Source organism: Sitophilus oryzae, unplaced genomic scaffold, assembly GCF_002938485.1.
Source record: "Sitophilus oryzae breed Bouriz unplaced genomic scaffold, Soryzae_2.0 scaffold_54_pilon_pilon, whole genome shotgun sequence".
Classification (NCBI taxonomy): Eukaryota; Metazoa; Arthropoda; class Insecta; order Coleoptera; family Curculionidae; genus Sitophilus; species Sitophilus oryzae.
Genome location: NW_022147140.1, coordinates 829,315 through 901,403, shown reverse-complemented (window position 1 = coordinate 901,403; position 72,089 = coordinate 829,315). Strand labels below are relative to the sequence as shown.

Here is a 72,089-nt window from a genome sequence, read left to right as displayed (position 1 = left end):
GACAAAAACCGCAGAATGTTATCTCTAATAGATTTCAAACAATTTGAAAAAATGTGCGAACAAATCGCTACATTTAGCAGCGAATATCTCGAGAACAAAATGTGCAAATCTCAAAAACGAAACAGTTTTGTAAAGTACGCGTTTGGGTCAACAACATATTATAAAATAATCAAAATCGGTTATCCAAAATTTTTTCGTCAAAAAATTTCCTCGGCACCCCCCTGTCGATTTTGTCAAAAATGAAAATGTCTCAGATTGCAACTAAAATATACTTACCGATAGCTTATTTTACGTAGAATCTACTGACAAAAGCCGCAAAATGATACCGCTCTAATAGATTTCAAGCAATTTGAAAAAATGTGCGAACAAATCGCTACATTTAGCAGCGAATATCTCGAGAACAAAATGTGCAAATCTCAAAAACAAAACAGTTTTGTAAAGTATGCGTTTGGGTCTACAACATATAAAATAATCAAAATCGGTTATCTACTACGATGCTTACAAAAAAATGATATTGACATAGGACTGGCACAGATCTAATCAGGAGTTCTTGTTAAAATATAAAATCTTAGGGACAATTTTGAAAGTGTGTATGAGCTATCAATTTCAATTGCGAAATCTTGGAATATTGAACCTCAGTGCACAGTATCAGAGAGTTTTCTGATTTTATTTTTGAAAAAAAACAGTTACTGATTAGCAGTATATCCGAGATTTGCACTGTATTCCAGTTGTTTCTGGTTCTCCCTGTAACATCCGCTGAACCAGAAAGAACTTTTTCTGAGCTAAAAATAATAAAAAGTTTTGCGAGGTCTACTATGTCCCAAAATCGCCTAAGCTCACTGGCCATAATGTCAGTTGAGAATGATCGAGCAAAAGAGGTAGATTTGGACAGCCTCGTAAACAAGTTCCTTTTGTTAAGGTCGAGGAAAAAGGAATAGACTTTCTAATTAACCATAGGGTACATCATAAATATTCAAAATTTCTTGTTCACATTTGTGTTCTAGTTATTAGTAGTTAAATGTCAAGTGGTTTTTTTTCTAATGAAACTTTGATTAATTAGAAGCATAAATATTTGTTTTCTAGTTTAAGTATTTTAAGAGTACTATAATAATAAACAAATAAATGTTGAAACAATTATCAAAATATAAAAAAAATATCACATTGTGGTTCTTGTTAAAAAATATGTTTCAAGCAGATATCACAATAATGCTGTATTTGAAGGAATTTTTGAGTATACTTAGGGGGGCCCCTAACAAAGTTTGCAGGGGGGCCCCGCGAGAATTTGCCACGCTACTGAAATAGACATCTATATTTTCAATAAATATTTTTTATATCAATATAATTCCTTTTCCTTAATCCCTTTAACTGTCTTCTGAAATAAAATAACTTGTTATAATTACTATTAAGGTATTAAAAGGTATTAATAAAAATTACAAATAAAAGATTAAATAAAAAGGAGAAGAATTAAACATAATACAACAAATAATTGAACAAAAAATGTGAAAATGTCGTTGAACTAACTAAAAAATATAAGTAATTTATCTTAACTTACTAAACACTTATAGAAAAAAAGGTTAGTGTATATGTTACGCTCAATAGTCGAATTCGGGCAATGCCCGAAAAAAAATACCGAAATCTAGTTTTGAGCAAGGAATATTTCCCATTTTATACATTATACATAGCATAGCAGAGAAATGCGAATCATCTCGGTGTCGTTTATATTTTTTTTTGTGTAACTCTACTTAAAAAATATATGACAATATAATATCTGCTCTACTACGCTTGCTTCTTTTCCTGTCCTACAAATCGATGTTTTTAGATTTCCAGCCTCATATCTCGTTCCTCTTTTCTTCTCTACCCTCATCAACTTGATTTTTTTGATGACTAGAATTTTCCTTCCCTTTTTTAGAAGGTTATCACCTATAAGAACATATAAGTTGATCATGCTGTAACAAAGCAAATCTTCGACCTTTTGACTAGTAGGCAATATCCCGTAATAACACTGATATAAAATCTGTCTGGTCTTCTTTGTTAACTGAGCATTACCATTGTTTTTGATAGCTGTGACATTTGTTGGTCAACATTTAACGTCACAATTTGTTTATCGAATGAGTATTGAATTATGGTGAGTTTTATAAGATAGTTTAATACTGGTGCAGTTTGGTTTGTGTAAATTAACTGAGTGTGTAAACACGTTGTAAAAATAATATTTATTTTTCATATCAACATAGGTCTGATTCTGCTTTGTTTCGTAGCTAAAGGGTGTTAAAGTATTATTATTTTTTCGATTTATTATAATTTTAAACTACTTTTAGCTTTTCGAATGAAATTTTGAGGGTAAAAGTTACTATAAATGCGACATATTTTAAAGCTAAAAAAGTATCGATAAATTTATCAGGGACGTGCATATGGGTGATCACTGGAATCTTTTTCAAAAAAAGAGCATGTGCGCCACAGACTTTTTTCTTTAATAATCAAAATTGTATAGGCCGTTTAATGCCAATTAAAAGTTATCTCTTGATATTTTGTCCAATTCGGCCTCCTTAATGAGATAAACGGAATTTAATTAATCACATTAATAAAATTAAAATAAAAATAAAATTAATAAATCATATATTTCACCTAACTTATTATTAAATATTATTACTATTTATTATTATTGCTATTAGTCTAACCTACAGCAATTTCCAATACAAAAATAATAGTATTTTAGATAATTACAAAAACCTAATTTTAAAAAGTTTTAACATCCTGTAACTCTAAAACTATGCATTTCCATATCCATGTTTATAAGAAGTTTTTTTTTATATATTTTGAAGAGGAATTAATAAGTACTTATTTAACATTATCACAAGTTAATGATATTATTTTTTTTAAGCTTGCTATTAGATTTAGATTAATAAAGGCAAATTAATAAAATGCGTTTATCTCATGGAGGAGGGCGAAATCGACAAAATATCAAGACACAACTTTAATCGGAATTAAACTGCTTACACTATTTCGCTAACAAGAGAAAAAAAGTCAGTGGCGTACATGTTTTTTTAGAAAAATATTCCAGTGATGTACCAACCCATATGCACGTCCCTGGTGAATATGTACGTCACTTTTTTAGCTTTAAAATATGTCGCATTTATAGTAACTTTTACCTTCAAAATTTCATTCGAAACGCTTAAAGTACTTAAAAATTATAATAAATCGAAAAAATATTAAGTCTTTAACACCCTGTAGCTACGAACCAAAGCAGAATCCTATGATACCTATGTTGATATGAAAAATAAATCTTATTTTCACGTGAGGAATCTCCCCACGAGAATGGCACATGTTTTCTGAAAAACCCTGTACATTACTACCTCCGTTTATGTCGTTTGTGCTTATATGAAACATGTTTTGACTATGATTTGTGTTAATTTAGTTTACAAACATTAATTCCTGAAATATTGAATAGGACGGGGGTGGCGGTGTAGTGATGTGTATATTTTTTAGAGCGTCGCCATTTTATTTTGCTCTCGATTTTTTCTTGCTCTCCCGAAATTTATCTATAACAATCTGATAAACCTAATGTACGACAAGGCGTGTTGAAGTAAAGATTGGTAAGATATTTACTTGCAAATGACCAGTGATACCTCAATGATATTTCATTGACTAGTGAGTTTTATAATTTAGGTTTGACTGGCATGTTTTAACTTTTGTTTGTCGCATTTTTAAAAAAAATCAGAATGAATTTTATACTTTCATAAAGAATACTTCAAAAGTATGAAGTATTCAACAATAAAAAATATTGGATAAAAAATAGATCTGTTCTAAATAATTGAATCGTAGTTATTGTTGGTGGGATTTAGGGGTTGTAACCTCCTCCCCATAATTTATTTGGTAGCCACGCCCTAAGAGGCATTTATGTCACTAAGTAGATGTAACAACAATTTCAGTACCTGCTTAGTATTCACAGAGACATCGCTGAAGCTTCTTTGATACTTACTTAATCATCTTTGCCCAGGAAAGCCAGTTGAATTGTTGAAGTTTACATTGTTCAAGTTGTCTTTAGTATAAAAAATGAAGAAAATTCTTTACAATAGTCATCAGTTTCGATTTTTTTATAAAAAGGCCAACGGAGGCAGTGTATGGATATGTGCTATGGACAATTGCCGAATGAAGTTGGTAGCCAGCAAGAACAAAGAAATGAAACTTATTGGAAGGCACGATCATAAAAGGAAAGAAAAGAAAGTAGCACAACCCTCAAGAGGGACAATGGTGGCAGATTTCAAGAAGAACAAAAGATCCGCGTCGGAGAAAAAAAAATTACAAAAACTGAAGGAAAACATAAGGAATGAAATCAAGAAACTTGACGCCAAAAGATATTTTAGGGAAACATTTATGCGTATTAATTTTCTGCAGAAACTATCGAACATTTAAATGTATATCTATAAGAGCAGGTATGTGTTCATAAAAAGCCAATGATTTAAACAGACAGTTGTATAGGTATATTTCTTAATCATTCTAGAATTGGTCTCTTTGTTCTTTTTACTATAAATTACCTTTTTGTAAAACAAGCATGTGATATATTTATATGTTAATATACAAACTTTGTTAAAATAGAAACTTTGTCAATATTCTTTACTTTTTAATTTGTATTAAACATGTAATATTAAAATATTTGTATATGTTATGTATGTATATATTGTTATGTGTGATTTTTTATAAACTACAATACCTAAATAGACATCTATATTTTCAATAAATATTTTTTATATCAATATAATTCCGTTTTCTTAATTCCTTTAACTGTCTTCTGAAATAAAAATAACTTGTTATAATTATTATTAAGGTATTAATAGGTATTAATAAAAATTACAAATAAAAGATTAAATAAAAAAAAAGAATTAAATATAATACAACAAATAATTGAACAAAAAATGTGAAAATGTCGTTGAACTAACTAAAAAATAAAAGTAATTTACCTTAACATACTAAACATTTATAGAAAAAAAGGTTAGTGTATATGTTACGCTCAATAGTTGAATTCGGGCAATGCCCGAAAAAAATACGCAAATCTAGTTTTGAGCAAGGAATATTTCCCAAACCCGAAAAACCAACTAACCAATGAATTAACACCCTCCAAATAACCACGCTAACCAACTCCCAAGTAACTAAACCAATCCAACCAAAAAAACTGAAACCAATGCAATCAAATCACACTATAAGCAAAAAAAAATAATTTTTCGGGTTTGGGAAATATTCCTTCCTCAAAACTAGATTTGCGCATTTTTCTCGGGCATTGCCCGAATTCGACTATTAAGCGTATTACCTATATACAGTATCTATGTCCCCGGATTGTCTTTCCTAGAGGAAAAACTTTTTTATTATTTTAACATTTTGAGAAAATACTCTTCATACAAAAAATTCTTCATCACAACATCACTATCACATTTTTACATAATTATGATCACTCTTTCCGTAGAAATGAAGTAAAAAAGAAATGAAAGAAAATGAATTAACGAAATGATATAACCATAGAAACACGTTTTGATTTTTAAACTATATTTTCATGTTTTTTAAGTTTTCTCTAATACGGTATGGAAATTTGAAAAGGTATAATTGGGATTAACCATTTTAGAACAAGCTAAAAATGTTATGATGAATACTTTTTTCTCAAAATGTCAATAATAAAAAAGGTTTTCCTCTTGTAAAGATAATCCGGGAACATACTGTATAACTATAAATACTCGTATAAATATAAATAAAAAAAATCCCATTTTTTTGTAGCTTTTATTTAAATCCATTCTATTTTATTCTTAATTTCTTTAATTTTACTTTACTTCAAAATTTATCTTACATTTTCCACTCTCAATCTTGATTGGTTCAATTTTATATCAATTCAAAATTTTATTTATTTATTAACTTTAAATAATTTTTGAAATCATGTGCAACATTATGAATACTAGACAATATAAATTGTAAAATTAATTTATTATTAACATTTTTTTTTAAAGCTTCTTGTTTAAATAAATAAGAATAATTTTAATATATCTAAAAATTTTAAGAGAAACGTTGTACTACTGTTTGACCAGCGGATCTGTAGCTACGGAAGGAATGCGAGAAAAAAAAAATCGATATTGCCACGTTTATCTATAAAATTGCAAAATTGCCAGTCATGAACTATAAATTTAATATATTTTTATTATATATAATGTGTTTAGCATATATTCTGACGTATATTACTAAGGAATTTTAACGTAGTTCATATTGTTCGATATGTTTTATTTAATAACTTATTTCTTTCATTCTGTATAATCTGCCTATTATGAAAGTTGAAAATTTTCAACGATATCATTGGCAAACCGGCATCGCCGCGCATGGCCGCCTATTCATCGAACATGATTGGCAGTACGTCACAGGATTTGTTACCACGCGGTTGCCATGGCTTTTACGCCTTTCCTATTCGCTTGCTTTATCCCCAACTTCACGGTCTCTTCTGAAAAGAGTAGGAATATTGAATACTATTGAAATATCCAGTGGCGGTGTCATTTTTTTGATCATTATTACTTTATTTCATTATTTTATACCGGTTATCCTAAACTTTATTCCTATATTTTTAGTATATTTGATAGTTAAGTTGTGTTTTATTGTTTTGTTATCTTGTTATAATGTTTTTCGTTCGTAGTTTTTAATTATTAATATCAAGTTTGATCGTATATTTGTGTTTTAAAACGAATAAATTTGTTAAGGGTAAGACGCTACATAGTCAGACAAGAGAAATAATAGCTAATTTATATAGGTAAGTTAATAATAACGTGGATGAAATCTCATTTGGTGTATTTCCTTGTGTTCATAATAGGGTTTGCGATGAAGAAGCTACAGAGAGTTCGCTTGAGTTGCCGCTTAAACGTAAACTTGAGCGGATATTTCTTTATACCGGAGTTAGCGTATCGGCTATAAAAAAATTCACACAGAAGATAAAAAAAAGGCTGAAAACTAACCCCGATAAAATGATATCCTCTCTGGAAAGAAACGACCACGTGAGACTGCTGTCGAAAAGCTCAACGACTTTTTCGAAGTGGTCAGGAATTTGATAAATAGATTTTATCTCGAATTCAAACTCGTCCCCACAATTAGAAAGCTTTTGCAAAAATTGCAGGAAGAATCGAATTTTCCTTTTGCAGGGAAACGCTTAGGGGGTTATTAAAATCAAATGAATTTTTTTGGCGTAAATGTTAAAATAACAGATAAATATTAATGGAGCGGCCCATTATATTGCAGAGAGAGATATAAATATATATACGCGAAATTCGAAAATATAGCCAAGTATTATCTATTTGGATGTAACATATGGGTAGACAATGACCTAACCTTTAAAAACTGCTGGCGGAGCGATACCATATCTGGTGTAATAGGCAATATCAGATCTACTGATGAGTAAAATTATGTTTTGTTTGCGCTTCCAAAGTTAACTATTTTCAAGATTTTTTTTTGCTGGAAATAGTTATATCTAAAATTATGTATTATAGAAAAAAATATAGTTAGTACAGATATATAAATAAATATACCTCAAGACTCAGTCTTGATCATCTGCTGATGGCAGACATGGTTAGCGAAACGTGCGTCCAGTGTAAAATTAAAAGTGTTTTGGTGTATTGTACTGATTTAGTGTTTTATTTTGCTGTGTAACACCAAAGGTTCCAACCCCCAGCTGTAATTATTTCTTCTATTATATTAACAACACAATAATAAAATGATTCAAAATATTTAAGGGAGCTTTAATAAAAGCTTTTTAGTGTGTATCTGCTAACTCAACAGTAACGATTCAAACAGCATAAAGTTTTTTGAAAAAAATTATTAATCTGAGTATTATATTTATGATACACATTATTTTCATATAACACCGTACGCCCATGCCTATTTTATGAATGAAATTGGGCGTGTTTTGTTTACAACTGCGTTCCCCTGCCGATACCCCGTAGCTACAGATCCGTTGGTCACACTATACGTACTAATTCAAAGTCATTGCAAATTGTTAATAGAACAATGCAGACAGACATTTGCAATTACAGACATTTAATTACACTTATAAATAATAACAATGTAAGTGGATACTTTTAGGAATAAATATTTAATGAATACCATATATCTTTTACACCTCTTAATAGAAATTTGTATATTTATTGGGGATCAATAAATCTTTTCAAAAGTATTAATACAATATTAGTTCAGTTAGGTACTTGGTCGCAGGTAAATTGAATTTCTATAAACTCTTTTTTGATAAAATAATATTTCAGTTTCTGCAGTTTTTCATTCCTTAAAACCAAATACTTAGTTCAGATGCAATGCAATTCTCTTTCACAGATATGTTTAGATTTTAACAAACCAATAAACTGCTTAAGAGTCTATATGTTCCTCTGTTTTCTAAAATGAATGTGAAAAAACAATTTCAAATATTTAAATAGAACGAGTATACTTTGGTGTTTGTAACAGATACCTACCTTTGAAATTTATATAAAAATTTATCTATGGTTTTGTTATTAGTAATTAGATATAGTATCGTAAAAAATACCGTATGATGGAATAAAAACGGCGTCAGCAATGGCTATGAAATGACGATCGATGATCATTAGCGTAACTAGCAATTTATCCTGGGGTGTTCCTGGGGAGGCCTGGGGCTAAGCCTAGGGGGGGCCTAGGGTTTTTGTTTTTTTTTAAATTGAAAAATAATTTTAAAAAACACATTTTATGAATAAAACGTTTACATGAATTTCTCTATCAATAAATTTCATAGATTTGGTTATCAAACCGTGTTCCCGTAGATTACTTAAATACCTACAAATTTTCTAAAAATTAAAAATTACCACATTTTTTGAACACAACAAAATAATATTAACTAAACAAAACTAGAAAACGTCATTTTTACTGCATCACAAGCAAATAAAAATTAATACGTAGCCAAAAGTCATAGTTCAGGATTTCTTTGGGGGGTGCCCAGCAGTACCAGGGAGGGCCCGGCACCCCCGGCCCCCCTGTAGTTACGCCAATGTCGATGATATTTGCCAAATAATTTTAAATATAAAATGACAGATCTTCATTTCATAGCCATCGCTGACGCCGTTTTTATTCGATAATACGGTATAATCAAGTGTAATTTTTTATATCAGATAGTTGGAACATAGTTGGAATGCAATTATGAAAGTTACTTTTAATAAAAACACTAAATCACCACAATACACCGAAACACTTTTACTTTTAGAGAGCATCATCAGCAGATGATTATAAACTCATACTGTTCAGTTTATAATCATCTGCTGATGATGCAAACATGGTTAGCGAAACGCGCGTCCAGTGTAAAAGTAAAAGTGTTTTGGTGTATTGTGATGATTTAGTGTTTTTATTTTGCTGTGTAACACCAAAGGTGCCAACTCTCAACTGTAAGTTACTTTTAATTTATAATAATTAAGATTTCTAAATGAAGTTTCTTATGTCATTATGACACATTTAACATTGTCATTTGGATCTCATTATGGCTTTCATAATAGCACTAGTGTTATTATGAATTCATAATAACACGCAAATTTTAAAATAAGAAACAAGCAAAAAAAGGTACCTAAATACTTTTATTTATTGTAAACATTAATTATAATATCAGTACAATTGGTTAAATTAATTCCAGACGATGACAGGTGAGTTGAATTTTTAGAAAGTAAATTTATTTCCTGAGTGCTTGAACTTCTTAAAGACCCATCATTGCCAGAAATGTTACCCAAAATATTACATGACACTTTTCTTATTTTCTTTGGAATTTTCTATATAGCTCTGTGCCACTGTGTTAGAGCGCCAACCACCATGTCTTTTAACAGTTAATAAATCCACTCCTGAATCTGCAAGCAACGACGCAGACGATCTACGGAAACAATGTCCAGTGTATTGTTTCGGATTTGGAAGACTTAGGAACAAGGCTATTTTATACGACATTTTCCCTAAAGTATTAATGCCAACGGGTTGCTTAATACATTTTCCATTTCTGTACCCTACAAAAAAGCGAGTATGCTCTGTGTTGCTTGGCCGCATAGCTATATATCTTCGAAACATTTATTCCTTCAACATTCCCTTTCGTTATAAAAAAATATCGTGATATCTTTGTTTTCGTAAATGGAATAATGACATGAATGCATTGTCCTTCATCTTTAACATTTTGCAGCTGCAGATTTGTCAACTCGATACGCCGCGCCGGCAGGCTCCCGCAAGTCCTACTATCAATGAAACTTTTGTCAGGAAATAAGTTTTATCATCAGCTTCCAACAAAAAACAAGTTGTGTCTTCTTTCCTTAAAAATCTCGATTATTTTGACTGAAATCCTTCCGATTTTCTTTTTAGAAATGCAATTAAATGTACGTACTTACTAATATCTGTATATTTCTTCACTGATATAACTGAACGTAGCATAGAATAATATACCCAAAGTGATGAAGCCTTCCTATATTTTGAAAGATGTTCAAAATATGCCAGGAGAACCTTTTCGTTACTACTATTCTTGATTCCTTTCTCTTTACACCAATCTTCAAGTTTTACATAGGCTCCATTAAAATTGTTTTCAGCATAGAAGATATTTTTATACATACAGGGTGGCGGCCTCTCATATGACGCGGAGGCTCGAAGAAAAACAGTAGTTTATATAAAAATTAAATTTTGGGGGCATAATATGTAGCTTAATTGAAAGCATTTTATAAAAATATATAGAGTTCTACTTCATCATTTCACCAACTCATAAAATATTGTTACGTTTTTCATCGGTTCCGTTTAGATAGAAAGTCACAATTTATTTAAACACAATTTATTTACACTAAGTAACAAACAATAACGATTAAAATAGACTTAAAGAACTATATACAAACTATTTATAACTATTTATCTAGAAAGAATGTATTTTGAATTTAGCGCGACAACTGTACGCGTCTATTTAGTTCTGTCCTCCTCAGGCCCCAGCAACCGAGGATTTCGATTCCCGTAAATCTAAACAAGACTTCAATCATGTTCCGGATTGTACGCCAACTCAAACTATCGAGTCCAAACGCCAGCTTCGGAATGGCTGCAATTCTTAAATTTGGCTTGAATAAAAATACCTCTCGTCTTCATTGCTAACTGAGCATTACCATGGTTTTAGATAGCTGTGACATTGGTTGGTTAACATTTAACGTCACAATTTGTTTATCGAATGTGTATTAAATTATGATGAGTTTTTTAAGATAGTTTAATAATGGTGCAGTTTGGTTTGTGCAAACCAGTTTGCGCAAATTAACTAAGAGTGTAAACGACCCTTCACATCTCGTTCCTCTTTTCTTCCCAACTATCATCAACTTGATTTTTTTAAATGCTGACTAAAATTTTCATTCCTTTTTTTAGAAGGTTACCGACCTATATCACATATTCCCAGATATGTTTCTTCTTTTTAGACACACATACAGTGATCCGTATAATCATCTCTCTTTAACACTATTAGTCTTTTATTAGAATATTCTTTATTATACATTTTTTGGCGGATGTGCTATATCAATGTATTTGGATCAGTCATGTCATAAGTTTTTAAAAAATAAAATATAAAATACAGTAATTAAAAAAATTAAATCCCAAGTAGCATTTTTAAAGACAAAACCAAAAGAAAATCTCTGCTGAGAAACATTGCGGAACAGTTTTGTCACATTTTTGATACATATGTTTTGTAAAATAAATCACTTTTTGTTTCGAAACATTTTACCAAAATATGGTTTCGCTACATAAGCTATACCAATAAAGATCTTAGTGTCACAAATTTTTCGAAACTTAAGAAACAGATCTGGCTCACATTTACAAAGATTTCGTACACGTTTTGTGCCTGAAAAGTGTCAAATATGAGAACATAACCTTACTTTATTGTTTGGATTTTGTTCTGTAGTTTTTGCATTTAAGCATTCTTCAAGATTTTATGGTACCTGCTATAATTAAAAAAACAGAAGGAAGGACATATGATAAGTACAAATACAGATTTTTCTTATGCTGTTTTATAATAATTTATTATACGCATTAGAGATATGATTTGTTTTAAGAATAAATGTAATAACAGCCACTATCCATACCCAACAGGAGACCGAAGAAAAATGTTACCAACATACGTTTTTTCTCTTTTTCCCACAATTGAATTTTGCGTTTTAATTGTGTTAGTAAATAAAAATTCGTTTTAAGTAAATAAAAATGACTTAATTATTTTGACCAGAAGTTTTGATTGGCGTTGTTGACCGGTAGTTTTGCTGACTAGTTTTTGTCAAGTGACAAAATTTCTACACATATACCGCTAATCAAAACATTTTGAAAACAAGGTTTCTCCATTTATTGTCGATTCATTTTCGAAACATGAGTTTCTTTTTTTTTAGACACAAATATGATATAATGTAGATGATTTGTGTGCGACTCTATGTCAATTTTATAAAATATTGAACTAAATTCCGCCATGTTGGCTAGTGATAGTTTTTTAATTTAAAATATATGTTCTTATCGGGTGTTGTGAGCTTTTAAACTGATAAGAACGCGTTCTGCTTACATTAATTTATATATTTTTTTTTTATTTTCAGAACCATGATATAGAGATAAAAATAAAAATCTATATTTCAAACAAAAATATTTTATAGCAACAAATAATGATATACAGCTCGACAGTTACTTATAAGGGAACAGAATGGCAATACTGCCTATTGAGAACGCATGAACTTATAGGGTTTTCTGTCGACACTTGTGTCTAGCCCCAGCAGGCAACTATTAAGCCCGACCAATCACGTTAGAGTTTTTGACAAACACAAATGAATTAACACCCTCCAAATAACCACGCTAACCAACCTGATTGGTCAAACTTAATAGTTGCATGCTGGGGCTAGACACTTCTTCTGCCGACTCGCCCCGTCGTGTCGTCTATCGACGAGCGGGCCGAGATTGCCATATTTCAACCATAAAGCTTTTGCGGCGAGTAATAAACAAATTAACAACCTGTATAGAAGGTGCATTAAAAATATGGAAGTACAAAGTACATTATTAAATTAAACGATGAATTTGTATTTGCCAGACATTTTTAGTGCGAGAACACCTAAAAACAAAGATCTTAAGACAAAAAAAATTATGGCGGAAGTCGACATTGTTGATGTTCTTTTTTCGTTTTGAAATTCATACACAGCCATAGACTATTTTAGTTTGGTATTTTGTTTCTTCATACTTAGAAACAGTGGATGCTGAAAACGGGAACATCTTGGACACAAATTGCAGATAATGTTTCGAAACATTTCCTGTTTCGATTGCGCATCGAAACATTTAGGAAACGGCTAGTGCCACCACATTGGAAGCACATATAATAAAGCCATGTAAAATGTATAGGTTTCGAAAATGTTTCCTATTTGTGGCATACCTTTTCCATTTTGTGTCAAGAAACAGACACGAATATTAGAAACATTACCTAAAATGTGTCCAAAAATGTACTTGGGTTATCTACATTTAAAATCAAATATCATCACCTTGAAAACGTGAAATACCTATGACAATAGAAATATGAAATTCGTATTGTCAGATCCTTTTAAAAATGGTTAGATAAAAAAATAAAATAAAACCGTAAAAATTCAGTTTTTCAAAAAAAAAATATATATTTGGGAGTAATCAGATGTTTTTAGATTTAGAAAAATGACGTTGTTAGGATTTACCAAGACGCAGCCTATTTCAAATTTAGTCGTCTTTGTATCATCACTTCTGGTTTAAAACATTCCTTAAGTGTATATATGGACCATCGTCAGACAGGGTCGTCAGATATCCCGGATATAGGTAAGTTGTTCCGGATCCCGGGAAATCATTATATTATCTCGGAAAGCGCCAATCAAATTATAAAATTAAATGTTATAGAGTTCACAAAGAAAAAGAATACACACTTACGCTTAACATTATTCCATCAATTTTTTTATTTTGCTTCGTTTGTTTATATCTAGTTATTTACCTTTATTTATGCTATTTTGATAATTATATATCACTCCCTCCGTTTATGTCGTTTGTGCTTGTATGAAACATGTTTTGATCATGATTTGTGCTAATTTAGTTTCCAAACATTAATTCCTGAAATATTGAATAGGACGGGGGTGGCATGGCTATGGTGATGTGTATATTTTTAGAGCGTCGCCGTTTTTTTTGCTCTCGCTTTTTTCCTTGCTCTCACGGAATTTATCTGTAACAATCTGGCAACCCTAATGTACGACAAGGCGTAGTGAAGAAAAGACTGGTAAGATATTTACTTCCAAATGACCAGTGATACTTCATTGATAATGACTAGTGAATTTTATAATTTGGGTTTGACTGGCATGTACTAACTTTTGATTGTAGCATTTAAAAAAAATCAGAAATAATTTTATATTTTCATAAAGATTTACTTCAAAAGTATGACGTATTAAACGATAAATAATATTGGATAAAATTAGATCTGTTCTGAATAAATGAATCGTAGTTATAGTGGGTGGGATTTGAGGGTTGTAGTAACCCCCTCCCCGTAATTTATTTGCTAGCCACGCCCTAAGAGGCATTTATTTCACTAAGTAGATGTTACAATAATTTCAGTACCTGCTTAGTATTCACAGAGACATCACTGAAGCTTCTTTGATACTTACTGAATCACCTTTGCCCAGGAAAGCTAGTTGAATTGTTGAAGTTTACATTGTTCAAGTTGTCTTTTAGTATAAAAATGAAGAAAATTCTTTACAAAAGTCATCCGTATCGATTTTTTTATAAAAAGGCTAACGGAGGCAGTGTATGGATATGTGCTATGGACAATTGTCGAATGAAGTTGGTAGCCAGCAAGAACAAAGAAATGAAACTTATTGGAAGGCACGATCATAAAATGAAAGAAACGAAAGTAGCACAAGCCTCAAGAGAGACAATGAGGGCAGATTTCAAGAAGAAGAAAAGATCCGCGTCGGAAAAAAAAAGATTACAAAAACTGAGGGAAAACATAAGGAATGAAATCAAGAAACTTGACGCCAAAAGATATTTTAGAGAAACGTTTATGCGTATTAATTTTCTGCAGAAACTATCGAAAATTTAAATGAATATCAATAAGAGCAGGTATGTGTTCATAAAAAGCCAATGATTTAAACAGAAAGTTGTATTGGTATATTTCTTAATCATTCTAGAGTTGGTCTGTTTTTTCTTTTTACTATAAATTAACTTTTTATAAAACGAGCATGTGACATATTTACCTATATGTTAAAATACAAACTTTGTTAAAATAGAAACTTTGCCAATATTCTTTACTTTTTAATTTGTATTAAACATGTAATTTTAAAATATTTGTATATGTTATGTATGTGTATATCGTTATGTGTAAATTTTTATAAACTACAGTACCTAAATAGGCATCTGTATTTTCAATAAATATTTTTTATATCAATATAATTCGTTTTTCTTAATTCCTTTAACCGTCGTCTGAAATAAAAATAACTTGTTATAATTACTAATAAGGTATTAAAAGGTATTAATAAAAATTACAAATAAAAGATTAAATAAAAAGGAGAAGAATTAAACATAATACAACAAATAATTGAACAAAAAATGTGAAAATGTCGTTGAACTAACTAAAAAAAATAAAAGTAATTTACCTTAACATATTAAACATTTATAGAAAAAAAGGTTAGTGTATATGTTACGCTCAATAGTCGAATTCGGGCAATGCCCGAAAAAAATACGCAAATCTAGTTTTGAGCAAAGAATATTTTCCAAACCCGAAAAACCAACTAACCAATGAAATAACACCCTCTAAATAACCACGCTAACCAACTCGCCAAATAACTAAACCAATCCAACCAAAGAGAGTGAAACCAATGCAATCAAATCACACTATAAGCAAAAAAGAAATAATCGAATAAAATTAATTCTTCGGGTTTGGGAAATATTCCTTGCTCAAAATTAGATTTGCGTATTTTATACTATAACGTGCGTATTTTACACTATATAACTAAATTCGACTATTAAGCGTAATATATACAGTATATCCCCGGATTGTTTTTACGGAAAAACTTTTTTATTATTTTAGCATTTTGAGAAAAACTCTTAAACTCGTTTGATTGTTCTAAAATGATTAATCCCGTTTATACTTTTTCAAATTTTCATAGCAGTTTAGAGAAAATTTTAAAAAACATGAAAGTATACTTGAATATTTTCCACAAAAATCACAAAGTCCTAAATATGAAAAGGCTTTCTATGGTAATATCATTTACAGGTTGTTAATTTGTTTATTACTCGCGGCAACAGCTTTATGGTTGAAATATGACAACCCCGGCTCGCTCGTCGAGGGACGACGCGACGCGACGGGACGAGTCGGCAGCTTAGCTTAGTACTCATTTACTGTTCCCCAATAAGTTACCGCCCAGTTAACAATCTGTATATTTCATTCGTTGATAGATAGTTATTATTAATTTTCATTAACGTCATATTCTTTACAGTTGTTAAAATATCACATTTTTGCATAATTATGATCACTCTTTCAGTAGAAATGAAGTAAATAGATTTTGTACTTCTTTAATATTTTAAAACAGCCAAAAATGTGACGTTAATTAAAATTCTATTTATAACAAGCTATCAAAGAATGAAATCGAAATGATATAACCATAGAAACACTTTTTGATTTTTAAACTATATTTTCATGTTTTTTAAGTTTTCTCTAAAACGGTATGGAAATTTGGAAAAGTATAATCGGGATTAACCATTTTAGAACAAGCAAAAAATTTTATGATGAATACTTTTTTCTCAAATTGTCAATAATAAAAAAGGTTTTCCTCTTGTAAAGATAACATACTGTACAACTATAAATATAAATAAAAGAAATCCGAATTTTTTGTAGCTTTTATTTAAATCAATTCTATTTTATTCTTAATTTCTTTAATTTTACTTTACTTCAAAATTTATCTTACATATTTGTTCCACGCTCAATCTTGATTGGTTCAATTTTATATCAATTCAAAATTTTATTTATTTATTAACTTTAAATAATTTTTGATACATGTACAGTATTATGAATACTAAACAATATAAATTGTAAAATTAATTTATTATTAACATTTTTTTGTTAAAAGATTCTTGTTTAAATAAATAAGAATAATTTTAATATTTCTAAAAAATTTTAAGAGAAACGTTGTACTATGTACTAATTCAAAGCCATTACAAAATATTAATAGAACAATGCAAAATAAATACGTATATTAAGATTGATGTTCTTTTTGAAAATAAAAATAAATAGGTAATTTTATATTTTTTAGATTTTTGTTTCAGTAGCAAAATATCCCGTTTTTTAATAAACGAACCCTTCACAAAGGTATTAGCATTAATATATACGTAATTGTATAAATATTAGTGAAAGTTGCTCCTCCGTTTTTTGTAAGCCACTTGTCAACATTTGTAGGCCATAATAAACCATAAACATTTTACTACCCTATTCAGTATTACAGATATTTAATTACACTTATAAATAATAACAATGTAAGTGGATACTTTTAGGAATAAATATTTAATGAATACCATATATCTTTTACACCTCTTAATAGAAATTTGTATATTTATTGGGGATCAATAAATCTTTTCAAAAGTATTAATACAATATTAGTTCAGTTAGGTACTTGGTCGCAGGTAAATTGAATTTCTATAAACTCTTTTTTGATAAAATAATATTTCAGTTTCTGCAGTTTTTCATTCCTTAAAACCAAATACTTAGTTCAGATACAATGCAATTCTCTTTCATAGATATATTTAGATTTTAACAAACCAATAAACTGTTTAAGAATCTATATGTTCCCCTGTTTTCTGAAATGAATGTGAAAAAACAATTTCAAATATTTAAATAAAACGAGTACACTTTGGCATTTATGACAGAACCTTTGAAATTTATATAAAAATTTAAGTATGGTTTTGTTATTAGTAATTAGATATAGTATCGTAAAAAATACCGTATGATCGAACAAAAACGGCGTCAGCGATGGCTATGAAATGACGATCGATGATCATTAGCGTAACTAGTAGTTTATCCTGGGGGGGGCCTAGGTCTTTTTTTTTAAATTAAAAAATAATTTTAAAAAACACATTTTATGAATAAAACGTTTACATGAATTTCTCTATCAATAAATTTCATAGACTTGGTTATCAAACCGTGTTCCCGTAGATTACTTAAATATCTACAAATTATCTAAAAAATTAAAAATTACCACATTTTTTGAACACAACAAAATAATATTAACTGAACAAAACTAGAAAACGTCATTTTTACTGCATCACAAGCAAATAAAAATTAATACGTAGCCAAGAGTCATAGTTCAGGATTTCTTTGGGGGGTGCCCAGCAGAACCTGGGTGGGCCCGGCACACCCGGAGCTGCGGAAACAATGTCCAGTGTATTGTTGTGGATTTGGAGGACTTGCTATTTTTTACGGCATTTTCCGTAAAGTATTAATGCCAACGGGTTGCTTAATACATTTTCCATTTCTGTACCCCACAAAAAAGCGAGTATGCCCTGTGTTGCTTGGCCGCATAGCTATATATTTTCGAACCATTTCCACCATATTTATTCCTTCAACATTCCCTTTCGTTATAAAAAAATATCGTGATATCTTTGTTTTCGTAAATGGAATAATGACATGAATGCATTGTCCTTCATCTTTAACATTTTGCAGCTGCAGATTTGTCAACTCGATACACCGACAGGCTCCCGCAAGTCCTACTATCAATGAAACTTTTGTCAGGAAATAAGTTTTATCATCGGCTTCCAACAAAAAACGAGTTATGTCTTCTTTTCTTAAAATTCTCGATTTTTTTGACCGAAATCCTTCCGATTTTCTTTTTAGAAATGCAATTAAATAGACGTACGTACTAATATCTGTATTTTTCTTCACTGATATATAGTGTGACCAACGGATCTGTAGCTACGGGGTATCGGCAGGGGAACGCAGTTGTAAACAAAACACGCCCAATTTCATTCATAAAATAGGCATGGGCGTACGGTGTTATATGAAAATAATGTGTATCATAAATATAATACTCAGATTAATAATTTTTTTCAAAAAACTTTATGCTGTTTGAATCGTTACTGTTGAGTTAGCAGATACACACTAAAAGCTTTTATTAAAGCTCCCTTAAATATTTTGAATCATTTTATTATTGTGTTGTTAATATAATAGAAGAAATAATTACAGCTGGGGTTGGAACCTTTGGTGTTACACAGCAAAATAAAACACTAAATCAGTACAATACACCAAAACACTTTTAATTTTACACTGGACGCACGTTTCGCTAACCATGTCTGCCATCAGCAGATGATCAAGACTGAGTCTTGAGGTATATTTATTTATATATCTGTACTAACTATATTTTTTTCTATAATACATAATTTTAGATATAACTATTTCCAGCAAAAAAAAATCTTGAAAATAGTTAACTTTGGAAGCGCAAACAAAACATAATTTTACTCATCAGTAGATCTGATATTGCCTATTACACCAGATATGGTATCGCTCCGCCAGCAGTTTTTAAAGGTTAGGTCATTGTCTACCCATATGTTACATCCAAATAGATAATACTTGGCTATATTTTCGAATTTCGCGTATATATATTTATATCTCTCTCTGCAATATAATGGGCCGCTCCATTAATATTTATCTGTTATTTTAACATTTACGCCAAAAAAATTCATTTGATTTTAATAACCCCCTAAGCGTTTCCCTGCAAAAGGAAAATTCGATTCTTCCTGCAATTTTTGCAAAAGCTTTCTAATTGTGGGGACGAGTTTGAATTCGAGATAAAATCTATTTATCAAATTCCTGACCACTTCGAAAAAGTCGTTGAGCTTTTCGACAGCAGTCTCACGTGGTCGTTTCTTTCCAGAGAGGATATCATTTTATCGGGGTTAGTTTTCAGCCTTTTTTTTATCTTCTGTGTGAATTTTTTTATAGCCGATACGCTAACTCCGGTATAAAGAAATATCCGCTCAAGTTTACGTTTAAGCGGCAACTCAAGCGAACTCTCTGTAGCTTCTTCATCGCAAACCCTATTATGAACACAAGGAAATACACCAAATGAGATTTCATCCACGTTATTATTAACTTACCTATATAAATTAGCTATTATTTCTCTTGTCTGACTATGTAGCGTCTTACCCTTAACAAATTTATTCGTTTTAAAACACAAATATACGATCAAACTTGATATTAATAATTAAAAACTACGAACGAAAAACATTATAACAAGATAACAAAACAATAAAACACAACTTAACTATCAAATATACTAAAAATATAGGAATAAAGTTTAGGATAACCGGTATAAAATAATGAAATAAAGTAATAATGATCAAAAAAATGACACCGCCACTGGATATTTCAATAGTATTCAATATTCCTACTCTTTTCAGAAGAGACCGTGAAGTTGGGGATAAAGCAAGCGAATAGGAAAGGCGTAAAAGCCATGGCAACCGCGTGGTAACAAATCCTGTGACGTACTCGCCAATCATGTTCGATGAATAGGCGGCCATGCGCGGCGATGCCGGTTTGCCAATGATATCGTTGAAAATTTTCAACTTTCATAATAGGCAGATTATACAGAATGAAAGAAATAAGTTATTAAATAAAACATATCGAACAATATGAACTACGTTAAAATTCCTTAGTAATATACGTCAGAATATATGCTAAACACATTATATATAATAAAAATATATTAAATTTATAGTTCATGACTGGCAATTTTGCAATTTTATAGATAAACGTGGCAATATCGATTTTTTTTTCTCGCATTCCTTCCGTAGCTACAGATCCGCTGGTCAAACAGTAACTCAACGTAGCATGGAATAATATTCCCAAAGTGATGAAGATTTCCTATGTTTTGAAAGATGTTCAAAATATGCCAGGAGAACTTTTTCGTTACTACTATTCTTGGTTCCTATCTCTTTACACCAATCTTCATGTTTTACATAGGCTTTAATAAATTTTTATTAAATATAATTTCCGGCAAACTTAAAATAAATTTGTAATGTCATATTTTTTCGGATAGGCTATATATTGATGTTTTTTTTAACTAATTCGTTAAGGTACAACTTATTTTATTAATACTTTAACTATAGTTTTATCTAGTAGATTTCCTTCCATTAAAATTGTTTTGAGCATAGAAGATATTTTTATACATACAGGGTGGCGGCCTCTCATATGACGCGGAGGCTCCAAGAAGAACAGTAGTTTATATATAAATTAAATTTTGGGAGCATAATATGTAGGTTAATTGAAAGCATTTTATAAAAATATATAGAGTTCTACTTCATCATTTCACCAACTCATAAAATATTGTTACGTTTTTCGTCGGTTCCGTGTGGATAGAAAGTCACAATTTATTTAAACACAATTTATTTACACTAAATAACAAACAATAACGATTAAAATTGACTTAAAGAACTATATACAAACTATTTATAACTATTTATCTAGAAAGAATTTATTTTGAATTTAGCACGACAACTGTACTCGTCTATTTATTTCGGTCCTCCTCAGGCCCCAGCAACCGAGGATCTCGATTCCCGTAAATCTAAACAAGACTTCAATCATGTTACGGATTGTACGCCAACGCAAACTATCGAGTCCAAACGCCAGCTTCGGAATGGCTGCAATTCTAAAATTTGGCTTGAATAAAAATCTCTCTCGTCTTCATTGTTAACTGAGCATTACCATGGTTTTAGATAGCTGTGACATTTGTTGGTTAACATTTAACGTCACAATTTGTTTATCGAATGTGTATTGATTTATGGTGAGTTTTTTAAGATAGTTTAATATTGGTGCAGTTTGGTTTGTGCAAACCAGTTTGCACAAATTAACTGAGAGTGTAAACGGCCCTTCACATCTCGTTCCTCTTTTCTTCTCAACCATCATCAACTTGATTTTTTTAAATGCTGACTAGAATTTTCATTCCCTTTTTTAGAAGGTTACCGACCTATATCACATATTCCCAGATATGTTTCTTCTTTTTAGACACACATACAGTGATCCGTATAATCATCCCTCTTTAACACTGTTAGTCTTTTATTAGAATATTCTTTATTATACATTTTTTATTAATTATATATCACTCCCTCCGTTTATGTCGTTTGTGCTTGTATGAAACATGTTTTGATCATGATTTGTGCTAATTTAGTTTCCAAACATTAATTCCTGAAATACTGAATAGGACTGGGGTGGCATGGCGCGGTGATGTGTATATTTTAGAGCGTCGCCGTTTTTTGCTCTCGCTTTTTCCCTTGCTCACGGAATTTATCTGTAACAATCTGGCAACCCTACGACAGTAGTGAAGAAAAGACTGGTAAGATATTTACTCAAATAACCAGTGATACTTCATTGATAATGACTAGTGAATTTTGGCACTTGGGTTTGACTGGCATGTACTAATCTTTTATTTGTAGCATTTAAAAAAATTCAGAAATACTCTTATATTTTCATAAAGATTTATTTCTAAAAGTATATATTTTATTAAACGATAAATAATATTGATAAAATTAGATCTGTTCTGAATAAATGAATCGTAGTTATAGTGGGTGGGATTTGAGGGTTGTAGTACCCCCTCCTCGTAATTTATTTAAGCGCCACGCCCCAAGAGGCATTTATTTCCTCACTAAATAGATGTTACAATAATTTCAGTACCTGCTTATATTCACAGAGACATCACTGAAGCTTCTTTTATGGATACTTACTGAATCACCTTTGCCCAGGAAAGCTAGTTGAAAGTTGAAGCTATGGATGGAAACCAATTGTCTTTTTAGTATAAAAATGAAGAAAATTTCTTACAAAAGTCATCCGTATCGATTTTTTATAAAAGGCTAACGGAGGCAGTGTATGGATATGTGCTGTGGACAATTGTTTGAAGTTGGTAGCCAGCAAGAACAAAGAAATGAAACTTATTGGAAGGCACGATCATAAAATGAAAGAAACGAAAGTAGCACAAGCCTCAAGAGAGACAATGAGGGCAGATTTCAAGAGAAGAAGAAAAGATCCGGGCGTCGGAGAAAAAAAAAGATTACAAAAAAACTGAGGGAAACATAAGGAATGAAATCAGAAACGACGCCAAAAGATATTTTTAGAGAAACATTTATGCGCATTAATTTTCTGCAGAAACTATCGAAAAATTTAAATGAATATCAATAAGAGCAGGTATGTGTTCATAAAAAAGCCAATGATTTAAACAGAAAGTTGTATAGGTATATTTCTTAATCATTCTAGAGTTGGTCTGTTTTTTCTTTTTACTATAAATTAACTTTTTTATAAAAACGAGCATGGACATATTTACCTATATGTTAAATACAAACTTTTGTTAAAATAGAAACTTCTAGTTAATATTCTTTACTTTTTAATTTGTATTAAACATGTAATTTTAAAATATTTGTATATGTTATGTATGTATTGTTATGTGTGATTTTTTATAAACTACAGTACCTTAAATAGGTATCTGTATTTTCAATAAATATTTTTTATATCAATATAATTGTTTTTCTTAATTCCTTTAACTGTCGTCTGAAATAAAAAATAACTTGTTAGTACCAATAAGGTATTAAAAAGGTATTAATAAAAATTACAAATAAAAATATTAAATAAAAAGGAGAAGAAAATAAAATTTGGTTTTGAGTAAATTAAATTGGAGGCACACAACAAATAATCGAACAAAAAATGAAAAATGTCGTTGAACTAACTCAAAAAAAAGTAATTTACCTTAACATATTAAACATTTATAGAAAAAGGTTAGTGTATGTTACGCTCATATTTAGCAATACCTCGAAAAAATACGCAAATCTAGTTTTGAGCAAAGAATATTTTCCAAACCCGAAAAACCAACTAACCAATGAAATAACATTCTCTAAATAAATACGCTAACCAACTGCCAAATAATCCAAACCAATCCAACCAAAGAGAGTGAAACCAATGCGCAATCAAATCACACTATAAGCAAAAAAAGAAATAATCGAATAAAATTAATTCTTCGGGTTTGGGAAATATTCCTTGCTCAAAATTAGATTTGCGTATTTTATACTATAACGTGCGTATTTTACACTATATAACTAAATTCGGACTATTGCTGCACATATACAGTATATCCCCGGATTGTTTTACGGAAAACTTTTTTTATTATTTTAGCATTTTGAGAAAAACTCTTAAACTCGTTTGATTTGTTCTCCTTAAAATGATTAATCCTGTTTATACTTTCTTTTTCTTCAAATTTTCATAGCAGTTTAGAGAAAATTTTAAAAAACACAGCGGCGCTTGGCCGAGCTTTCCAAAAAAGTCCCAAATAAGTGCGCTTATGGTAACATTATCATTTACAGGTTGTTAATTTGTTTATTTACCGCGCAAGAGCTTTATGGTTGAAATATGACAACTTCGTCGCTCGTCGAGGGACGACGCGACGCGACGGGACGAGTCGGCAGCTTAGCTTAGTACTCATTTACCGCTCCCCAATAAGTTACCGCCCAGTTAACAATCTGTATATTTCATTCGTTGATAGATAGTTATTAATTTTCATTAACGTCATATTCTTTACAGTTGTTAAAATATCGCCATTTTTGCATAATTATGATCAAATTTTTCAGTAGAAATGAAGTAAATAGATTTTTGTACTTCTTATTGTTTTTAAAAACAGCCAAAAATGTGAATGTTAATGAATTCTCTATTTATAACAAGCTATCAAAAGAATGAAATCGAAATGATATAAACCATAGAAACATACCTTTTTGATTTTTAAACTATATTGCGTTTTTAAGTTTTCTCAAACGGTATGGAAATTTGGCATAATCGGGATTAACCATTTTAGAAACAAGCAAAAAATTTTATGATGAATACTTTTTTTCTCAAATTGTCAATAATAAAAGGTTTTCCTTTGTAAAGATAACATACTGTACAACTATAAATATAAATAAAAGAAACTGAATTTTTGTAGCTTTTATTTAAATCAATTCTATTTTTTATTCTTAATTTCTTTTAATTTTTACTCTTAGTTCATAATTTATCTTTACATATTTAGTTCACGTCACCCTGATTAGTTCAATTTTATATCAATTCAAAATTTTATTTATTTTATTATGAATAATTTTTGATACATGTGCAAATATTAGTTTAAATATTTCAAACAATATAAATTGTAAAATTAATTTTATATTAATATTTCACAAAGATTCTTGTTTAAATAATGTAAGAATAATTTTAATATTTCTAAAAATTTTAAGAGAAACGTTGTACTATGTACTAATTCAAAGCCATTACAAAAAATATTAATAGAAACAATGCAAAAATAATGCATATTAAGATTGATGTCTTTGAAAAATAAAAATAAATAGGTGGCTCTATATTTTTTGTGATTTTTTGCTCAGTAGCAAATATCCCGTTTTTTAATAAACGAACCTTCACAAAGGTATTAGCATTAATATATACGTAATTGTATAAACATTAGTGAAAGTTGCTCCTCCGTTTTTGCAAGCCACTTGTCAACATTTGTAGGCCATAATAATAAATCATAAACATTTTACTACCCCTATTCAGTATTACAGATATTTAATTATAAATAATGCATCAATGTAAGTGGATACTTAGGAATAAATATTTAATGAATACCATATATCTTCACCTCTAATAGAAATTTGTATATTTATTGGGGATCAATAAATCTTTTCAAAAGTATTAATACAATATTAGTTCAGTTAGGTACTTGGTCGCAGGTAAATTGAATTTCTATAAACTCTTTTTTTGATAAAATAATATGTTTCAGTTTCTGCAGTTTTTCATTCCTTAAAACCAAATACTTAGTTCAGATACAATGCAATTCTTCTTTCATAGATATATTTAGATTTTAACAAACCAATAAACTGTTTAAGAATCTATATGTTCCCCTGTTTTCTGAAATGAATGTGAAAAACAATTTCAAATATTAAATAAAACGAGTACACTTTGGCATTTTAATGTGAACCTTGAAATTTATGGCAAACATTTAAGTGGTTTTGTTATTAGTAATTAGATATAGTATCGTAAAAAAATACCGTGTATGATCAAATAAAAACGGCGTCAGCGATGGTTATGAAATGACGATCGATGATCATCAGCGTAACTAGAAATTTATCCTAGGGGGGCCTGGGGGGGGGCTAAAGCTAAGCCTAGGGGGGGCCTAGGTTTTTTTTTTTAAATTAAAAAATAATTTTAAAAAACACATTTTATGAATAAAACGTTTTAGGCGTTTTAGGCAATTTTTTTACGGATGTGCTATATCAATGTATTTGGGTCAGTCAAGTCATAAGTTTTTAAAAAATAAAATACAAAATACAGTAATTAAAAAAATTAAATCGATGATTGTATTTCCGAAACGAAACGTTCCCAAGTAGCATTATTAAAGACAAAACTAAAAGAAAATCTCTGCTGAGAAACATTGCGGAACAGTTTTGTCACATTTTTGATACATATGTTTTGTAACATAAATCACTTTTTGTTTCGAAACATTTTACCAAAATATGGTTTCCTGCTATTATTAAGCTATACCAATAAAGATCTTAGTGTCACAAATTTTCGAAACTAAGAAACAGATCTGCCTCACATTTACAAAGATTTCTGTACAGTTCGAAAAAATTGTCAAATATGAGAACATAACCTTACTTTATTGTTTGGATTTTGTTCTGTAGTTTTTGCATTTAAGCATTCTTCAAGATTTTATGGTACCTGCTATAATTAAAAAAACAGAAGGAAGGACATATGGTAAGTACAAATACAGATATTTTTCTTATGCTGTTTTATAATAATTTATTATACACATTAGAGATATGATTTGTTTTAGAAATAAATAATAACAGCCACTACCCATACCCAACAGGAGACCGAAGAATAATGTTACCAACATACGTTTTTTCTCTTTTTCCCACAATTGAATTTTGCGTTTTAATTGTGTTGTAAATAAAAATTCGTTTTAAGTAAATAAAAATGACTTAATTATTTTGACCAGAAGTTTTGATTGGCGTTGTTGACTAGTGACCGGTAGTTTTGATGACTAGTTTTTGTCAAGTGAAGAAATTTCTACACAGATACCGCTAATCAAAACATTTTGAAAACAAGGTTTCTCCATTTATTGTCGATTCATTTTCGAAACATGAGTTTCTCTTTTTTTAGACACAAATATGATATAATGTAGATGATTTGTGTGCGACTTCATGTCAATTTTATAAAATATTCAAAAACTAAATTCCGCCATGTTGGCTAGTGATAGTTTTTTAACTTAAAATATATATGTTTTTATCGGGTGTTGTGAGCTTTTAAACTGATAAGAACGCGTTCTGCTTACATTAATTTATATCTTTTTTTTTATTTTCAGAACCATGATATAGAGATAAAAATAAAAATCTATATTTCAAACAAAAATATTTTATAGCAACAAATAATGATATACAGCTCGACAGTTACTTATAAGGGAACAGAATGGCAATACTGCTCTTATTGAGGAACGCATGAATTTCTTATAGGGGTTTTCTGTCGACACTTATTGTGTCTAGCCCCAGCAGGCAACTATTAAGCCCGACCAATCACGTTAGAGTTTTTGGACAAACACAAATGAATTGACATCCTCCAAATAACCACGCTAACCAACCTGATTGGTCAAACTTAATAGTTGCATGCTGGGGCTAGACACTTCTTTCTGCCGATCGCTCGTCGTGTCGCTCCATCGACTAGTGGAGATTGCTGTCATATTTCAACTATAAAGCTCTTATGGCGAGTAAAACAACTGTATAAAGGCATTAAAACATGGAAGCAGCAATATTATTAAATTAAACGATGAATTTGGGAGCTGCCGGCATATTTTTAGCAAGTGAGAACACCTAAAAACAAAGATCTTAAGCATAAAAAACAATATGGCGGAAGTCGACATTGTTGATGTTCTTTTTCATTTTGAAATCCATACACAGCCATAGACTATTTTAGTTTGGTATTTTGTTTCTTCATACTTTGTGGTGCGGATGCTGAAAACGGAACATTTTGGACACAAATTGCAGATAATGTTTCGAACATTTCCTGTTTCGATTGCGCATCGAAACATTTAGGAAAACGGCGCGCCACCACGATTGAAACACATATAATAAAGCCATGTAAAATGTGGCAGTTTCGAAAAATGTTTCCTATTTGTGGCATACCTTTCCATTTCGAAGTCAAGAAACATTACTAACAGCTGAAACATTACCTAAAAAATATGTCCAAAAAATGTACTTGGTTATTCACATTTAAATTCAAATATCATCACCTTGAAACATGAAATACCTATGTGACAGAAATATGAAATTCGTATTGTCAGATCCTTTTTAAAAATGGTTAGATAAAAAATGAAAACAAAAAACCGTAAAAATTCAGTTTTTCTCAAAAAAAATAATATATTTGGGAGTAATCAGATGTTTTTAGATTTAGAAAAATGACGTTGTTAGGATTTACCAAGACGCAGCCTATTTCAAATTTAGTAGTCTTTGTATCATCACTTCTGGTTTAAAACATTCCTTAAGTGTATATATGGACCATCGTCAGACAGGGTCGTCAGATATCCCGGATATAGGTAAGTTGTTCCGGATCCCGGAAAATCATTATATTATCTCGGAAAGCGCCAATCAAATTATAAAATTAAATGTTATAGAGTTCACGAAGAAAAAGAATACACACTTACGCTTAACATTATTCCATCAATTTTTTTTATTTTGCTTCGTTTGTTTATATCTAGTTATTTACCTTTATTTATGCTATTTTGATAATTATATATCACTCCCTCCGTTTATGTCGTTTGTGCTTGTATGAAACATGTTTTGATCATGATTTGTGCTAATTTAGTTTCCAAACATTAATTCCTGAAATATTGAATAGGACGGGGTGGCATGGCTATGGTGATGTGTATATTTTTAGAGCGTCGCCGTTTTTTTTGCTCTCGCTTTTTTCCTTGCTCTCACGGAATTTATCTGTAACAATCTGGCAACCCTAATGTACGACAAGGCGTAGTGAAGAAAAGACTGGTAAGATATTTACTTCCAAATGACCAGTGATACTTCATTGATAATGACTAGTGAATTTTATAATTTGGGTTTGACTGGCATGTACTAACTTTTGATTGTAGCATTTAAAAAAAATCAGAAATAATTTTATATTTTCATAAAGATTTACTTCAAAAGTATGACGTATTAAACAATAAATAATATTGGATAAAATTAGATCTGTTCTGAATAAATGAATCGTAGTTATAGTGGGTGGGATTTGAGGGTTGTAGTAACCCCCTACCCGTAATTTATTTGCTAGCCACGCCCTAAGAGGCATTTATTTCACTAAGTAGATGTTACAATAATTTCAGTACCTGCTTAGTATTCACAGAGACATCACTGAAGCTGCTTTGATACTTGCTGAATCACCTTTGCCCAGGAAAGCTAGTTGAATTGTTGAAGTTTACATTGTTCAAGTTGTCTTTTAGTATAAAAATGAAGAAAATTCTTTACAAAAGTCATCTGTATCGATTTTTTTATAAAAAGGCTAACGGAGGCAGTGTATGGATATGTGCTATGGAAAATTGTCGAATGAAGTTGGTAGCCAGCAAGAACAAAGAAATGAAACTTATTGGAAGGCACGATCATAAAATGAAAGAAACGAAAGTAGCACAAGCCTCAAGAGAGACAATGAGGGCAGATTTCAAGAAGAAGAAAAGATCCGCGTCGGAGAAAAAAAGATTACAAAAACTGAGGGAAAACATAAGGAATGAAATCAAGAAACTTGACGCCAAATGATATTTTAGAGAAACATTTATGCGCATTAATTTTCTGCAGAAACTATCGAAAATTTAAATGTATATCAATAAGAGCAGGTATGTGTTCATAAAAAGCCAATGATTTAAACAGAAAATTGTATAGGTATATTTCTTAATCATTCTAGAGTTGGTCTGTTTTTTCTTTTTACTATAAATTAACTTTTTATAAAACGAGCATGTGACATATTTACCTATATGTTAAAATACAAACTTTGTTAAAATAGAAACTTTGCCAATATTCTTTACTTTTTAATTTGTATTAAACATGTAATTTTAAAATATTTGTATATGTTATGTATGTGTATATCGTTATGTGTAAATTTTTATAAACTACAGTACCTAAATAGGCATCTATATTTTCAATAAATATTTTTTATATCAATATAATTCGTTTTTCTTAATTCCTTTAACTGTGGTCTGAAATAAAAATAACTTGTTATAATTACTAATAAGGTATTAAAAGGTATTAATAAAAATTACAAATAAAAGATTAAATAAAAAGGAGAAGAATTAAACATAATACAACAAATAATTGAACAAAAAATGTGAAAATGTCGTTGAACTAACTAAAAAAAATAAAAGTAATTTACCTTAACATATTAAACATTTATAGAAAAAAAGGTTAGTGTATATGTTACGCTCAATAGTCGAATTCAGGCAATGCCCGAAAAAAATAGGCAAATCTAGTTTTGAGCAAGGAATATTTTCCAAACCCGAAAAACCAACTAACCAATGAAATAACACCCTCCAAATAACCACGCTAACCAACTCGCCAAATAACTAAACCAATCCAACCAAAGAGAGTGAAACCAATGCAATCAAATCACACTATTAGCAAAAAAAAATAATCGAATAAAATTAATTCTTCGGGTTTGGGAAATATTCCTTGCTCAAAACTAGGTTTGCGTATTTTATACTATAACGTGCGTATTTTATACTATATAACTAAATTCGACTATTAAGCGTAATATATACAGTATATCCCCGGATTGTTTTTACGGAAAAACTTTTTTATTATTTTAGCATTTTGAGAAAAACTCTTAAACTCGTTTGCTTGTTCTAAAATGATTAATCCCGTTTATACTTTTTCAAATTTTCATAGCAGTTTAGAGAAAATTTTAAAAAACATGAAAGTATACTTGAATATTTTCCACAAAAATCACAAAGTCCTAAATATGAAAAGGCTTTCTATGGTAATATCATTTACAGGTTGTTAATTTGTTTATTACTCACGGCAAGAGCTTTATGGTTGAAATATGACAACCCCGGCTCGCTCGTCGAGGGACTCAGACGCGACGGGACTCAGACGCGACGGGACTAAGACGCGACGGGACGAGTCGGCAGCTTAGCTTAGTACTCATTTACTGTTCCCCAATAAGTAACCGCCCAGTTAACAATCTGTATATTTAATTCGTTGATAGATAGTTATTATTAATTTTCATTAACGTCATATTCTTTAGTTGTTAAAATATCACATTTTTGCATAATTATGATCACTCTTTCAGTAGAAATGAAGTAAATAGATTTTGTACTTCTTTAATATTTTAAAACAGCCAAAAATATGACGTTAATTAAAATTCTATTTATAACAAGCTATCAAAGAATGAAATCGAAATGATATAACCATAGAAACACTTTTTGATTTTTAAACTATATTTTCATGTTTTTTAAGTTTTCTCTAAAACTGAACGGAAATTTGGAAAAGTATAATCGGGATTAACCATTTTAGAACAAGCAAAAAATTTTTTGATGAATACTTTTTTCTCAAAATGTCAATAATAAAAAAAGTTTTCCTCTTGTAAAGATAACATACTGTATAACTATAAATATAAATAAAAGATATCCGAATTTTTTGTAGCTTTTATTTAAATCAATTCTATTTTATTCTTAATTTCTTTAATTTTACTTTACTTCAAAATTTATCTTACATATTTGTTCCACGCTCAATCTTGATTGGTACAATTTTATATCAATTCAAAATTTTATTTATTTATTAACTTTAAATAATTTTTGATACATGTGCAATATTATGAATACTAAACAATATAAATTGTAAAATTAATTTATTATTAACATTTTTTTGTTAAAAGATTCTTGTTTAAATAAATAAGAATAATTTTAATATTTCTAAAAAATTTTAAAAGAAACGTTGTACTATGTACTAATTCAAAGCCATTACAAAATATTAATAGAACAATGCAAAATAAATGCGTATGTTAAGATTGATGTTCTTTTTGAAAATAAAAATAAATAGGTAATTTTATATTTTTTAGATTTTTGTTTCAGTAGCAAAATATCCCGTTTTTTAATAAATGAACCCTTCACAAAGGTATTAGCATTAATATATAGGAACGTAATTGTATAAATATTAGTGAAAGTTGCTCCTCCGTTTTTTGTAAGCCACTTGTCAACATTTGTAGGCCATAATAAACCATAAACATTTTACTACCCTATTCAGTATTACAGACATTTAATTAAACTTATAAATAATAACAATGTAAGTGGATACTTTTTGGAATAAATATTTAATGAATACCATATATCTTGTTTTTTACACCTCTTAAAAGAAATTTGGATATTTATTGGGGATCAATAAATCTTTTCAAAAGTATTAATTCCGTCCGCAGTTTTTCATTCCTTAAAACCAAATACTTAGTTCATATACAATGCAATTCTGTTTCACAGATATATTTAGATTTTAACAAACCAATAAACTGTTTAAGACTCTATATGTTCCCCTGTTTTCTGAAATGAATGTGAAAAAACAATTTCAAATATTTAAATAAAACGAGTATACTTTGACGTTTTTAACAGATACCTACCTTTGAAATTTATATAAAAATTTAAGTATGGTTTTGTTATTAGTAATTAGATATATTATCGCAAAAAATACCGTATGATCGAATAAAAACGGCGTCAGCGATGGCTATGAAATGACGATAGATGATCATTAGCGTAACTAGCAATTTATCATGGGGTGGGCCTGGGGGGGGGGGCCTAGGGCTAAGCCTAGGGGGGACCTGGGGCTTTTTTTTAAATTGAAAAATAATTTTAAAAAACACATGCTTCAGCTGGAGGATTACATACCGGAAAAATCTAGGGATATCATTTTATTAAAGTTAAAAATAAATGTTTTGAATAAACAACCACATATTTGTAGGTCGATTCTTTCTACTTCGATTGAAACGAAGTAGTCACACTAGTTATTTCTAAATTTGGGATATTTGCAGAAGTGTTTGTGCATTTTTTGTCAAATGTATAAAAAGCACCTAGCATCAATTGTTCGAATTTAACCTGTACTGGCTATGTTTTTATGATAACTGACCAGAATTCATTCAAATAACTCTGTTTAGTATTAAACGACATTATGGAGCGTAGACATCTTATCAGAGACGAAATGCTAAGGGCCATGGGTATGCTCGAAGCTGGAATGCGCCAAATCGACGTAGTTAGAGCAGTAAATAGAACGCAAAGTGTAATATCGCGATTAAGTGCACGCTAGCATGAAAGTGGTGATGTTGCTGAAAGGCACACAGGGCGACATCGCATTACTACCCCTCAGTAAGATCATTTTTTACAATTAAATGCTCGACGCCGACCGACTCTTACAGCACCAGCGCTTAGTTTAATTCTCCAGGAAACACATAATGTAACCGTTAGTCCTGACACTGTTCGCAATAGATTAAGATAGGTCAACTTAAGAAGCAGACGCCCCTGGAGAGCTCAACCCTTAACGAGAGGAAATCGAGAGGTACGATATTTGTGGGCTCAAGATCATGTTCAGTGGTCGAATGAACAATGGGCCAATGTTCTCTTCACGGATGAGTCACGCTTTGGAATTCATCCGGATTCGAGAAGGCTTAGGGTATGGAGAGAACCGGGAAATCTTATTCGGTTGGATCATGTTCAGGAAGTGCACCCTTATTAAGGTGCACCCTTATTAAGTGCACCCTTATTAAGTGCACCCTTATTAAGGTGGTCTTATGGTCTGGGGAGGAGTCCAGTTACGCCGAAAAACCGATCTCGTTTTTCTTGAAAGGTTTCTAACAGGAATCACATATCGTGATTTAATTCTTGAGCTTGTCGTGTTACCATATGCCAATGATTTTGGGAGAAACTTCATTCTCATGCATGACAATGCACGGCCTCATACAGCCAGAGTGATAAGTGAGTTTATCAATGCTCATCAATTAAACATCTTACCCTGGCCGGCACAATCTCCTGACCTCAACCCCATCGAGCACGTATGGGACGCGGTCCAAAGAAGAGTTTTGAGAATGGATATGCCTCGTGAAACTCGTAGGGATCTGGTTCGGGCCGTGAATGCAGCGTGGCAGGCTGTACCTCAAGAAGAGATCGACAACCTGATCAGGAGCATGGAGAGACGATGTAGGGCTGTAATGAACAGTAGAGGAGGCCATACCCTTTATTAAGTAAAAATGGTTTTATCTTTTTTTTAATTCACATTTTAGAATAAAAAAAAAATGTGTGTATTTTTTGGAGTTCAATAAAAATCAAGGTAAATTTGAAAAATTCGGTAAATTTCGCATTTTTATTTCCAATACGTCCTGTAAATTATTTGTTATTTTAAAATATTTTAATTTTATTATATCAGAAATGCAAATAATAAAATTACTGACGATGGCTGGATAAAATTGTAATATCCCTAGACATTTCCGGTGTGTTTATTTATATTATGTGTATACGTCACATTTTTACAAGGTGTGTACTATAGGCACAACTATGATACGAAGTATCACACATACATATGATTTATACATTGTATGTCTTATATACCGACGTCAGATTTCATCATTTTAATAATTATTTGTTACGTTACAAAAAACTCCTTAAAATCTTGAGTGCATACGGTATACAACTAGTAAACACTGTATCACACAATTCTATCATTGTAAACCTGCGTGTATCTCTTATGTATATTGTTGCGGACCCGTGTGGACTCGACCTAACCTAACATTATGTCCCGCCCTCAGATGACCTTCACATCGCATTAAAGAATAGACACCGTAATGATTCATTCGGACCTTCGAGAAAAATCTAGTCCCATTGGAATGGAGTAGTACATACGAGAACAATCGAAACCTTCTCTATGCACCTAACGATCTATGGACTATTCTAGAGATCTTTAGCTGTCGGTATAAAAGCCGGCGGCTGTGGCCTACAGAGGGCAGTTATAAATAGACAAGTACAGTTGACGCGCTAAAATTCAAAAATAAATTCTTAGTTGTAAATCGTTTGTAAATAGTTCTTTAAGTCTTTTATCGTTATTGTTTTTGTTAATTAGTGTTAAATCAATAGTGTTTAAATAAATTGTGACTTTCTATCCACACGGAACCGACGAAAAAAACGTAACAATATGTTAGAACTAGATGAACACTTAGGTTCACTTTAACATATTTTGTTCCTCATGTGTCTCCCTTGTAGAAACGTAATTTTATTTGGGCGTGCTGTATGGGGAGGAACAGTTTTGTCACATTTTTGATACATATGTTTTGTAACATAAATCAGTTTTTGTTTCGAAACATTTTACCAAAATATGGTTTCGCTACATAAGCTATACCAATAAAGATCTTAGTGTCACAAATTTTTCGAAACTTAAGAAACAGATCTGGCTCACATTTGCATAGATTTCGTACACGTTTTGTGTCTGAAAAGTGTCAAATATGAGAACATAACCTTACTTTATTGTTTCGATTTTGTTCTGTAGTCTTTGCATTTAAGCATTCTTCAAGTTTTTAAGGTACCTGCTGTAATTAAAAGAAAACAGAACGAAGGACATATGGTAAGTACAAAATGGTATAGACGGAACATATGGTAAGTACATATGGTATATATAGTATAGTAAGTGTGTATAGTACGAAATTAATAAGTACATATAGTATAGTAAGGATATATGGTAAGTATATATGGTAAGTACAAAAAGATTTTTTAAAACTCTAATATAAAAAAAAACGTCCATATAGATCCAACTTTATGGTGGACACTGTATACCTATAATGTTTATTATATTTAATTTAAATTCCATTATATTTTCACTGGGATGCAAAATAATATGTTTATCGAAAACTGGTTGTATCTCTTTTTACTTAATGCGTTATAGCCCAAACTAAAACGAAAATATTATAAGTATTAGTGTATAAATAATAACAAAAAAAAATGTTAACAAAATGGTGAATGCAGCAAAAAATTTTCAAATATTTAAAAAAATGTTGACAAAATGGTGAATGCGCCAAAAAAATTTTCGCGCAATTTAAATAATTAACTCTTCACATAATTCTTTACCCACGAGCCGCCACTGTGGTGTCGTGATATATGTTTTTGAATTTCACTTTCATTCAACCTGATTTGTGTTATGTATTATTATACAATATACTAGCATTAGAGGAGTAATATGTATATGGGTGCAGTCAACCGTGACCTCAAATAATTATTTTTCGTCATACTATATTGTTATATTATTATAACATAAGCAAAATCAGAATGGAAAAGATGCATATAACGTCCGCCGGACGTTATCATAACGGCCGGCGGCCGTTAAGTTTCTAAGGTAATCGTAACGTCTGTCACCTGCAACAATGACTATTTATTGTCAGTTGGACTTTTCAAAAAATTGGGAAAATAGACCATAGCGAGATGTCGCGAGAAATTCCGTTGGAAATACAGGAGGAAGCGGCTGCGGCTACTCAAAATTTACTTCCGACTATAACCAGAGAGAGATATCAGCAGGAATATGACAATTTTTTGAAGTGGCGGCAGGATAGAAGTATAAACAGCGTAAATGAAGCGGTATTGCTGGCTTATGCTAAAAGAATGTCTGAAATGTATTCTCCTACATCACTGTGGACAAAGATATCCATGCTGAAGCTTGCGTTGAGAGTATATGAAAACATCGACATATCAAGGTAAAAAGCCATTATATTCTTCGATATTTAATAATACTCATCTAAATTATATTTGTTCATAGATTTGGTAAACTGTTCATGTTTCTGAGGCGCAAAAACGAAGGTTATTCACCAAAAAAAGCCAAAGTTCTGTCGGAGAATGACATAAATAATTTTCTACTGGATGCCGATGATTACACCTGGTTACTCGAAAAAATTGTATTGGTGCTTGGTATTCTTGGAGCTTGTAGGCGCAGCGAGCTTTGGTCACTCACAGTTGATGATTTCGAAGATTCGGAGAAAAATATTCTTGTCTCATTAAGAAATACTAAAAATAAGAAAGATAGGAAATTTCTTATTCCAAAAACGGGCCTTCCGTTTGATGCCTATGGTTTATACAAAAATACATCAACCTGCGTCCTCGTAACTTTGACAATCCAAAATTTTTCATTGGTTACAAGAAAGGCAAGTGTGTTAAGCAAATCGTCGGTATACATACCATCGGGAGCGTACCGCAGAAAATTGCAAAATTTTTGAACTTGGAGAATCCAGAACGTTATACAGGGCATTCATTTCGTAGATCATCAGCAACCATGCTCGCCGAAAATGGTGGTGATTTACTATCGCTAAAGGAGCTAGGAGGATGGGAGTCTTCAACAGTGGCAGAAACTTACATAGAAAATCAGTTTCCAAAAGAATGAAAATAACAAATCAACTTTTTCATGATAGCTCCAAAAATAATGTGTCTTTAGTGGATACAAATATTTGCCATTCTTCAGTAGCATCATCTTCTTCTATAAAATCTGTAAATCCCTGGGAAGGATTACAGATTTCTAAGAACAACAAGTGCACTTTTAATTTCCATGTTCATTATCATGAAAAATGAATTTTAGTATAAGACATTATGTATTTTTTATCCTTACTTGTGTTATTGTTCAATAAAATTTGTTATTAAATAGTAGTGTTTATTGCTCTAAAAAATCTGCAGTATGACGAAAAATCTAGAACGCAACACGGCCGATAACAAATAACGGCCTTGGCTGCTTATGATCCTCGGCTATCGCCTCGGATCACAAACTTCAGCCCGGCCGTTATTTGTTGTTTATCGGCCTTATTACGTTAATAACTATAACGTGATTACTCTGAATAGCTTTGAAATGGTGGTGAATTAGTGTTTTATTTTGCTGTCGAAATACCAATGGTTTCAACCCTAAATTGTAATTATTATCTATAAGTTCTATAAATTTCAGATTAATAATAATATACAATATTTACATTCTAGGTATATTCGTAAATATTTACACAAAGTTATAAATATGTTATTCCGTTAACATTATTCTAAAATCTGCATTAACCTAAATATTAAAATGTAGCAGTCATTTGTTGAATCAAAGTTAATTATCTTAACGGGAGTACAGTTTTATCAGCCACTTAGAATTCTACGCAGATAACCAACTTTCCCAGCAATTTCCATACTTCCCAACTTAAAAATCGATCTCTGTTTGTTGAGCGAAAAACTTTTTCAGGTATTAAAAAGTAATTATAGACTTTAACTCGGCTTTTGTTTTTCTTTCCAATTTGCCATTATTTATTCCTTTTAAAGATAACAAACAGCTGATAAATAAAATATAGTACTTTTATTTGATATTTAAATGTAAATTTCAAAGTTTATGCCATTAGTCAAATTATGCCAATTTTTAATTTTTAATGGCAGTATATTGGAATTTGAAGATTTCTCAATTTATTTATGGATATGGATGGCCTCTACGGCCAATAAAATTATTCGGATATCCGTCAGATAACTAGCTATCCGTCAGGTAGTATTCGGCTTCTTTCTTAATGATTTTTTTTTTCAGTTCTACTTTCCATATTTTTAAATACCTACGTAAATACCATACAATTGGAAAAAAAGGCGTCAAAGACGGTCGGGGAATGACCATCAATAATAATTTTTGGAAGGTCAAACCCTAGACGTCATTTATTGAGCCTTTACCTTTAGTAAGTGACGTCTAGAAATTGACCTCGACAAAAATGTTATCGATTGCCATTCCTCAGCCGTCTTTGACGCCGGTTTTTTTCCTACATTGCCAATATTTTGGATTACCGCGAATAAGTGTGTTAAGTACTAATAATAAAACACTAAATCACCACAATACACCAAAACACTTTTACTTTTACACTGGACCCGCGACAAACTGAGCGTTTATATACTCGCTCAGTTGGCTCCAAGTAGGCGTGGCAAAAAATAATTGTAATAATTTAAATTACTACAATTCTAGTTATATAACTGTAATAATTATTGTAATTCATTATTAGCACTGTATAGTATAACTTGTGTATACAAGTTTATAATGGACATTCTTAAAAATTCTTTTTAAACCACGGGAAAACTCTCTATCAAACGGCATTGAAAAATATTTTGACGTATCTTTCTCCACTTGAAAAGTCAAATTTTCAGAAATCGCAAACTTATACCTATATTTTCTAATTATTTTATCAACTAATGAAGAAGCATATCCAATACACTCAGCTACATTTCTAAGGTAATTTCTTTCTATTTTATATCTTTCGTTGGTAAGTGGAAGACTAAGTAATCTATGAACTAAAAAAAATAACTAGCCATCTTATGTTCAACACTATGATATGACTCATTAGGAATATATCTCCATGTAGTGGTATTTTTTCTATAGATATCAAATTCCAGGCAATTAGTAGTATTTCTAATAACTAATACATCTAGAAATGATAATCTATCGCTGTTTTCAATTTCATAGGTAAATTTAAGAGAAGGAAAACGATTATTTAATTTAGAAATCAAATTATCTATGGTGTCAAAATGTGTATCAAAAACGGCAAAAATATCATCCAGATACATAAACCATTCTCTTGGAAAATACTCAAACTGAATTTTAGCCTCAACTTCAAACCTGCTCATGAATAAATTATCCAAAAATGGAAACAATGCCGTACCTTCCCGTTGTTCAAAAAAATTGTCATTAAATTGAAAACAGTTTTGTTTCATACATAGAGATGTAAGCTCAGTATATTCAATCACAGTTGTTGTCAACAATGTTGTCGAGACCATTTGTGTTCAGTAATTCCTTCAAGTAGCTAAAAGTATGTGGAACTGGAACGCTTGGAAACAACGAAGATACAACAAAGGAGACCAAAATTTCACCTTCGTGTAATGTTATATTTTTAATTTTGTTAATGAACTCTATATTGTTTTTAACTGAGAAAGAGGGTTTATGAACTCTCTTGATAACCATTTTGCCAAGTCGGAGAACCCGCAGCCGAAACAATTGGGCGCATAGATGTATCCGGCTTATGAATTTTAGGCAACGCATACGCATTCGGAAGAGGTTGGATACCTGCAGTTTTCTTTTTAAAGGAAGAACGATGGAGAGAGAGAGAGAGAGGTTTTGGATTTATATTAAAGTTTCAGTTTCAGAATAAACAATGTATTGTACATTTTGTAAGTAGTTTAAAAAAGCTAACATTATATGGTGTAAACAAAAATATGTTATAATGTAAACTTATTTTATATTGGTATATTTCTAGGTTTGTTTAGCTGATCAAATTTTTAGTAAAAATATTGCATATAGGTACTGTTATTTTTTTAATAAAAGAAATTTAACTTAATTTATGGATTCAACGATTTTTCTTTTGAAAATATATAATTAAATTATATAATTAACTTTGTGTATTTTTAATATGTGGTTTATGAAATATTTTATTTTTAACATTGAAAATGTTTCTGTTATCCTATATAAGGGAGCCCAAATCGAATTAAAATGCTACATTTGCCACACCATGACGTCATATATACAAGGGTGTAGGAAATCTCGGCGCAGCGGCGGCAGTCGGCCAACGCGCGCAAAAACCATTACATCGCTAATTGTTTATTGATATATCTTTATTAGTTTAAAAGCAAAAAATATGGGGTTTGCTTTGATACCTTGTCAAGACATAAGCGAAACTTTTAAATTGTTTCTTTTTTTCATTTAGGCCTTCGTTTTTCGTTAAATGAAAGTTATATTAAAAAAATCTATTTTTAAACCAAATTTTCGCATGATTGAAATGATTATTCATGTTTAAAGTTTTTTTTTGGTCATAAGCGCTAATGGAAATGTTTTTTCGTAAATAATTATAAAAAATTACTCCCTACGAAGACTTTATTGTGTACTGGATCAAAAAATAAGTATTTGTTTTCTCTATACGGTGGTATTAATATATCGATTTTTGATGATAGTGCTTTTTACCCGGTCTAATTTTGTACTACTTTCGGAATAAGGGTCCCCATATCATGTACTGTACTTCCATCCCTGAAAAATTCAGCTTGTGACACCGAAGTGAGAGGTAACGTCAAAATAAGCTTTAATCTACCTACATCATAGGTAGGTGTAGGTACTCTAGGTATATTCTACCTAGACAGTAGCTGAACTAGCTGACAGTAGTAATTAATTTGTCATCCGATAAGTAGTTTGGTTTGGTTTGATTTGATAATAAGAGAATAATTTCTTCTTATTGGTAATAAGACTAATTTCTTCTTATTCTTTTAAATATTACAGTGTTTCTTTTTCCTAAAATGTTATACTTAATTTTCGCTTAAAATTAAAAAATCACAAATGGAGGAAAATATACGTTATTGAATAAAGTTTAGACAAATCACTTTACCATAACAAAAAAGTAAAAACATGTTATGGCGGAAGATATTCAGGTGGCATTTCACACATTTATCTATTAAAATCGAGATTAAAATAATAAACTTGCGTAACATGTTATACACGAGATAGAAAGTTTCAGAATCGATTAATACGCAATACGCTACGCAGTCAACTTATTCCTATGCGCGGATGAGCGTCTTCAAGACTCTTCCTTCGGCCAGGGTCACGACGCCGCCGAAGAGGAATCGGCCTACGTTTGGCTAAACAGGCTGGACACGGTGGAGTACGATATTGGCGAGTCTGAATATTATAAAAATTTGCAAAGTAAAATATGTTGGAAAAATAATTAGTCCATACATATATAAAAGCTCAAAGGGTTTTTTTGTTGCATCCATCCCGCCGAAAGCGCTTTACCAATCTTGATGATTCTTTTTTTAAATGAAAGGTATATATGTGTAGATTTGTTATGAAGTATTTTTATAGTGCTTAATGGCTATTTCTTTGTGTAAAACGACTAAATACTAAAACATACCTGAAAACACCTACACACAATACCTCCAGAAATAAATTAGTTGTCATTGTCAGTGGTGTGTCAGTTAGATTATATATTACGTTTTTAGATATTTTAGAGTGAGTTGATGCCGCCAGCTTTAGATACATAAATATTAGCACAAAGGTTCGTTTAAACGACATTAGTGAATTAGCTACACAAAGCGATTTTAGGAAATTCATCCTCTTAGAGAGTAAAATTATCTCGGAACAGTTTGTTGTATGAAAATTCCTTACTATTTCGTCTAGAAGAATGAAATCCTACAAAAAGAATTAGAAGAAATTTTTGAAATTCATCAACCAAATGGGTAAAGTTAGTAAAAATTTATATAAAACTTGGTGACGTCTGGATTATACACATAAAAATTGGCACAAAGGTAAAGCGAATTTATGAAATTTATACCCTTAGGGAGTAAAATAGGGAATGAAAGTTTGCTGTACGAAAATGCAATACTATAACATTATAAACCAGACAGTATAAAATTTTATACAAGGGTTTATTTAGTGACATCATAAGGAAATATATCTTCCTCAATTATCCTTCAAAGAATAAAAAATAACCTATAAAGAGAGTATTAGTGCTCTTAATAAATAAAAAAAAGATGAAAAATAAAAAACATCTATATGTTCACTAGCTCTCTATAAAGAAGTAAAAATCATTTAAATCAATGCATGAACGATTGGAGGTGTAACGCGAACGTAGTCGCGAGAAAAAGCTAGTAATTTATTAAATTATTTTATTTAACTCATTAATTTTCATTGAAAAGGAATTTTTGTAATTCGCCACTATATTAGTTAAAAACTAAGAAACTCATATCAAATTTAAGTTTTGCGATTTTGGCTTATACTTTTTCCAAAATCTGAACACATTTTAAAAGAAAAAAAGGTTTTGATAATATTTGTGTAGATTGACTACAAGTTGTATAACATAAATTTCTACGACCGGTCTAACTAGTGGTCTGCAGCATCGCCTTGTGGTGCAAACGTGGGCATGTTAATCTGTGACGTGACGCACAACAGCCAAGAAAAACAGAAGCGTGGCTAAGAATTTAGTAATTTAAAAAAAGTCTTTTAGATACAGTAGTAGGTATTAAAAAGTTTTGTGTTTAAATGGGGTTTGCCTTTAACAGTTAAAAAATTATATCGTAAAGTGTAACTTTCAGTAAGAATTCTTTTTTTTTTTGTTTGCTTGTTTTACGGATAGGTGCGATCGCATAATTATTATTGATAATGTTTTATTTAATTTTAACATTACTACTTTTTCAGTGAATCTTTAAATCTGTTGTTTTTTGTTAAGTTCGTTATTTAAACATATGTATGTAATACACTCATATTAACACTAATCATATTTTTACGTTTTTATTCATCATTTTCAATGCCTCCCCGGTTGCATCTTTGTAAAGGACTGTGAATTTTTTTGTGCGTATTTCATGTTTTATTAATTATTATCTTAATGCTGTCAACACAACTATGCAGCTATGGGTGGTTAAATGTAAGAATAACATTTTTTGTTAAATTTCGCCACCCTTGTTGCATGATGTGTAATATATACATCTTTTTCTTCAATAAAGACGATTATTTTTTTTTTCGCAGTTTACTGGTTATGATACGGCGCAGATCGGCCAGCATGGCAAGATGCTGCGCTATGAGCCTAATCCAGAAAGTACCTGACAATGTTGGTGGCGTCCAGCACAACAGACTTCTGCATTTTATGGTAAGTGTTATACGGTATCGATATTATTTTTAAATTTTCTTTTAATGTTTTAGGTATCAGACGCATCGTGGATAAGATCGCGGGTACGATGACGACCGATTCCATCCGCCACATAGCTTTAACTTATCTACGGAGCTCAGCATACTTGGTAAGTTTCTCAGTGTATTTCTGTTTTAGGTTGTGGTTGTTCGGTACTGATATATCTATCAAAAACGCTTTTTTCTCTTGCTTTAGAATAACTGTTATATCTGGTCTGTTACGCTCCGGGGACATATTTATAATAAGGGTCTTCGTTCACAGGCTTTAGATTATATAGTTTGAGCAGTTCAAGGTATACAATAGTTGCCACCCTATTATGCCTTTCAAGGTATTTCGTATGAGCCAGTACAGAGCATCCCGACAATATGTGCTCTACAATTTCACTACATTCATTGCAGCGTCTGCAGAGGTCGTTGGACATTTGTTCTCTTAAAATGTACTTCCTGTGATTTTTCGTATTGGTAACATTGTCCTGGATACTCAACATGAAACCCTCTGTCGCTGGATATATTGTACCATTCTTAAGCCAATACAGTGAGTCTGCTCTATTAACTTCTTCTCGTTGGAGGTCATTGTAAAATCTCCCGTGCAATTCTTTCTGTGCCCAATTTTTCAACTCGTCTTTGACACTCTGATATTCTGGTTGTATCGTTGTTGACTTTAAATTTAAGGGAGTGTAGTTATCGTCAGTGTTTACGATAGCACGGTGTAGGTTTTCAGTATGGTTATGAAAGTAGGTTCTAAGACTTTTTATCTCATTGGCAGATACATTATGTATATTTAAAATACCTCGGCCACCTAAGTGCCTAGGAAGCATGAACCGATGTTTTGATGCACGTGGATGATGCATTCCATGTTTCGTTAATTGTACTCGAACATTCCTGTTAAGCTCTTCGAGATCAGTTTTAGACCATGCGATAATGCCAAAAGAATGTGCAAGTATAGGAATTACATACGAGTTTATAGCCTTCACTAAGTTTTTGGAGTTTAGTTTAGTTCTTAAAACGGCCTTCAGTCTTGCATGAAATTGGTTCGTAAGAGTTTGCTTCATCTTTTTGTGTTCCATCTTATTTGTCTGTAGAAATCCCAGATATTTATATGGGTCCCCGTTGGTCTCCATTGCTGAAATAATCATGCCGTCGAGCTCTACTTCAGGTGCATTTACAATTTTGCCTTTACGAACATTCACTATTTGACATTTGGAAAGACCAAATGTCATACCAATATCTTGACTAATACTATGGACAACTTTCAATATATCTTGTAGCTGAGTGTTTTTAGAGGCATATATTTTCAAGTCGTCCATGTAAAACAAATGGCTTACTGTTGCAGTTACAGTAGATGCTTTTAATTTGTATCCATGTCCTGTTTCTTTTATGATTTAGAGGATTCAGTGCTATACAAAACCATAAAGCACTCAACGAATCGCCTTGGAATATTCCCCTACGTATTTTAATATATTCTGTCTCGACGGTTCCAGCGGAGGAGCGAATAACTAGCTTGGTGTGCCATTGTATCATTGCGTGCTTCAAGAAGGTTGAAATATTTTCATTGATTCCGTAAATTTAAGCACGTGCATTAACCAGGTATGAGGGACAGAGTCGAATGCCTTTTGGTAATCGATGTATGCCATGTTAAGATTTCTGTTTTTCTTTCTGGAGTGTTCTAGTACTACTGCGTCTATGGCCGCCTGTTCCTTGCATCCTATTGCTCGCTTCCTGCATCCTTTCTGCTCTGGAGTTAAGATGTTGTTCTCCTCAAGGTAAGTATATGTCTTGTTTGAAATAATAGCTGAAAGTATTTTGTATAAGGTTGGTAAGCAGGTAATAGGACGGTACATTGAGGGATCATCATAGTTTTCATTCTTCGGGAGAAGGTAGGTATATCCTCTGGCCATAAATTTTGGCATTGTTTCTGGTTTTTGAAGGATGTTGTTGAAACATGTTGCCATATATTCGTGAAGCGATGAAAACTTTTTAAACCAGAAATTATGTACACCATCCAGTCCTGGGGCTCTCCAGTTTGCAAGTGTGCTAACGGTATCTCGAATGTCCTTTTCTGAAAAAGTTACTGGATTCATTTTCTTGTCTTCGTACTTCCTCGTCTCCTCCGCAATCCATGTTTGATGTTCGTTATGTTTTGTATCCACGCCCCATATACCAGTCCAGAATTGTTGTATAGCTTCAGGGGTGGGAGCATTTCGAAGCTCGGGCTTTTTACTTTTATCAAGATCCCTATAGAATTGTCTCTCACTTTGTCTGAAGCGTTTGTTGTCTGTTTTGCGCTTGTGGCTTTCCGTGTATCGCTTTAATCGTTTGGTTAATGCAGCTAATCGCTGCTTAAGACTGTCAAGGTAATCGCGAATGACACTATCTTTTTGGGCAGGATTGGAATGCGAAATCTGGTAATAGATTGCTGGTGGTAGGCTTTGAAGTATTCGCGGTTTATTATTTCCCATTGACAATTGTTGTGTTTTGCCTATTTGCTTTCTGAGGTTCTCAATCTTCCGTTTAAGACGAATCTGCCAAGGCGGTTCTCTAATATCTTGGGACTTTTCAGCCCGGGTGTTACTAGTATATATTTTCTGTCCATTACCCTCAATGACTGCTCTAGCACCGCAGTAAACAAGGAGGTGAATGTCTTCGAGAGAAGGATCTTGTTCTAACAGTTTTACTAGTTCTTGATTTACAGCTGAGATAACGTAGTTAACGTTTGGCTTGTACAGTAACACAGGTATGCGCGGTCTTTGTAGTGGATCTGAGCCGCGATATTGGATTAGGTTCTTCTGGATTAGTGTTCTGTATTGGTTGGTGTTGGTGTCAATAATGCCATTAGTACGGCCATGTGATGGGCCATCGGGTTCATAGTTATTGTCTGCTTCTTCATCTACGGTATTTATCTCGCCCTCCCCATCCCTATCGAGGTTATCCAGGTCAAAGGCATCCGGGTTAGACGGGCCACTCTGTAAAAGCTCTCTACGGATATCTTCTTTAATCTGATTAATTACCAACTCAGGAAGTAAGTTCCTAGCAATAATAGCCCGTCTTTGGTCTGCTATTCTTTGTTCTGATAAATGCTTGTAATGGGGAAGAGCTGCCGTAAAGTCTTTATGCATTCTTTGCCTGTACATTGTCAGATCAGTTTCAAGAGATGTTACTCTAAAATATGATCGCATGACTTGTTTATTGGTATTATTATCCCATTTCATGCGCTTGTTTTGTTGGTTCTCTGCACGTGTGGGTCCAGCATTTTGCTGCACAACACAATCGACAGTGGAGGATCCCTGGTGTATTTCGGTGTCCTCTGAAAGTTCGGCTGTAGTGTTTTGGTTGACAGGGGTCCGCCTGATCAACACCCTGCCGCCGATGTCCCGCATGCTGTCCCGTCCAGCACCGGCTCCAGACGAGCCCTGGCGATCCCCAGGCAGCGGCTCTAACAATACTATTAATTTGTCTCCATATTAATGGGTGTTTTCTTTTTGTTTCAGGAGGTCCTGTCCGGTAGAAAAACCGGATACTGGTAGAATAGTTAGGTAAGTAATGATACCATCTGTGATGGAGTTAAGAGGATCGGTATGGCAGGAAAAATAAGAAAAAATAGCAAATTGGTCGAAGGAATTTATCCTCATCATTTACTCTGACAAATGTTTAAATAAACTTTTCAAATTTCAATCCTTTATATTTTCTCAATGACTCGACCGATTTTCAAAAACGAAGCGGGGAAATATAGAGAATAGAAAGCTCTTTTCATTACGGCGACACTTGACTCCCCTTCCCATTTGAAAAAAGTTGGGGGATGACACCTCCGCTTAGAGGGTTGTAGATTTTGCAATCATTTTTGGGGCAAAAGTTGTCCCCCTCACAAACAAAATTGACGTGTTTTTTAATTTTCTGAAAAAAAAATTACTCTGGCCGTTATGCTTTGCGGAACGTTTTCGATGGGCCACCCTGTATGTAAAGTAAGTATATGTAAACATGTAAAGTATCGTGTCATAGTGTGGGATAAAATCAAATGAATAAACAATAAACAGCATTTATTATTAATTCCCATTTTCTTTTACTTGTAAAATAATCGCAAAGTTCATTTCGAACTCATTCTGAATGCCGTAGTACTGTTCACAAGCATTTATAAGGCAACAAAATCAACGATATAAACTATTTTTTCAAATATGTACACATTATCTTTTAGCGCTCTTAATATGTTCTTATAACATAGCTATTATTTCGATAACTTGTTAAGAAAAATAAATCTTATATAAGTATTCGGGGTGACATAAGACTATATCACAAAGTGAACCTATTAGTTAGTTCTGTTCAAATATTCTACAGCAAAAACATATATTTATTTGACTATTTTAGCAAAACAGGAGTTAGAAACACCTTTAACAATTCGATTTGTCCTATATTTTTTGGCGTGTTTTGTACTGCTGTTTCCATTTCTTAACAAGAGAAAGTGGAAGCTCTATACATATAAAGGATCAAGTTCACCGAGTGCATTTTGCTTTTATGTGATATATCGACACATAAATTTTCGGTTGTAAAAGAAAATGAAAAAATTCAGCGAATTTATCGGATCAGATTCTGGAAAGCAGAGCGCGCTCCGAAAAGTTTTATAGGTAAACTATCTTTTGATTTGCAAATTACAACACTCTTACAAAATGAAGAAAAAATCCAATTTCTTTTAGGTTCAGCCAGAATTGATTAAAAACCGAAGAGGAAGTTTTTTTTGTAACCAAAATCTATTTTAAATATAATAATTTTTTTTTATGACATAGCGTTGTAGGTTTAGAATCGGGAAATAAAAAACCCTTTCCAAAGCACGAACGAATCATTTTGCTATGTGACTTTAATCCTCGTGTAAGCAGACAACAGGAAATATGGCCTGACATATTGGGAAAGCATGGAATGGGAAACGTAAATAGCGAACGCTTATTAACAACATACACAGAGCATAATCTATGCATCACCAATACGTGGTTCATGTTGAAGGACAAGTTTAAAGGTACCTGGAAATACCCCAGATCAGGTCACTGGCATCAATTGGACCACATAATCCTTCGAAGGACGCATCTAAAAGATGTCAGGCTCACAAAAGCCAAAATAGATGCCGAATGCGGCACTGACCACCGACTTTTAATTTCAAAAATGAAAATCCAGTTAAAACCCAAACATCCACACTGTAAAAAGCAAAATAACATGACCAGATTGAACGTACGGTGTCTAGAGACCCAAAATACCGCCGACGCCCTCCGGGAAGCCATCAAAGAATCACTTCCACCGATAACTTCAATCTCAATCTTGGAAGCTACACAAGGCTGGACACAATTAAGAGATGCGATTTATAAAACTAGCGAAGCAGTACTGGGAAAGTCCAACAAAAAGAAACAACCAGACTGGTTTAACGAAAATCAACCTCATATGCAGACCTTGTTGGAACAAAAGCATAGAGCACATCAAGCAGTCACTGCAAATCCACACAATCCAAGGCTGGTAGTTAACTTTAAAGCAGCCAACAACACGCTACGAAGAAATTTGCGCCAATTAAAGGATGATTGGTGGTCACAAAAGGCTAATCAGATTCAAGAGTACACCACGCATCACGATTATGGTAAATTCTTCGAGGCTGTAAAAGAAGTATACGGCCCAACCAAGAAGGTAAGCTGCCCAATCATGGCACAAAATGGCGAACTACTAAAAGAGGAAGAGCAAATTAGAAACCGCTGGAAAGAGCATTACAGCCATATCCTTAACCAGGAAAACAACCCAAATATATATTTTATATGGGGAATTTCACTGTTGCCTATCGGAGGAAAAATTCTTGCAAAAATTATGTCAAATCGCCTGCACCCACATATAAAAAAGGGGTGCAAGGGGTATTGAAGCGATACATATAGCCTAGCTTACCCAAAAGTCAACCTGGCCTTCACGTGGTGCACCCTGTTTACACAAACGAGGCTCTGACGTTCGAGTATAGGCGGTATAACCTTATACAACCCTCAGACCTACCATCTTCTGGGGAAAAGGAGTAGTAAACTACACCTAGCCGGCCAAGAACGTAGTACAAGGGAACTATTGTCGCGGTCCTCACCGTGCCATAGCCATCCCGTGCTACAGTTGCAGCCAAAACTGTGCGGCAGCGTAACCGCCACAGTTAAACCTTTTCACGTAGCTTACACACAGCAATGATGGAACATTCGAGTGGGACAAAATTATCGTCCGGAGGTAAAATACCCCCTCAATCGGATCTCCGGGAGGGGGTGCCTACTCGAGCGTATCATCGGAGAAACAAAAAACATCAATGTTTCACGTTTGCGGCGTGGAAGGTCCGCACTCTACTGGACAAGATAAATTCAAACCAACCAGAGAGAAGAACAGCACTGGTCTCACAGGAACTCCACCGATTAAATATAGATGTTGCCGCTCTAAGCGAAACACGCTTTGCCGATGAAGGTAGTCTCACTGAGGAGCATTATACCACAATTATACCTTCTTTTGGAAAGGTCACCCCGCAACACACAGGAGAATTATGGCGTAGACAATGCGATCAAAAACGAAATCGCCACAAAATTGACAGAAGTACCTATTGGTGTCTCCGAACGTCTTCTGACCCTAAGGTACCCCATATCAGACAAAACTTACGTCAACATCAATAGTGCCTACGCTCCCACCCTTGACGCTAAAATTGAGGATAAGTATAAATTTTACCAAGCTTTACAAAATGCCCTCCAACGAATTCCAAAGCACGAACGAATCATCTTGCTAGGTGACTTTAATGCCCGGGTTAGCAAATTTAGAGCAGCCAACAACACGCTTCGAAGAGAACTGCGCCAAGTAAAGGATAACTGGTGGTCACAAAAAGCCAATCAGATTTAAGAGTACGCCATGCATTACGACTATCGTAAATTCTTCGAGGCTGTAAAAGAAGTATACGGTCTAACTAAGAAGGTAAGCTGCCCAATCATGGCACAAAATGGCGAACTTCTAGAAGAGGAAGAACAAATCAGAAATCGCTGGAAAGAACATTATAGCCATATTCTTAACCAAGAAAACAACCTCAATATAGAAGCACTAAACACAATACCTCAGTATAACAGCCTCGATGTATTAGACATCCCAATAACAGAACAGGAAATAAAGACCTCCATAAAACAGCTTAAAAACAACAAATCAGCTGGCTGTGACGTGATTCCGGAGGAAATCTATAAGTGTGCAAGTAAAGAACTTATTGGTTATCTTAAGGCTCTCTTCGATGTCGTATGGGAAAGCGGAGAGGTACCTCAGGACTTTCGCAACGCTAATATAGTGAATATATTTAAGAACAAAGGAAGTGCATCAGACTGCGGAAATTATCGGGGAATTTCACTATTGGCTATAGGCGGAAAAATTCTTGCAAAAATAATGTTAAACCGCGGCACCGTCGATTCCATATTTTCCATCCGTCAACTACAGGAAAAAGTAAAAGAGCAGCAGTCTAAACTTTATGTTGCATTCATCGATCTAACAAAAACATTCGACTCTGTGAACAGAGATGCGCTTTGGGAAATTATGAAAAAGTTCGGAGTACCCAACAAATTTCTTACATTGTGTAAAAGCCTCCATAACAACAAGTCAAGAGTGTCACATCATGGATCACTGAGGGACCCATTCCTAACAAATACAGGAGTTAGGCAGGGATGTGTCTTAGCGCCTCTCCTATTCAACATATTCATGGCAGCGCTCTCCATTATAGTGGACAGCAAACTGCAGGAGAGAGGATTGGGCATTAGATACAGATACGACGGCGGTCTGTTCAACATAAAAAGACTCAGGGCAAAAACACGTACAAAATTCATCACAGAACTTCAATGCGCTGACGACTGCGCTCTAGTTGCAAACACGGTACAACAATTACAAGAAATGTTGAACACATATACCTGGGCATACGAGACTTTGGGCCTTAAGCTAAATATCGACAAAACTAAAATCATGTGCACTCCCCCGGAAGATCACAACAATACTATAAAAATCGGAGAACTATTGGAATATGTGGCGGAATTGAATTACCTTGGTAGTTTGATTTCGGAAAAGGCCAATATTGACTCTGAAATTCAGCACAGGATTAGTAGCGCCTCAAGAGCATTCTGGAAATTAAAAGCCAGGGTTTTCTACAATCATGACTTGAGTACAAAAACAAAACTTGCAGTGTACCGAGCAATTATAATCCCCACCATCTTATATGGGACACCTTAGACAACTCTTAAGTATCCGGTGGTTCCATCATGTCTCAAACGTATCGGTCCTTGAAAAAGCTAACTGCGAGAGTATTGAAGTCATGGTTACAAAATCCCGCTTGAGGTGGGCTGGTCACGTATGCAGAATGCAAGAAAACCGCATACCAAAATCTCTGCTTTACGGTGAGCTTGTAGACGGTAAGAGGAGGCCGGGTGGACAACTGAAAAGGTACAGGGACATTTTCTACGAAAACTTAAAGGGGATTAACATGCAGAATGAGTGGGAAAAAGCAGCTCACAATAGAACTCAATGGAGAAGAGTTGTAAACTCAGTTAACAGCGACAACCAAAAAGTAAAGAGGCAACAAAGCAATGAGATTTTTGAATGTCCAGAGTGTGGTAGGTAGATAACATCACGTATCGGGCTTTTCAGTCACAGAAAAGCTCATAAAAGAAAACGCCTTGCGTGACCATCTTCTTTATGTGTGTCGAATACTCGTCAGCGAGTAACGGCTGTAGGTATGTATGTACATATAGAAAAAATCCTTCCAGAATCGCAAACGGGTTTTCGCACCAACCGTGGCACCATCGATTCCATATTTTCCATCCGCCAACTACAGGAAAAAGTAAAAGTGCAGCAGTCTAAACTTTAATTTGCACTCATCGATCTAACAAAAGCCTTCGACTCTGTAAACAGAGATGCACTTTGGGCAATTATGAAAAAGTTCAGAGTACCCAACAAATTTCTTACGGTATGTAAAAGCCTCCATAACAACAACCAGTCAAGAGTGTCACATCATGGATCACTGAGCGATCCCTTCCTAACAAATACAGGAGTTAGGCAGGGATGTGTCTTAGCGCCTCTTCTATTCAACATATTCATGGCAGCGATCTCCACTATAGTGGACAGCGAACTGCAGGAGAGAGGACTGGGCATTAGATACAGATATGACGGCGGCGGTCTGTTCAACATAAAAAGACTCAGGGCAAAAACACATACAAAATTCATCACAGAACTTCAATGCGCTGACGACTGCGCTCTAGTTGCAAACACGGTACAACAATTACAAGAAATGTTGAACACATATACCTAGGCATATGAGGCTTTGGGCCTTAAGCTAAACATTGATAAAACCAAAATCATGTGCACTCCCCCGGAAAATCATAACAATGCTATAAAAATCGGAGAAGAACTATTAGAATATGTAGCGGAATTTAATTACCTCGGCAGTTTGATTTCGGAAAAGGCGAATATCGACTCTGAAATTCAGCACAGAATTAGCAGTGCATCAAGAGCAAAGGAAATTAAAAGACAGGGTTTTCTACAATCATGCCTTGAGTACAAAAACGAAACTTGCAGTGTACCGAGCAATTATAATCCCCACCATGTTATATGGGAGCGAAACCTGGGTGCCGTACCGCCGACACATGAACGCATTAAACAAGTTGCAACAGAGACACCTTAGACAACTCTTAAAAATCCGGTGGTTCCATCATGTCTCAAACGTATCGGTCCTTGAAAAAGCTAATTGCGTGAGTATTGAAGTCATGATTACAAAATCCCGCTTAAGATGGGCTGGTCACGTATGCAGAATGCAAGAAAACCGCATACCAAAATCTCTGCTTTACGGTGAGCTTGTAGACGGAAAGAGGAGGCCGGTTAGACAACTCAAAAGGTACAAGGATTTTCCACGAAAACTTAAAGGGGATTAACATGCAGAATCATTGGGATGAAGCAGTTCACAATAGAACTCAATGGAGAAGAATTGTAAACTCAGTTAACAGCGACAACCTAAAAGTAAAGAGGCAACAAAGCAATGAGATTTTTGAATGTCCGGAGTACGGTAGGCAAATAACATCACGTATCGGGATTTTCAGTCACAGAAAAGCTCATGAAAAAAAACGCCTTGCGTGACCATCTTTTGATGCGTGTCGAATACTCGTCAGCGCGTAATTTTTTTTTTTTTGTTTTGAGGAGGAGGGGAAAAATCTTGCATAAGACACCGTTGGGTAGTGTCGGATTCCTACCGACTAAAAAAACCCTCTTCGCATTCCATCGCTCTATCCAGCTGGAAACCGCTTGCGCATTACTTCAGCTGGAAGGCTGTCTATGCGGCTAGGCCCCACATTCTATTTCCTTTGGTTTCTATTATTTCTCGAATGCATCTATATGTAATTTTCCATGACGTTTCACCACTTAGTAGCCATTGCATCATATTTTTGGCATTAAAGACTTGTCCACCACTGTCCCGTTGGAATGACTCTCTAAACTGCTTCCATTCATTGCAGAGGAATAGTGTGTGTTCGACACTGTCAAATTCCTTGCAATACATACACAAATTTGAGGTGAATCTCTCCCTTTTATGCAAATAGTTGTTAAAGCATCCGTGCCCTGTCAATTCCTGGGTTAGGAAATAGTCCGTTTCTCCAAAGCTTCTGTCTAACCAGATATTAATGTCTGGTATGAGATCATGTGTCCATCTACCATATCTATTTAGATCCCACTCCTTTTGCCATTCAATCATCAGTATGCTTCTTGCCTCCAGTTTTGATGTCCCTTTGTATCTCTCTCTTCTCTCCTCTACAAGTAGGTGAATAGGCGGCACCCCGGATATGACATTTAATGCTTCGGCGGAGAGGGTTCTATATGCACTGCAGATCTTGAGGTTCAGTTTACGGTGTATAGCTTTAAGTTTTTGCCTTATATATCCCTTTGATATTGCGAAGTGCCACACTGGGGCGGCATATAACAGTTGAGAGTGTGCTACACAGGCTAGGATTCTACGTTTGGAAGCAAGTGGCCCTCCTATATTAGCCATCAGCCTACCCAGTGCGGTCAAAGTTCGTTCCGCCATTCGTATAACTTGATTTATATGCTCGCCGAATGTAAGCTTTGAATCAAGCCAAACTCCAAGATATCTTATTGCATTCTTTGGTGAAATTGTTGTACCGAGAAGCTCAAATGATATATGAGAGAGTTTCCTCTTGGTGGTTAATAAAACCGCTTCAGTTTTGTTCAGTGCTAGTTTTAGACCTTTGCGCTCGATCCAGTTGGCCACTCTTTGTAGCCCTGCATTAGCAACACTCATGAGTGTCTTTTCGTTTTTGGCCGTTACCACCATCGCTACGTCATCGGCAAAGCCGATTAGTGTTACTCCTTCGGGCATTGCCGTTTCCAGTAGGTCGTTGTGCTGGATATTCCATAGTGTTGGGCCAAGTACTGACCCCTGGGCACTCCACTGGTTACGTTAATCTGCCTTTTAGCAGTATCGTCTTCAATTAAAATTGTCCTTTCAGAGAGATAAGATGCCACCATGTTAGTCACAGACGAACTTATACCCCATTTTTGCATTTCGTCCAGAATGATCTGCCACGAAGCACTGTTGAACGCATTTTGCACATCTAGAGTAATTACTGCGCATAATTTTCTATTATTTGGTGCATAATCTGCTGCTTGTCTGGCAATAAGAAGTACATGTTCGATCGCATGTTTTGTTTGTCTACCTTTTCGAAAACCATATTGGCGCGCTGAAAGAGTTCCTATTCGATCGAGTTCTTCATTTAGTCTAATAAGGATAAGGTGTTCATATAGTTTTCCTTCTATATCTAAAAGACATATCGGTTGGTATGCCGCTGATCCATCTTCTGAGTTAGAGTTTTTAGGAATCAGTACCAGTGCGGCTTTCTTCCACTCGGGAGGAAAGAGCAAGTCTCTTGCTAGGCGATTATAAACCTTCAAAATATACTCTGGTTTTTTGTCTATTAATTGCTTAAGTATTTCGACTGGCACGTTTCCAGGTCCAGGGGCTTTTCGTTTTTAATTTATCACAGGCTTGTTTCAATTCATTTACACTAAAATCTACAAAACTATCTCTAATATTACAGTTAAATATCACGTTTGGATGAACAGGGAATAGCTTTTTAGCTTCCTCTGCCATTGCTTCAACGCTCAGCTTTGATTTAGAAGGAAACCCATTTATGCACTTCATAGCAATTTTGTACCCGTTTCCAAAAATATCACAGTTTATTGTGTCACATAATGCTTTCCACTTCTGTCTTTTCGCCTCTTTTATGGAGTCTCTGAGTATCTTCTTAGTTTCCAGATATTCCTCCCACAGCCTATTACGTATAATCAGATCGGCAGAGCACTGCCTAGTATAAGCGCGTCTTCTCTTAATACAGGTAGTGCGGAGATTGGCGATTTCTTCGCTCCACCAGTAAGCAGGAGGACCTCTCTTACAGGGTTTTTTTCTTTGGCATCGATTTGTCACAAGTTTTATTTAAGTTAAAAGAGAAACCTTTTAACGTGGTGGCATTGGCACTCAGATCTATATCATTCATGGCTTCTTGTAATTTATTTTGGTCTATTTTCCTATGCTGCCATTTTTTATAAATGTCATTACGATTTTTTATGGTTTGAGTGCTCTCAATTTCAAACAATACGTAATTATGATCGCTGAGAGTTTCCCTTTCACTGACTTCCCAGTTTTTAATATTGACGTTTTCTGTAGAAATTGTCAGATCCAAGATTGAGTGATATGACTGCCGCTGAAAAGTAGGATTTTCGCCTTTGTTTGCGATAATCAGGCCGTTAGCTGCTATCCATTCACTTATACATGACCTCTCTTGTCTGTAAAGGACATACCCCGCTGGGGCAACTTTGCATTGAAGTCACCTCCAATTATACAGGCTGGGTGCTTGCCCGAAAGACATTCTCGATTTCAAATAGCGATTGCTCTAGGTTAGCTATACTTGTGTTTCCCGTCAGATAACAGCTAATTACTACCATCATGTTGGTAACAATGTATGAGAATCCGTTGCCTTGCCCTGTCTTTTTTATTGTTACCTTTTTATCGAGTACTTTTATTGCTGTGTCTAACTTATTATCAAAAATCCAATATTTACGTTGTTTGATGGCATTTAAATTAGGTTCGCTAACGAGTAGGACGCTGATGTTCATTTCTCTTGCTGTGGCAAGAGCCAAGTCATGTGCTGGTCGACTTCTATTCAAATTGATTTGAAGGGCCCGGATCATGGTTTTGTATTACCTCTGGCGTCTTTTCAGCTTTCCCGCATTTGGTGCTGCCGGTTTGGTGTCCTTCTTCGTTACAATTAAGGCAGAATGGTTTATTTTTGCACTCAATTGCTTTATGTCCACCTTTTCCACACTTCATACACAGGTTCTCTCTATCCGGCCCGGAACAATGTACTTTGGTATGGCCCAATTCCCAACATTTATGGCACTTGCTCTCGCTTTTCCTTTCCACAATCTTACAAGTAGACCAACCGACGTTGACTTCGCCTAATTGTATTAGAATTCTGGCATGATTTTCTTCCATTATAATCGTAGCATTTTGTTTGCCTCCAAACGCAGATCTCATAGATTTAATTTCGAAGCCCCCGAGCGAGTCAGGTATTAATTTCATGACAGCTGCTTTTATTTCTTCGGGCGTGGTGATTTCATCCATTCCTTTAATATGTAGGGTGCGTCTATTTTGGATAATTACCGTTTTTATTTGTAACTCTGTCGCGACCGTTTTGTATTGTAAGTAAAATGTCACCTTTTTTTATTTTTCTTATGTTCTTGATATCTACGCCTAGTTCTATTGGATTTATTTCCGATTTCACTGTTTTTGAAAGGTCTGCATAGGAACATCCATCACAGTGGATAACAACGGATTCAAGTTTAGGCCTCGCGTTGGTGGTTTCTTCAAATAAATTTGTGCTATTTGTTCTTGAGAATCTTCTCCCTTGTGCCATCTTGTCATATCCTTGTTTTTGGACCGGCATCTCTTTATACATTTTAATTTGAACATCTGTATTGGAGATTAAAAATTCTAGCATTCTGAATATGGTTAGTCCGCATATACCTGGCATTTGAGGAATAGCAAGATTAGTTAACTTACGTTGAATAACGTGGGACTTGAGATTTTGTATACAACGAAATACCATTTCATCCCTAGGTTCATCAATCTTACCATCTTTAATTATAGGACAAAAGATTTCGGTAGCTCGATATTTCATATTTCCTTCTTCATCAGGGAATCCTACAGTATGCGTCATGATAGCTATCTCTCCTGTTTTTTTCTTCTGTTCTTTCAGGCCACTTTTTCCACCAAACCTTTTTATCAATTCAGCAGTAGATCTGGTGCTAGACTCAATATTCTCATTACATGGTAATATAACACCTGTGCCCGTCGGTACATCCCAAATATAACCATTCACTGTGTCAATTTTAGAAAAAACTTTATCATCCCAGTCTTGTTCAGATATTTCTGTAAAATCTCTATAGCACTCACTTTTCAGCAACGCTTTTCTTCTAGAACTTTTCGTCGCTTCTTCCCTACATTTTTGGCAACGATCTTTTTCGTCGATGTTCATAAGTTCGTGTATTCCCTTTCTCTGCCCTTCCATAATATATTTTAGTTTTTCATTTTCTTGCACGAGTTCTCCAATGTTTTCTACGGTGTCACCTGCAGCTTGCTTTAACCAACTTGTTAGTGCTTTGCTCATTAACTTTTCGGCATAAAATGTCAAGTGACTGCTTATCGTCAGCGCGTAATGGGAGTATGTATATGTATGTATATATTGGGACGCATTCGTCGGCAAGTTCATTCAAATACTTATAGAGAATTACGGTTACAAAAAATACTAAAAAGTATATCTTTTGTTTAAAAGAAAAAATATCTCTGAGCTTAATTTTAATTAAAACATTTTTTTCATTATTGCGTTGATCTACTTAAAAATGTGTTAAGGGCACTTCTTATCTTGTCTGTCAATGAGAACATCTAGAGCATCTTAAAAACCGATCAAAAAATATAAAGTTTGAAGTGAACAAAATTAATTGTTGTGGTTATTTATTTGTTCCTTGGTTTAGTTTTATAATTTAATAAACACAAGTACTTTAATTTTATATTATTTGTTATTAACAAAACTACTAAAGGCTACTACAGCAAAATGTGATTACAATAATTCTTAACCTATTTACGACTTACGACTGACTATTTCGCGCCTGTTCAAACCTCCATGTCCAATGTCCAAGTTCTGTCAACTACAGATTACACTACAAAAATGTAAACCATTCAAATACTTATAGATTTTCCATTACAAAAAAATGTGTGTGCACAATGCAATGTGTGCATATTTGAAATGAAAGTTCTTACTTCCCTTTGTCTGTCTGTCCGTCTAAAGACTCTATTCGAGTACTTCTATCTACGTGCCGAGTTTGGTTCCAATCGACACATAATTAAGAACAATTCTGATGATTTCGTCCATTTAGAGGCATCATAGGTTCGAATCGTCGAGGACGTCATCCTGTAGCTTGTCCTCAATTATGCCGAAATCGACCAACATATTTTTTTTTGATATTAAATCCTTAGTCCCACCCTGATGAAGAAATAAACGAAACGGCGTATCAAATACATTAAACTACCCACCAAATTTGGTCGCGATCGGACGACATTCACTTTTGACGATTTTTACGTCAAAACTGTCACAGTGACACGTCACACGTCTCATACACGCTCAAGTTGGCCTTGGTCTAATCTATCGGCCTACCAAATTTCATTTAAATTTGACGATTTTTTTATTTCATTCATTGATGATTGGGTTTCATAGCGCACGAAACGTGAGAAACGTCGTCAAAATATCGTGAAAGAAACAGCGTTACATCACATAAACCTCGTACCTGAGTGTATACTGAGTGAATACTTAAATCTTATGACAAAGCCACGATTTCAATATTATTTTAACGCGATCAATATGAACTGCAACCGGGACGGCGGCGGCGCGGCGCGGCGCGCGGCATTAAATACATATCGAAAATTTCTGATTTCTGCCATACACAGCGCTGCGGTCGGAATTTCTTGAAATCAACTGAAATACACCAAGCCTATAGATCTACTTAATGATTAGTTAGATCGTAGTTTATAAAATTTTAAGTTGTTCGAAAAAAAAATATTTTTGTTCCAAGTTGAATTTCAATTAATATTTTTTTCAGAAATGTAACAAATAAAAAAATCTATACTCATATATAAAATCCTTAAGTGACTGACATACTGATTAAACCCGGTCCTGCTCAAACCACTCAACGTAAGAAGCTCAATTTTGGCATACAGCATCTAGGGTGTAGAGGTTCGATAAGAAGGGATTTTTCGAAATTCCAGTTCCAAGAGGGTGAAACCACACCTCAAATATTACAATATTTTTTATTTAAAAAACGGTCAGTTTTCCGAAAAAACGCTTAAACACGTGTATTTTATTTTGTTTTTTACATATTTTAAGATTTTTTAAAAATGTATACAGGGTGTTTCGAAAAATTTGGTCATTGATTAATCCCGATCCTGAGCGCTTGACATAAAAAGCTGATTTTTGGAAAACAGATTGACTTTAGGGTGTAGAGGTTCGATAAGAAGGGATTTTTCGAAACTCGAATTCTAAGGGGGTGAAACTATCCCTCAAATTTTAAAATATTTTTTATTTAAAAACTGGTAAGTTTTTCGGAAAAACTCTTAAACACGTATATTTTATGTTGTTGTTTCACATATTTTAAGATTTTTTATAAATGTATACAGGGTGTTTCATAAAATATGACCATTGAGTAATCACGATTCTGCTTAAACTGCTTGACGTTTAAAGCTGAGTTTTGGCAAGCGGAGTAACTGTGGGGTGTGGAGGTTCGATAAGGAGGGGTTACTCGAATCTCAAATTCCAAGAGGGTGAAAACGCCTCTCAAATATTACAATATTTGTTATAACGGTTAGTCTTTCGAGAAACGCTTGGACAAGCATAATTTATTTGTTTTTTTTTTCAAATTTTGAAATTTTTTAAAAAAATCATACATAATCATACAGGGTGTTCCAAAAAGTTGGGTAATTTCTTAACCACGATTCTGCTTAAACTGCTTGACGTAAAAGCTTATTTTTGGCAAACGGATTTTTCGAAAGTCAACTTCCAACGAGATGAAACTACCCCTCAAATATTACCAAATTATATAATAATATCGCCATATTGTTTTTTCTCATGCTGACATAAATGTGAGAACATTTTATCCAGTTTGTATGTTAATGGAAATTGCTTTGCTTTATCATCACCATTACAAATGATTAATTCGACGCGAACGAAGTCGCTGGTACACGCCAGTACATTTATAAAAACATTAAAATGCCTTCAAACTTTTGGTTAATTGAAAGTTAAGTGTATTAAAAATAGGGCCAAAATGTATTATTAAAAAATATTGAGCTGTCACATCTTTTTGAAATACTATGACTTAACATAATATTAAGTTTTGTATCTCAATATTTCCAAAATTAATGTACCTATTCATCATTTCTTCAAAGTCCTATAAATGTCCAACGAAGTTAGGTGATATTTTGAGAGATACATCCAAAAAATTACAGAAACTGCCATTTTTTGGTTTAATTGTGAAATAAAATTACAGACAACTATATTCTCTCTGAGGATATACATAGTTTACCCACAAACATTTTTCTGATTGATATATATGATCGAAAAAAACGGCGTCAAAGATGGCTGGGGAATGACAATCGATGATAATTTTAGCGATGTCAATCTCTTGATGTCATTTAGAAAAAAAAATGACACAAAACTTGTCAAAAATTAACACTAATAATTATAGAAAGATTAAAAAAGAATAAAACGTTTCCAGACACACAAAGATTTTTCCAAAGAAATATTTAAAAAAAAATAAAAACAATTATCATCAATTGTCATTCCTCGGCCGTATTTGATGCTGTTTTTTTAATCATATGCTACTTTGGATTGATAAAATAATTCCTTCCATTTTATCCTATTTTTCGCTTAATAAATACGAGATAGTATATTCATATAAGCGGATTTACAGATAAACTTGTGTTAATACAATCTCCACCGACCATTACATTATAAAAAAAATAATCTACTTATATATAGCTTATCGAATAAAACCAAATATACGTTTTTGGAAAAACTTTTATATTAAAACCGGATAACTGACAATAAGCTGTTTATACAGTAGCTGATTATACGTGAGCTCGTTTTGATATATGGGAAAATTAGAATAGGGGAAGGTTTGGAAACAAAATATTTTTAATTTCGGAATTAATTAATTAAGGAATTCAGTTCACTAATTTCACTAATTATACAGAGTACGAATATTTAATATGTCCATAATATGTCCTTTGTAAATACTGGGTATCTCATTTTTGTGTATTTTATGAGGGTTCTAGTTTTTGAGGAGAGATATAGTCGCCTCCAACAATAATTCAGATTCTTATAAAAAACGTATATCCTGCTATATTCTGCCGACAGGGGCGCCGACTTTTATAAAACTTCGTGGGTGTTCATCAGATATGGTTATGAAACAAATCTCCAGATTGTTACAATTGTTGTATTTATTACACATTTTTATATACATATGTAACATAGATAAAAGATTAGGAAAGTACCATATCAATTTATGTCATTTTTGCAATTCTATTGAGTTTGATTTGAGTTCTACAGAAATACGTTTTTCAGTGGAGATAACCCCTTACAATCGCGTAACGGCAGGCAGTAAAACAGACAGAACTGTTTTATAAGGAGCTAATTTTATAAAGAGATACAAAATGAATGAAACTAGTAATTATGTGTGTGTGTGCTGAGAAGAGCTACTAGTGAAGGGATTTCGTTTAGAACGCAATAAATTTATATGGTGATCCTAAAGTAAATTCGCTTCCAATTTTAGAATAATAATTATTATATAAATATATAACCTCTCTCTAAACACTTTTAGAGCTCCTACAGACTTTCACCATGTTGAAATTGCAAAATTTTTTAGAAAGCTGCAACCATTGAAAATAGTTAGCCTTAGTAACCCTTATTAACATACTAAAAGTCCCCATTTGTCCGATGTGTGCATCATCAAAAAAAATCGGCCGCCATCTTGAATTTTGGTACTTTTTGGGAAAAAATGTAAATAACTCGAAAACGGTTTGTTATAGCGAAAAACTCCAAGAGGTAAAAATTAAAGAGAATAAAAAACTCTATTAGAATCAATAAAAAATAGTTTATTATCCTAACGCAATGACGTGCAAAAAAAAATTGAAAATCGAGCAATTTTTAAAAGGAATCACCGAAATGCAAATTACTAATTTTTTAAGCTTATTAACAAATAACATGGATATTTAGCATCAATTCAACTGAAATAGAATCCTTGTGACATTTTCAAGAAATATTTTTTATTGGTGGGTTAATAATATTTCAAAATTAACAAAAATTGTAAAAGCTATCCTTTACTAAATACATGTGTACTAATAATGTGCGAAAGCAGTCTCCACCTTGTCCCGGTCGGGGCTATTTGCACTTAAGCCAAGGTCTTATTGTTACCATTTTGTAAAAAAACTTGTTTTTAAAAATACAGCGACAGTTTGAAAAATTAGGCTACAGGTTAGAAGAAAAAAATAAAATGTAATGTAAATTGGCGACTTTCAAAACGTTGCAAAAAGATCCTCATCTGCGACAAATTACATCCATTTTTTTAGATCCTGCAGCACAAAAATCTGAGTTAGTCGAAGCTGGAAATACATTCTTATTTTCATTATATGGTCGACTTGTGCAATAAAGAAAAAGCAGAAAAACACCGGTTAGTTGTAAAAGTAAATGGAGCAAAGATTTTCTACTCATAGGAAATAATTATTCCCATGTCAATTTGCTTGCTGATTTAAAAATTGAAAAATAGGATTGGTTTAACTATCCAAGGATGAAAGAGGTAACTTATTTAGAACTATTGAAATTGATTTCTTTGAAAAACTACCATGGGATGACTAAAAAAAAAAACTACCATCATGCATGTATCAAAGGACTGTCTACAGTTTTTGAGCGACATCTTGTCTTACGGTTGGTAAGTGTTGCTTAAAGTTGCTAAATTGACTAGCTTCCATCTTACAGCAATTTCAAATAAAAAACAATGGTATTTAAGATAATTAAAAAAAAATTAAAAATCTTTAACATCCTGTAACTCTAAAACTATGCATTTCCATACCCATGATTATAGGAACTTTTTTTATTTTTTAATCAATGATGCTAACATGGTTAGCGAAACGCGCGTCCAGTGTAAAAGTAAAAGTGTTTTGGTGTATTGTGGTGATTTAGTGTTTTATTTTGCTGTGTAACACCAAAGGTTCCAACCCTCAACTGTAATCCTCAACTGTAATATAAAAGTAAAAATAACAACAACATTGTTTGTCTATGGGGTAGTCAGCCTTAATTCTATTTTGAACAGGAATTTCTGCATCGAATAAAAAGAATAATACACTGACCATTTCATTAAAAATAAGTAATATTCAATATTAATTTTATCTGACCTCTTATATCTTTTGATGTCAAAATTAAATTTGGTTTATAATGTATTTATTACTCTTACCCTCAGGCTATAGGTAGTGTAATTTAGGTATTTTTTATTCAAACTTATAATTTGCCTTTTTATTTTTCGAAAATTTTAAACATATTTTTTGTCACAGATCCAAAAGTTTGCTATAAAGGCGTCTATAGTTTTCACGTAGTATCAACGTGGATAGGAAGCTAATAATACGTTATGATATATATATTTCATACATGAAGCACCCATTTCTTACAATTAAGGGGATTACTTTACCACATGAGGGGCATTTTAATTAGTCTCTCGGTTCTTAGTTTAATTGGCCGAAGGAAGGGTCAATATTAGGACACTACGCCAACATATTTATCGGTTGTCGGACTTAAGCTGATAGTTAAGTTTACCCTTTGGACCCTTTGAATACAAAACTTAGTGGTATAATTCAGAATTATGATTATGGCGTCGGAAGTTATATAAATTAATTGATTGAGATACAGAGTGAAATCCGGTCGATGTTTTAGGTAAACGGTTTTGGAGAAGGATAAATCGTCAGTGAAACGTGATAACCTGCTAACTCCATTTATACGTTAATAAGTTTTTTTATACCATTAGAAAGAAAAAAAATACTGTATAAGTAGGGAAAGCAAATACATTTTTTCCCATTAAAGAAAATTTGCTATTTTAACTCAATAATATCTGCTAACTCCCAGTGATCTGAAATAGCCACCGAAATGGTGCTATCTCCGTAATTTCCGTTACGATCACGCTAAAGCAAACATACGGATTCTTATTCGTATGTTTCATTATATGGTCGATCCAGGGTCGCACTAGGCCAAAGGGGCCTGGGTGACAATGTAAGGAGGGGCCCGTGTGGATTTTTTTGCGTATTTTTTCGCCTTACGTTTTGATCAATTTTTCCCTATTATATACAGGGTGAGTCTTAAATAAGTGCAAATATTTTAGGGGTAGTACAATTTCGACCCAAAAAACACGATTATGAGGTTTTTTGCGCGATTTTTTTTTGCAAATTTGGAATTTTTAAAAAAAAAATTGGAATTTTTTTTTAATTTTTAGTTTAAAAACATACTTTGTTTGTAATATGGCAACATAGGTAGTAGATTAAATTTACAAGAAAGAAAATCCAATGATTCTCAAAATTATAGCAAAAAATTGGAAATTTTAAAAATGAAATAACTCGGTTGTTTTGGATTTATTTTTAAAAACGGTAAAGAGAAAATATTATGTTTCTTTTGTCGAGATTTACCAGCTCTGAAAATATTTGCACTTATTTAAGACTCATCCTGTATAGAAATTAGGGAACTACCCTAATGCAAGGTAAACGAATGCAATGCAAATGCCATAATGCAATGCAAAAGCAAATATTGTCAAGAATAAATAATGAACTATAAAGGGGGCACGCGAAGGCTGGGGCCCCCCTAATAGTTATATATATAATATGGCCAGTCCGACCCTGAGTCGATCCGTTCTGTAAATACGGGGTATCCGTAAAGGGTAAGGGGAAAACGAAATTCTCTATATACGAGCAATTCATCGGCGTGCTATATACAACAAGCAAAATTTATTGCTAGAACATTGCCAAAACTTCGCAAAGCAAGGTGTAACATTGCTTTTTTCATTGTTGGGAGGTTTATGCAAGGTGGCAGGATAGCTTAAACTTCCGCCAAATAACATTGCAGTGCAAGGTTGAAAAAAAATAATGTTGACGCAAGTTTATTGAAACCTTGTCACAACCTCGTGAGAACATTTCACAATATTATTGAAACGTTGCTAATGTAACGTTCAAGAAAGTACCAATTTGAGATGTATTAGCAATATTGTTAATTTTACGTCAATACAATATTGGTAAAATTATATTGTACCTATGTTTCAAAACTTATTGTCCACTAAACTTTCTATTTTGTTATAAAAATAGATCAAAAAATAGATCATGTTCGCACTAAAAAAACATTTCATTCATCGGAGAGTAAACATAAAAATTATTTTTTAATATTTACTTATCAATTAATGAAACAGTTTTTCCTTGCGAACATTAGCAATTTTATGTTAACAATAATACATCAGTAATAGGTTATAATCAACAGAAACATTAATGGGTATTAAATTGTAGAGTTTCAGATAGGTATAATATACTTTTACTAATATTAATTGTATTGACGAGAAACATAAACAATATTGATAAAAATATGCATATCTCTATATCCACTGACTCAGAAAAATTAAAAATTTTCGGTAAATATATCCCTACCAAGTCGAATTTGTCAAACAAATTGAAAAAAAAACAATAAAAATTAGCAATTTATGACTTACTTGTTTCAAAAATACTGTCAAGTACTGAGAACTTACTGATCTTTTTGGCTGCTCATTAAATAAGGAATTACACAACTCCGACCTCTGAGTCGAATGTATATAGGTACAGTATAAACATTATTATATATTTCTTATTCAAAAATACAAAAGGAAAGTATAACATTAAATATATGTACAAGGAAAAGCAAACTTATATTTGCTTATATTGTCACGGCCCATTTTGTGGGTTATGACTAGGGGCATAGCAAATAAGAAATACTACAATTTAATTTAATAATCAATTTAATTAACTTACGAATAATGCAATAATTATAAAAATAAATATGTACTTACATATTATATTTATGGAAGAAAATCATCTCTGGCTCTACCCCCGAGCCAGAGATGATTTTTTTTATGATTGTTAGGGCTTCGAACATCAATGCCGGAATCCCGACCGCGACCTTATCGAACATCAATTCTCGACTATCGACTGTCCCCCCAACAGGTGACATTTTTGTATTTATTGGTTCGTTACGTCGAATCATCGAATCTGCATTATAGGTCTATCGGTGCAATGACCGGTGCGATGACCGGTGCGATGACCGGTGCGATGACCGGTGCGATGACCGCATTAGTGCTGATTTGATGATTTTATAAATTCGTAATATTGAAAGGAAATATTTTTCGCAATTGCCAATTATGCTTATAACTTTGATTTTTAAAACTTTACTTTTGTTGCATAAATGCCAATGAACTTTAAATATTTTATATTTCCTTTCAATCGAATGATTAATTTACGAAATATATTTAAGTTATTTAATATATCGAATAATTCCATCCCTGACACTTCCCCCGCACCTCTAAAGCTGGACCCCAGCGATAATTCAAGATTTATGAAATTATACTTTTAACAATAATTATACATTGCAATAGTTAAATTGTGCTTAATAATTAACGTTTCATAATAAAAAAATGTACCTATTATGTATATGATATTAACTGCACAATACCTATATAGTTTTTAAGTTCAATACATTGCACTGAATTCGTTCATAAAACACCAACCCACAAGTCTCGTCGGCTGCTCATGGAGGCTGAGAACCTCAGAACTGAAGTTTTGATTGTAGTATCCACCTTCACATCATAAACCTAACGAGTGCACACATGCCTCCCTTTCCCTGCACTTTGAAAAGCTCTTCGTTTTGATAAGCTGTTTCTAAACTCATGCGTCCTTAGGGAGTTGTTGTTTGACATCGGGGTAGGCTGACAATGGGAACAAAATTCCAGTATGATTTTGTTTGTCATCTGGATTGGCGTCGAATTCATCTTTCGAAGAAGAGACCAGTTTTTAAAGACAATAACTCTTCCTGTAGCTGCTTATATCACCAAACCAAATATCAACAGCACGTTCTGAACCTATTTTTGAATTGGACTACTTGCTTCGGACTGCATTACCATAGTGTTGTTCACAAAGCTTAATAAACAAGGGTAGGCAGTTTGCATCGTATAGACATGATGGTTGCGGTACTACATTGTTCTTCGGGGTTGAGTCCACATGTCGATTCTTCTCAGTGGTGCTCATTGATTTATTGCTTGGTATTGGCAGTTTTGACCAGTGATAACATGAAAAAAAAAGAACAAAAAGTAAATATGTGCTCTTACTTACAGCTTATTGTATTAAATTATTATGTCTTATAAACTAGTTCTTAAAGTATATCAAACTTAATCCTATTTTAAGTTTGTTTGTTTAATTTCTAATTTTTAGCTTAGTTCAAAATATCAGTATCTATTTATTTTTTGACGGCAAGAGAGAATATATATTTTTATATGATTGGGCGTAAAACAAACAATAAACTTATATTTTCATTGCGAATTTGTAGGATTTATGAACAACACTCCTACCTAATTTGTAAAAAATGTTCAATTAGTCAGATACGCAAGAAAGATAAAAAAAATATTTTCATTTTTAAATTATTTTCATTTTACATCTATTTAAATATTTTGAACGCCTACTATTTAGCCTTTTTAACTTTATAAAGTGATGTCAAATACGATAAATAATTAAGAATAAAAATAAAATAATAAAAAAATGCAAACTAGCCCAAAAAGTATATCATGAGACGTATCGTGATCATGTTTCGCACCTTGACCGTGAATCATTTGGATTACCTTTTTTACTTTGGATTAATTTTTGCTAAATATTGTCGTATATTATAACGATTTTGAGTATACACTTAAAGCCTGAGATTATACCTATTATAAGTACGATTAAAATTACGATTTTTTTTAATTATTTATAATTCTGTCACATAAAATTACTGTGTCAGCTAATTTTATATATAGAAATTAGAAATATATCACTGGATTTTGCCTATTTTATATATTAAATTAAAAAAAAAACTAATATTTTTATTGTACGTTTATACTTTTGACTAGATATATTTTAGTGTTTTAATAATAAGATACTTAATAAGATATTAGAACGAAAATTTAAACTTTCGAGTACTTCTATTCTTCGCATTCAGCATCTAATTTAACTTATCTACAGCAGTTCCAGGGAGGGTGGCTAGGGCGGATAATAATATCCTTCGCGATCATGGCGTTTCGCTTCATATTCATATTCTCTGTCCTATGTCTTTTTGTGGATATATATGTGCTTTCCGTAGCATTGTATCATCTGTTTCAATTTTATACTCTAAAACCTTTCGCATAACAGTAAATGGTAGCTCTCCATTTATGTTTTGTGACTCATTTGTCGATTGGTGTTCAGGAAAATATCTTTTTCTTCTTCTCTCAGGAATGTTGTCAGAGGAAATTAACCTATTTTTTGCCTGATCACTACTTAACATAGGCAGATTTGAGGAATTGCAGTTTACGTCAAAGAGCTCATTCTGATTATCTTGTATTTTCGTACATTCTGTTTTGCTAGGGAGGGTATTATCCTCATCCTCTACCTGCAAATATTCTCCAGCAACAGGGAGGGTATTATAGTCTTCCTCTGCCTGTGCATATTTGACTGCTACAGGGAGGGTATTAGCATCTTCCTCTGCCTGCGCATTTTCTAAAGTGAGGAAATCCAACATATCCTCTTTATAATCATTTTCAAAATCATCCTCTTTTATAAAAATATCCTTTTTTGACATCATTAAAATATTTTTCTCCTGGTTACTATACCTTTTGTATGGGAGAGTATCCTGATTATCACATTGTGTTGCATTTCTATTATAACAACCCATATTAATATTTGATGAGCTAGTTGATTGTGAAAAAATACTGCACTTAGATTGACCTGCATAGTTTTTTCTATCTGAGCCATAATTATTATTATTATTATTATTATTATTATTATTATTTATAAAACTAGTTCTGCCCTTTAAGTTCGAGTCTATATGATTAGTAAAATATTCATATTGAAAATCATCGCACCTTTGACTGATATTCGAATTTACTTGCTGTGATTGTCTTTTATTTATGTTAGAAGTTTTAGAATGATAAGAATTTCGGGAATATGCTGATGTTTTGGATTCTAATAATATATCTTTTAAATCGCTTATTTTGTAAATTATACTTTTCAAACTCTGGAAATTCATATTTTCGGTAAGCAAAAGATAATAATGATAATTATACGAGTGATGTAAACCATATTCGAATTGTTCTTTAAAGATTTCAAAATTTACTTTACCACGATATGCAATTGATAGTAAATCGTAATAATAAGATTTTATATCTGCTTTTTCACCTTGTGTACGGAATTTAGATTTTAGTTTGCGTAGTGATATTTCATCTCCAAACTCTAAAATAAAATCTTTTTTGATATCATTCCAGACTTTATTAAAATTATTTTTGTCATTAACATACTCCTTATACCAATAAAAAGCAGCATTTCCCAAGTAGCATTCTAAATATTTTATCTTAAAAGTATAGTTCCAGCCATTCTTACTAGTTATTTTATCATATTCTCGAATAAAAGAAATTGGACAGTGGATTGTAGGGTCAAAAGTAGGTGGCGGTATAAATTCTGGTAGAACAGGTGTTTTTACAAAAGACATTATAAATGTATTGAAAAAAAGTCAATTTAAATTAAAATAAAACAAATAAATTTTAAACTATCATTAAAATAATTATCGCTCAGTATATCACGTAGATAATGGAATGGATTTCGTTAACACACACAGACGTACAAATGCAGTTCCAACTAAGTCAGCAGTATTATTTGTAATTAATTCACGAATTAAATAAATATGGTCGCCTCCTTCAGCACTCATATTTCAAAATTAAAAATATTCCTAACAAGAATAATATTTTCTAGGTTAGTGTAATCCTTGACAGTGTTTTTCAACCAACAGGTTAAATTGTAATGTTTAAAAATAACTGAAATAATAAAATTCTCATATAAAAATTATATTTATCATTATACATCTGTCATGGCAATATTAAAAATAATTTAAAAATTTATATCATTGATATACTGAATGTCGTTTTATGTATCCGGATAATAGAATTAAAATAAATTAATTATTATCAATAATAAAAATTCTCAACATTAAACATTTTTGAACAGCAAATAGTAAAAAATAAGTAAACTAAAATTAATATGTATAAGTGATTCTTCTTAATATAAATTCAGCCATCTCCAATTATTATTATTAATAAAATAAATAAAATAGTTGGTCTTATTAAATAATTTAGCATTTTAAATATATAATTGTAAAATAAAAGTAAACTTGCTCGTCGCTATCGAAGTATTAAAAAAATCGTATATGATGTATTTTAATTATATGTATTTTCGCCATGTTTTAAATATATAAAGTAAAATGAATAAATGAACTTAGATTCCGAGAGACAAACTTTGAGAAAAAAAAATCTACTAACTACCGTAAAATGTTGTAATTATGAATTGGCATGCACATTATTTGTAAATTAAGGAATATTAATATAATTATAATTAGTTAAAAAGGGAACATATATTGCCAAGTTCGGCGTCTCCATCACATACGGAGGTAGTGTAAAAAAATATTTATTAAAAAACATAGTTTTATATTAAAAAAAAAGAGTATCTACTACATATTATTGCTGGATTTGGTGCCTTCGGTACATACGGATGTGTGTAAAAAACTGTTATTAAAAAAGCATAGTTTTATATTAATAGTTTTATATAAAAAATTGCATATTATTGCCGGGTTCGGCCGTAACCACCGTAATAACAATGCCGGACAGCTTATTCGTGACATCATCAACTGGAGGCCTAAACTTTGATTGCATTTGATACACTTTATACGTATATAATGGATATAAACTTTAATTGCACCTAATTTTTAATAAATAATAATTAAACATAAAATTTAAAAAACATCAGATTGATATCCCATCTCACATTACCCATCGTCATTGTATTTATTTATGCTGTAAGTGTGTCTAAGTTTCTTTTATTTCCTTTTCCAAGTCTATCATTATTTTTTAACAACAGTAGTTTTTCAGACGTGTATTTCTAATAGAATTTATGACAATTTTTA

General features: G+C 32.6%; 1 protein-coding gene across 1 annotated transcript; it reads right to left on the bottom strand.

Annotated features, from left to right (window-relative positions):
* Positions 1-45,233: 45,233 nt before the first annotated feature.
* Positions 45,234-47,081, bottom strand: LOC115886989. Its single transcript, XM_030906317.1, has one exon. It carries the CDS (start codon positions 47,079-47,081, stop codon positions 45,234-45,236), a length of 1,848 nt encoding a protein of 615 aa, XP_030762177.1.
* Positions 47,082-72,089: the final 25,008 nt, after the last annotated feature.

Bases quoted from the DNA above. Each gene is read 5' to 3' on its own strand.
- LOC115886989 (XM_030906317.1), bottom strand. From the start codon at position 47,081: ATGCGGGACATCGGCGGCAGGGTGTTGATCAGGCGGACCCCTGTCAAC.